The following is a 72,089-nucleotide window of genomic DNA, read 5'->3' as shown; positions in this document are numbered from 1 at the left end:
TGTTTTAAAGACCTTGCTGATTTTTAAAGTAATTATTAAAAGAAAGGCCTTTAAAACTTATTGGACCCTAGTAGGTGGTTATAAAATTCTGTTCCTTGGTAGTATCTAAATAATTTTTATCAAGTTAATTGTTTTAATTAGGTTTCCAAGCAATTAAGATGTAATGGTAAAAATCTGTCAAATAGTGATTGACAGATGAGATAAAGGATACAAGAAAATTAGGGCCATCTCACAGTAATCAAGCCCAAGGAAGCAAGAACTACACAGATTTCAGTAAGGTCTCTTTAATCCATCTGGAGTATATTCAGAATCTTGAAAACTGTAAAACAAAAACAAAAACAAAAAACAAAAAATTCCCAGCCTCATTTACAGAATTAAGACTGTATTAAAACTCTCTGAATCCTCTGAGATGCTTTTTCCCAGATTGTTCCCCCCTGGGCTGTATTGTCCTTTATAAGATAATCTATGAATTCATTCACCTGCTATCTCTTCCCTTCCTTTCCCAGCCTCCCACAATCTCTCTCTCTCACACATAGAGAATTCCTTTTATGCACATAGACAAAAATATGGCAACAAGATGCAAATCCATTTGGATCCTGTTGTCCCCACATCCCCTGACTTAGAGCCTAGATAAGAAATTCTGGGGCAATGGTATCTGTGGAGGGGGAGAAGGGCAAAGAATGACATAAGCAATATCGTAGCATCATGACACAAACCCTACCTTTTTCTATTTGCCTTGTGATATTCCATTCATATTTCAAGGGGTCAGGCTTAATGCTGCTTTTATCTATATACTACTAAAACTTTCATGTCTGTTTGATACTTTGTAACCTTTAACTGGATGAAACAGTACATTGTAGGGCAACAATTTCTGACCCAAGGTACCTCAAATGGGCTTATTTATAGAATGTGTCCAAAATCCGGGACCCATTACTCCTGTGGGGTTGAAATTTGGCAAAATTTATAAAACATTTTATGACATAATACAAAATGTCATAAAAGATTTCCTGTGGTCAACTCCTGATGTTTGACTGAGCTATACAGTTCAACATTGGCTACTTTCAAGGCAGATACATCTCTGAATGTCTCCCTGAATTTTTAAGAACTTTTCCAGTACATTAGAAGCTCTGCCATTGTTGAAGGCATTGACGAATCTGCTAAGGAAATATCTCTGAAATTATGACCCAATGGGTCTGACATAGATCTTACAGACACCAGGAATTCCCATACAGACCTCCACTGTTCGGTGGATGGAAGATACATGTTTGAATGTTCTTCTTTGTCAAGAACTTCCAGGCAAAACTCTTTAACCCAAAACCAGCATGGTAGAAAAATGCACTGTAGTCTCTTCCATTTATCTTTTTATTCATGTGCTATTTTTCTGTTTACAAAGAGAGTATGTATTGCAATGCCAGTACCTGTACTCTGAAATTATGGAGCCCCTGAGGACCTTTAGTATACGTTCAAATAAATCAGAATATATCCTTTGCCTTTAAATTTACAGGCACAGAATAGGAGCCCAGTTCTCATCCAGTCAGGTAGTATGTCAACACAGTATTGTAGAGATAAGATCCTAGCAAAAGCAGATTAGACTTTATCCAGTTGATGACTTCCAGGGAAGAAATGGCAAACTGAAGATGGTTCCGTGAAAAGTGGAGCCAACGAATGTGGTGGAATGAAGAGCTGTCAAGTAGACTGGCTCTTTGTAATTGCTCTCTGGGCAAGGAGAGGACTTGAGATTGCCCGCAAGTGCTCCAGACAGTTGCTATTCATGAGGAGACTGCAAGACAGCAGTGTCTGGTGGGTTTAGAGTTCTGGGAGACAAAGGAATAGCCATCTTGCTCAAACCATGGTTGATGCCTTTGAAAGGACACTAAGTTCACATACTTCCTTTTTTAATCACTTTCAGAAATTGCTTGTTAACTGTTTTTCAGCTATTAGGAACCTTTGGATCAACAAGTTTTACAGTACCAGGTGAATTTCCTTCAATCCTTAGTGAAAGAAGTTAATTTGTTGTATTATAAGGTACAACAAAGGTGATTACTAAAATTGTTTATACTTGTTGTAATTAAGAGGTAAGTCATTTCTTTATATATTTATTTTCTTTACTATATTCTTATTTTTTTCTTTCTCTTATTTTTTTCCTATTTTTTTTCCTGCACCTTCTATTTTTTCTTTTGATTCTTTTATTATCTCTTCTTCCCATGTCCCATCTTTTATCTATATCAAATCTTTTAAAACTTTGTCATTTCAGTCCTGATCAGCAAAAGTCCATTAAGGGATACCAGGGATAACAACGTATCTATTTTAACCTTGATCAAATAAACCAACTTTATATTCACCCAGAGTCATTGCAACATGAGATGGGTGGTGAAGAAATATGATAAATATTTCTTCTTTTTACTTTTAACAATCTTGATATTTAGTCCCTTCAAATAATGTCCTAAAACTTTATTTCTTTTCATTTTTATTTTGTTCTTTCTCAAGCTTTAATATTCCTGTGATATTAGGCCTCAGAATGAAGGAGGAAGTGTAGCAAGATTGAATGATTTACTATATATCGCTAATAGAGAGCCAGTTTGGTGTAGTGGTTAAGGCACCAGGCTAGAACCCAGGAGACTGTGAGTTCTAGTCCCACCGTAGGCACAAAGTCAGCTGGGTGACCTTAGGCCAGTCACTCTCTCTCAGCCCTAAGAAGCAGGCAATGGCAAACCACTTCTAAAAAACTTGCCAAGAAAACTGCAGGGACTTGTCCAGGCAGTCTCCAAGAATTGGACACAATTGAATGGAGATATTTCCTAAGCTGGGAGAGTGGCTCCAACAGATCCCAGGAGCAACATCAGAGCTCTCTGTCCAGAAAAATGCAGTGCTAGGAACAGCTAAGATACTGCGCAGAACCCTCAAACATCCAGGCTTCTGATAGAAGACCTGAGGTTGAGGAAGACACATACCACCCATAGAGGTGAGAAGGGATTTTTTTTTTATAGATGCCAATATATCCATAAATTCTATACCATTCAGTTGGAAAGCCATCAGGACCAGGCGCTTGACTGGATAGTCTCTATAATTTCTTGAAAGGACAATGGTTGTTCCTTTTGGGTTTAAAAAACACCAAATATCTATTAGTTTATATTCAGAAATGGATGCGGTGGCGCTGCAGGTTGAACCGCTGAGCTGCTGAGCTTGCTGATTGGAAGGTCGGCCGTTCAAATCTGCGTGATGGGGTGAGCTCCCATTGCTAGTCCCAGCTCTTGCCAACCTAGCAGTTCGAAAACATGCAAATGTGAGTAGATTAATAGGTACCGCTTCAGCGGGCAGGTAACGGCGTGCCATTTAGTCATGCCGGCCACATGACCACGGAAGTGTCTACGGACAAACGCTGGCTCTTCGGCTTTGAAACGGAGATGAGCACCGCCCCCTAGAGTTGGACACAACTGGACTTAATGTCAAGGGAAACCTTTACCTTTACCTTAAGCGTAGAGTACTTTCCAATTATAAGAAGGTTTTTTTTAGGTATTTATATTTAAGTATCTTGGATTACAACTAGAAATGCAGAATATATATTTGTAGAATATAATTAAGAAAACATCTATGAAATATTTCAAAAATATTATTAGTGGGATCATAAAAATAAATCCAAGCTATAGGAATATTGGCTATCTTTACAGTCAAGAAAATGAAATACCAAATACTCTTCACTGTCACAGTGCTCATATTCTGCATCATTGGAGAGTTGTTATTAAACAAAATATGATCTTTTATGCTTCATCCGAACATCCACTAATAGTCTATAGATCAGTGTTTCTCAACCTTGGCAACTTTAAGATATGTAGATTTCAACTCCCAGAATTCCGCAGCCAGTCACAATTTGTACAGTCTCTATAAAATACTTGTGATCTCTTTCTTGAAATATATCACAGTATGTTGAGTTAAAGATGTCCAAAAGTATAGTTGTAAATCAGTAGATAGAAACTGGTAGTTAAGATTTCCACTGAGTCTGTGAGATGTAGATATTTTATACAGATAAATCAATTATTGAGAACATTTTTATGGCAGGCCAAAGCCCCTCAAATATCTTTGGCCAAGTTGCATTATGAGGGTGGTGGTGTTAATCTACCAGACTTTCAGCTTTACCATTGGGCTTTTATTTTAACATCTGTTTTCTGTGGAATGGAAACTTTTCTGAATATTGTCCCCTCTGGGCCCAGTTAAAGAGTAAGCACATGACCTATTTGAAATCTTGGCAGGTTTTAGGATCAAGGAATGGTAAACCTTTTTTTTTCCAGCCTTGAAAGCTGGTGGACATATTTGGCTATTAATAGGTAAGCAGTCAAGTTTTGATCCAGAATCACAAGATCAATTGATGCTATGGAATAGTCCAAATTTGGAGATAGAGGGGAAGATGTTTCATTAGAAAGATGGGATAAACAAGGGATAAATACTTTAAATCAGTTGATTTATAATCATTATTTTAAATATTTTGAGACACTACATTCTAACTGCTTATTATTCATACCTTCTGCTTGGCAATATCAGCTGCCCAGAGTTGTTAGATTGTGGAAGAGTCTAAACTAATAAACGAATTAATTAATTAATTAATTAAATTGAAACAGGTACTGAAAAAAAAGTATGGCTCAGATGCTTTAGCCACTTCAGAGGCACCTGTAATCCTAGAATCCTTGATATAGTATGAAATCAACAATTCAATTTTACAAGTAATTAAAAAATAGGTTGAAGGATAACATTAGTTATATATCTGAAATATGAAATGAAGAATTGGAGTATCAGTCTTGGAAAATCAATGGGTTTAAGTCTTATGAATGTATGATGATTTAAGAATGAATATTGTTTTGTGTTTATTGGACCCCTTGAATATTTTAAAAAGGTGGGATATCAGATTTTCTGTTCTGGTACAGTGTTGATACTGTAAGAAATCTGAGAATTCATATAATTTAGTCGTGTCCAGCCATAGTTCTATCTTGGTTTCAAATAGTATCATATGTTAAAGTAGTTCTGGAAAGAAATATAACAGTTAAATGTGTTATTGTTATGTTAAATGATATCCTCAAGATATGGAATTTGTCATTTTATGAAGAAATTTGGCTTTTTGAGCGGGGGGGTAGGTGGGTTGCAAAGAGGATAATCTGACAGAAATGGAAAGAAACTTACATTTCTGTTCTTAAGGAATGGATTCAAGATAGGTGTTTGTTTTCTATACTCTTTATAATCTGAAATGTCTTTATATACCAAAAATGAGAAGATAGAACCATATGTTTTTAAATTATCTAGATGTAATGGTAAGCTTAAGGATTAAATTACTAATGCTAAATTAATACTATATGGATTTTATATTTTTTTATGTTTAGCTTATTGTAACCACTGTTGCATATACTGTGTATGTAGGTTTTTAAATATGGTATAATCACTAATACAGTTTACTGTCATTGTAGTTCTTTCTTACCCATACAATCTCACCCATACAATTTAAAAGCCTAAATAAAAATATATATATATATTTTAAAAATATTGCAAAAGTAAGCACAGACCATATTGCATTATCCTTGGTCAGGAGGGCTTCAGGGACCAAACAATGTAACACTTGACCCCCAATTCTTTGCATATCCAGTATATCGTCATCATCATCATCTCTGAGTGCTGGGGTTTCTTTTCCTGTCCTGCAAGTATTTATTTGGCGGCCTTTCTGTTCCCACTTTTCAGGTATGAGCACCCCTGCATGCCTTTTTATTGCTTTTAATCACCTAATTATAAAACTAGAGTCCTTTCTGAAGCAATTCTTCAAACTCCTGTTTATCTGCAGACTATATTAATCTATGGTGTAATTTTGCTAATACTTGCTCACCCATCTTCTTTTCCCTGCTTTGTTGATATTTGGAGGAGCTTTCTCCTGTTAACTGATTTGCACTGTGACATTTGGTTTTTCAAGCCATAGTTCCTTTCCCCATTGCTGTTATTCTGATTTAAGCTTCTTTTCCTAATCCATTCCTAATCCAGCCAATTCTCTGAACTAAATGCTTGGAAATTATGATACTTCTGCTCCTCAGAGGTAATTAAGAGCAAAGGGAAGCTTACTTCAGCCAGAGTTATTTACACAAGCAAAAAACACTCAGTTTCTTGATTAAAGAGCAGTTAAATATCTTACATACATTTACTGGGAATTTCCATTAAAATAGAAAGAATGATGGGACAGAGGCAATGGCATGAGAACATGTCCTCCAGTAATGGTTTGTGGGCCACCATCACATCTGGACAAGGAAGCCATGTGGATTTGTGCTAAGTAGAAGTTAAAGTTCAGCAGATACCCCAGAACTCCTCTATAATTAAATAACATTTTCACCTGTTATGATTGCAGAGTTTGACTGGTCAGATCCCATAGAAATCAATGAGGAAAATTTAGATCTTTGTAACCTTCCTCTACTCCAAATTCACGAGGCTACTGAAAAATCTAGTGCTGTGGTGCCTAACTGCATTACTAGATGAAATTAAATGACAATACATGCACATCTTTTTCAGAACTAGGAGAACAACAATTTAGATCAGCCTTCCTCAACCTTTTGACCCTGGAGGAAACTTGAAATATTTTCCAGGCCTCGGGGAACTCCTGCACGTTCAGGCTCAAATATAGGCCATTATATAATAATATATAATGAATTATTATATTCATTTCATGTGTAGGCCTGTATGTATGCATTAACAGTGTACTTAAACTAAAAATAAAGAATGAAACTAACCTCTTTAATGTGAAGTTGCCCAAATTTGAAATAATTTTTTAAATAAATCATGATCACCCAGGGAACCCCTAGTGACCTCTCACAGAATCCTAGGGTTCCACGGAACCCTGGTTGAGAAACCTGATTTAGATTAATATGAAGTGAAAAAGAAATATAGGTTTGTTTTTAAATGTGCAGCTATATTCAGTTCGGGATGCGGTGGCGCTGTGGGTTAAACCGCTGAACTGCCGATCGGAAGGTCGGCGGTTTGAAACCGCGCAGCGGGGTGAGCTCCCGTTGCTAGTCCCAGCTCCTGCTCACCTAGCAGTTCGAAAACATGCAAATGTGAGTAGATCAATAGGTACCGCTTCGGCGGGAAGGTAACGGCGTTCCGTGTCATCATGCTGGCCACATGACCCGGAAGTGTCTATGGACAACGCCGGCTCTAAGGCTTAGAAACGGAGATGAGCACCGCCCCCTAGAGTCAGACACGACTGGACTTTACGTCAAGGGAAACCTTTACCTTTACCTTTATATTCAGTTCAGGAAAAAAATAATACCATCCATCTGAAAACCCTTTCTAGCAGTTATTTTATTTATTTATTTATTTATTTATCTAATTTATCTCCACCCATCTCCTCCCGTCGGAGGCCTCTGGGCGGTTTACAACAAGTGATTAAAACCATCAGAATAATACAAAAAATAAAATACAGTAAAAATACTATAAATAGAAATAAAAAATAAAGAATAAAGAATCCAAGCGATGAAACATCTAAAACAGTCCAAGTGTGGGAGGAGTGGTCTACAACAACCATCCCCATGTAACTCTATTCCCCTCTCCACCCCAAGCGAGGCGGCAGAACCAGGTCTTCAGACTCCGCTGAAAGGCCAGGAGCGATGGGGCCAATCTCACCTCTGGGGGCAGCATGTTCCACAGGGCGGGAGCTACTGCGGAGAAGGCCCGCTTCCTGGACCCTGCCAAATGAAATTCTTTTACAGACAGGGTCCGTAGCATGCCCTCTCTGCACGATTGGGTGGGACGGGTTGATGTAATGGGGAAGAGGCAGTCCCTCAGCTAGCTTGGTCCCATGCCATGTAGGGCTTTAAAGGTGATAACCAACACCTTGAATTGGACCCGGAAGCAAACTGGTACCCAATGCAGCTCGCGCAGCAGTGGTGTTGTCATATGTGGCTATTCCATATAAAACCACGTGGTCTTAAAACTCGAGTTCTAACATGCAATTTGCTTCTGAATAGTGTATTTCACTACTCATATACCTTTATTGGTTGGCTGGTTTATTTACTTATTATTCCAATGTATGTCTAGCCCTTTTAGCCAAGGTGTAGCGTCACCTTGAGTAAAGTAGAGTAGAGTAGAATAATGAATAGAGTAAAACAATGACTTCATATGTCTTTGATACAATGTTCCTCGTTTTTTAATAAGAATTTTATTAAGTTTCAAGCAAAGATAAAAGCTACAAAAAAAAAACCTACAAAAAGAAAAAAACTAAAAAGGTGTGAAAACACAAGAGGAAAAATTTTCAAAGTTACCGAGAGATGTGACTTCTGACTATTAACAGCAAGGATGTACAAAAATTTTCCATAATCGTTCCCTTACTCTATATTAGACCAAAACCACATTGTTTCTATAAATCATTCCACATTGGCACATTATAAAAATCATTAAGTACAGTTACTCCCTCCCCTTATATTAAAAGGAAAAAAAGAAAAATTCATATAAACCTCCTAAACAACTTCCCCCTCTCCAAAGATAACATCTATTTAATTATTCCCTTCCTACTACTATTCTATACATTACTGTCTACTATAATAAAAATCAAACTAAAAAGCACATAAATTGTCTGCCATTATACTTAATAATAAAACAATCTTAATGATCTTAATCTTAATAAACCCAAAACCATCCAAGTAGACATTTTTATACCTTATTAATCTTAGTCCAAATAATTAAAGATAAATGAAATCAGCCAAACCTTAAAAGCAATCCAGATAAATATTCTTTAACCCTTATCCCACTTCAAAATAAACCAGAGCATTTACATATCCCCACAATGTACACAGAGCTTTATTCTTAAAAAGATCAAACAGCCTGACTGCCAAATCTCTCTCTCCCTTAAATTTCTCCAACTCCAGCATCTGATCTTCATCCAGCATCTCAAGAGAAATCCCGATCTCACTCTTAGAAGAAACTTTTCTATCACTGTTGAATTCCTCAATTTCATTCACAACATCCTCAACCAGATGACACATTTTGGACCTCATATTTTCCACAATGTCCTGAATGTCTTGCATAAAATTTGGTAGGTGTCCTGTTCAGACTAAGCACCAGACAGGTTCTCAAATAATATATTTTATTAAATAACTATTTACAATAAGTAAGTTCTTGATATGCGAGACTGGGTTAAGCAAGCCCAAGTGGCCAACTCGGTCTGACTGGAACACGAAGGCTGGAGGCAACAGTTCTTGAACTGGAACAGCACTGGAACGACACTGATGCTGAATCTCTGACTCACTGGATCTGGGATCAGGACTACGAACAACAGACAGGGATGAACTGAAGACTTGGAGCAGGACTCGAATTCAGAGCAAGGTTAGACTCAGCTGGGGGTTCTAGGCTAGGCGAGGTACTCTGAACTGAAGGCTGGAAGACAAGGCTTGAAACTGGAGCAAGGCTGGACTCGGCTGGAATCCCCGGACTAGACTGGATTCTCTGAACTGGAGGCTTGGAGCAAGGCTTGGAACTTGGAACTAGGCTGGACTTGGCTGGAAGACCCAGACTAGGCTGGATTCTCTGGGTTGAAGGCTGGGAGCAAGGCTTGAAACTTGGAACTTGGCTGGACTTGGCTGGAAGACCCGGACCAAGCTGGCAACCAGATCCTGAATACGATAGGTGTGAAATTCCTGAATGCAATGGAGCATGCGAAGTGCGGGTGCACAGGACTGAAGGCAAATGGTGGCACTGGAACATCAAGGCTTGCCCACACTGGTGAGGAGATTGCAGAGATTCACGGCTAGAAGCAAGAAGCTAGAAGCTTGGCTGAAAATCCTGGACTGGACTGGAACCTCTGGACTGGAACCTTGGAGCAAGACTTAGAACTTGGATCTAGGTTGGACTCAGCTGGAAGCCTCGGACTAGGCTGGATTCTTTGGACTAGAGATCTGGAGCAAGACTTGGAATGTGGAACTAGGCTGGACTCAGCTGGAAGGACCTCGTGGTCCACAATTCCGGATCCCAAACAGGATAGGAGTGAAACTTCTGAACATGCTGGAGTCTGCAAAGTGTGGTCACATAGTACTGTGGACAAGCGGCGGTGCTGGGAAGCTGAAGCCGACTCACACTGCTGAGGGTATCACGGAGATTCATGGCTAGAAGCAAGATGGAGATTGCTGGGCATGGCTGATTCTGTCTCCTTGCTGACAGCAAATGCAGGGTTCGATTCACCTTCGGAATGGAGCTCAAATGCTGGTTCTTCTTCAGCCACAGATGCTGACTCTGATACCAGTAAGGACTCTTCTCCCGAAGCTGCAGAGTTAGAGGATTGGTTGTCTCTGGCAGCTCGCTGTCTGCGCGGCTGCCTTTTATCCCAATCTTTGGTGTGCTTGGAGTCTCCTGCAGCCAATCAGGCTGCCTTCTCCTTCACGCACTTTTTAGCCCATCTCTGGCACACGCTGATTGGCGTATTCAAATCTTCCTCTGGATCTTGCCCAATCAGCATTGTAGATTCTTCCCACTCTGCTGACTCATGTTGGAGTTTCATTTCTCTGATTCCAGCCCTGTAAGTTTCCGATTCCTCTTCTGACTCAGAAATAGTTTCACTTTCTGAGTCAGAGGCAAGCTTGGTTCTGACAGTAGGAGTCAGAAAGAATCTGTTATTTACTCTCAATCCTCCTTAATATTTGGAGGGAAAACAAAGTCCAAAACTTAAAAAGATTTTTTTTTTAAATCCCAAAAATAACAATAAGCACCAAGAGAACCAGCTTCTCCTTGCTGTAGAAAGCCTCTCTTAAGGTATCCATACTTTAAAAAAATATAAATTGGGTGATTTAGAAATGGGGCAGCTGGTCTTAGTGTCCCTTTAAGGCTACAGCACGGCTTGGAAAATGGAAAACCCACCTCCCAGCTAGCTCTTACCAGTAGAACATGAATGCTGTTTGCAATCTTCTGGCTGCAAGCAGTCATCTGGAGGACAGATGGGGGGATTCCAGTGTTTTACTTTTTCCAGAGAACACTCCTGGGCTTCAGGAAAACCTGCCTGAGCCACAACAAAACTTCATTGTCAGTTCCACCCACTGAGGCCGCAGGCACATTTGTTCAGTCCGCCATGTCCCCACCGGAAGTCCGATACAATGTTCCTAGTAATGCAGCCCAGAACTGTGTTAGCCCTTCTAGCAGCTAGTTCATACTCCTGACTCACATTGTTTGTTTTCAATGATTATACCCAAGTTGTTCTCCAAAGTAATGTTTCCAAGCCATGGAAGTATTATGTCCTACTTTTTTTCACTGCAGATGTAATACATTATATTTCTTCCTATTAAAGGACATCTTGTTTTTCTCAGTCCAGTCTTCCAAACTGTCCAGATCATTCAGTCGTCTTGGATGCTGGCCAGAACTCCCAATTTGTTCATCTGCAAATCTGATAAGCAGTCCATCAGTCCATCAGTCCCATCATCCAGGTCATTAATATAGATGTTGAATAACACTGCCCAAGCCAGATCACTGCAGAACTCCACTGGTTATTGCTTTCCAACCCAATGTAGAGCCATTAATGCTGGCTCTGAGTGTAGTTAGCCAGCCAGCTGTGGACCCACCTTACCTTAAAAGCTAGTAGAAATATCTAAATTAATTATTATGACAATTCTAAAGGCCTGGATGATCATACTATATTATATTTCAAGTATTATAGTCTTACACAATCACAGAAGGAGAAATTTGTATGAAAGTTCATGAAACTATCTGTGCAGATGCAATGATGAATTAAATGTATATGCATATTTTCATAAAGGACTAATATAAATTACAAACAGATCTAGATGCATCTTTTATTTACTGTATTTTATAATATAATATAATATAATATAATATAATATAATATAATATAATATAATATAATATAATATAATATATAAATGTATATAAATCTATCATTTTTCAGTGAGTGTCCCAGAATCAGTAAGTTTGTAGAGAACTGGGGTGCCAAGAATACAAGATTATGCAATATTGACATTTCTAGAGCTGTGAAAGCATGTGTGTTTATTCGTTTAGTCGCTTCCGACTCTTCGTGACTTCATGGACCAGCCCACGCCAGAGCTTCCTGTCGGTCGTCAACACCCCCAGCTCCCCCAGGGACGAGTCCGTCACCTCTAGAATATCATCCATCCATCTTGCCCTTGGTCGGCCCCTCTTCCTTTTGCCTTCCACTCTCCCTAGCATCAGCATCTTCTCCAGGGTGTCCTGTCTTCTCATTATGTGGCCAAAGTATTTCAGTTTTGCCTTTAATATCATTCCCTCAAGTGAGCAGTCTGGCTTTATTTCCTGGAGGATGGACTGGTTGGATCTTCTTGCAGTCCAAGGCACTCTCAGAATTTTCCTCCAACACCACAGTTCAAAAGCATCGATCTTCCTTCTCTCAGACTTCCTTATGGTCCAGCTCTCGCAGCCATATGTTACTACAGGGAACACCATTGCTTTAACTATGCGGGCCTTTGTTGTCAGTGTGATGTCTCTGCTCTTAACTATTTTATCGAGATTGGTCATTGCTCTTCTTCCAAAGATTAAGCGTCTTCTGATTTCCTGACTGCAGTCAGCATCTGCAGTAATCTTTGCACCTAGGAATACAAAGTCTTTCACTGCTTCTACATTTTCTCCCTCTATTTGCCAGTTCTCAATCAAGCTGGTTGCCATAATCTTGGTTTTTTTGAGGTTTAGCTGCAAGCCAGCTTTTGCACTTTCTTCTTTCACCTTCATCATAAGGCTCCTCAGTTCCTCTTCGCTTTCAGCCATCAAAGTGGTATCATCTGCATATCTGAGATTGTTAATGTTTCTTCCAGAGATTTTAACTCCAGCCTTGGATTCCTCAAGGCCAGCTTGTCGCATGATGTGTTCTGCATACAAGTTGAATAGGTAGGGTGAGAGTATACAGCCCTGCCGTACTCCTTTCCCAATCTTAAACCAGTCCGTTGTTCCGTGGTCTGTTCTTACTGTTGCTACTTGGTCGTTATACAGATTCTTCAGGAGGCATACAAGATGACTTGGTATCCCCATACCACTAAGAACTTGCCACAATTTGTTATGGTCCACACAGTCAAAGGCTTTAGAATAGTCAATAAAACAGAAATAGATGTTTTTCTGAAACTCCCTGGCTTTTTCCATTATCCAGCGGATATTGGCAATTTGGTCTCTAGTTCCTCTGCCTTTTCTAAACCCAGCTTGTACATCTGGCAATTCTCGCTCCATGAACTGCTGAAGTCTACCTTGCAGGATCTTGAGCATTACCTTACTGGCATGTGAAATGAGTGCCACTGTTCGATAGTTTGAACATTCTTTAGTGTTTCCCTTTTTTGGTATGGGGATATAAGTTGATTTTTTCCAGTCTGATGGCCATTCTTGTGTTTTCCAAATTTGCTGGCATATAGCATGCATTACCTTGACAGCATCATCTTGCAAGATTTTGAACAGTTCAGCTGGGATGCCGTCGTCTCCTGTTGCCTTGTTATTAGCAATGCTTCTTAAGGCCCACTCAACCTCACTCTTCAGGATGTCTGGCTCTAGCTCACTGACCTCACCGTCAAAGCTATCCCCGATATTGTTATCCTTCCTATACAGGTCTTCCGTATATTCTTGCCACCTTTTCTTGATCTCTTCTTCTTCTGTTAGGTCCTTGCCATCTTTGTTTTTGATCATACCCATTTTGGCCTGGAATTTACCTCCGATGTTTCTAATTTTCTGGAAGAGGTCTCTTGTCCTTCCTATTCTATTGTCTTCTTCCACTTCCGTGCATTGCTTGTTTAAAAATAATTCCTTATCTCTTCTGGCTAACCTCTGGAGTTTTGCATTTAATTGGGCATATCTCCCCCTATCACTGTTGCCTTTTGTTTTCCTTCTTTCTTGGGCTACTTCTAGTGTCTCAGCAGACAGCCATTTTGTCTTCTTGGTTTTCTCTTTCTTTGGGATGTATTTTGTTGCCGCCTCCTGAACAATGCTGCGAACTTCTGTCCAGAGTTCTTCCGGGACCCTATCTACTAAGTCCAGTCCCTTAAATCGATTCTTCACCTCCACTGCATATTCCTTAGGAATATTAGTGAGCTCATATCTAGCTGATCTGTGGGTCTTCCCTAATCTCTTTAGTCTGATCCTAAATTGTGCAAGAAGAAGTTTGTGATCGGAACTACAGTCAGCTCCAGGTCTTGTTTTTACCGACTGTACAGATGTCCGCCACCTTTGGCTGCAAAGGATGTAGTCAATCTGATTTCGGTGTTGTCCATCTGGTGAAGTCCATGTATAAAGCCGTCTCTTAGGTTGTTGGAAGAGAGTGTTTGTTCTGCAGAGTGAGTTGTCTTGGCAAAATTCTATCAGCCTATGTCCTACTTCGTTTTGTTCTCCCAGGCCATGCTTACCTGTAATTCCAGGTGTCATTTGACTGCCCACCTTAGCATTCCAGTCTCCCGTGATGAAAATAACATCTCTTTTAGGTGTGTTGTCCAGTAGGTGCTGCAGATCCTCATAGAACTGCTCTACTTCAGCTTCTTCAGCATTTGTGGTTGGGGCGTATATTTGGATCACTGTGATGTTAGATGGCTTGCCCTGAATTCGAATTGAGATCATTCTATCATTTTTTGGATTGTATCCAAGCACTGCTTTAGCCACTTTACTATTAATTATGACGGCTACTCCATTTCTTCTGTGGTCCTCTTATCCACAGTAGTAGATCTGGTGGTCATTTGATGTGAAGTGGCCCATTCCAGTCCATTTCAGTTCACTGACGCCCAAAATGTCTATCTTTAATCTGGACATCTCACCAATAACCACATCCAATTTGCCCTGGCTCATAGATCTGACATTCCAGGTTCCAATGGTGTGTTGATCCTTAGAACATCGGATTCGCCGTTCACCACCAGGACCTGTCGGCTTTGAGCTAGCTGCGTCATCACATCTGGGGCTAGTTGAACTCATCCTCTGTTCCTCCCCAGTAGCATTTTGACCATCTTCCGACCTGGGGGTCTCATCTTCCGATGGTATACCGACATATCTCTGGTTGTACTGATCCATTTAGTTTTCACGGCAAGAATACTGGGGTGGGTTGCCATTACCTTCCCCAGGGATCGCATTTATTCTGACCTCTCTGTCATGACCTTCCCGTCTTGGGTGGCCCTTCACGGTTTAGCTCATGGCATCATTGAGGTGCTCAAGCTCCAGCACCACGACAAGGTAACGATCCTTTGCTGAAGAACCCAAACCACTAACCATATATTATTTTAGGAAAGATTTTTACACATAGTAACTTCTTTCTACCCTTCCTTCCTTTCTTTCTTTCTTTCTTTCTTTCTTTCTTTCTTTCTTTCTTTCTTTCTTTCTTTCTTTCTTTCTTGATCAATTTAAATGGAAGCTGTTTCTTTTTTTTCTTTAATTCTTTCACAATATTTATATGCTGCTTTTCAACCATAATAATTTTCAATAAAATCAATTATAGTTTATGATGTTGCTCCCTAACAATTACAGACTATACCATTAAGTATATTTTGAATTAGAGAAAATGCTTTCAGACTGTTGTGATTGTATTGGTCTATGAAAGTTCTCCAGCTCTTGTGATCAAAAGTTATATTTATACATTTTCATAGTTCTCATCCTTCCATATTCAGAAGTTGGGGAAAAACCGTATCCCGACTGTTTGGGATGCTTTCATACCGCCACCACTTTCACTCTTCAGTCTGTAACCCAGTGTTTTGCAACCTTGGCAACTTTCAGATGTGTGAACTTCAACTCCCAGAATTCCTCAGCCAGCAAGGGGAATTACAAGCAAGGCTGGCTGGGGAATTTGAGTAGTTGAAGTCCACACATCTGAAAGTTGTTGAGGTTAAGAAACACTTCTCTAACCCTTCAAATAATTTGATCTTACAATGCCAAGGACAAGGAACAAATGTATGCATTTCTCTGACTGCATGTAAAAATACCCCAACAGTTCCTATGAGGTGAAGCTGTCTTGTTATAAGATCTGAAGTTCCAGAGGTGTGTCAAAGCAGGGGTTCCTGCAAATGGAGACATGGACTTTCTACACAACTCTCTAGAGCTGCAATTTTTGAACAAGAGAGAAGTTTTATTGCCATTTCAACTATACCATAGTTGATCAGCTCTCAAACACAACCAATGTTGTCAGATTACAAGAACATGGAACTACTTTTGAATTTAAAAAGTGCCCATAGCTTCAGGAAAAAAAATCTAAAAATAATGCCCTGTTTTAGAAAACTAACTGGTAAACTATTACACATATGCCCTGCATGGTCCAAGTACACTTGATTTTGCTTTCACTAGGATTGGTAGCTCACCTTTATTTTTTGCAAATCCTTTTATGATTGCTGGTGGATGATGGTGTCAGATGAAGTATCTACTCCTAGTTCTCTTTGGCATTCACAGTCCCCCACCCCCCCACCCCCCCAAAAAGGTCCTTTTAAATTTAAGTCAACCACTAATACATTTCCATTAAGTTTTTTTCAAGAGAGAAGTTAATAATTATGTTCTAGCTGGAGAAATGTTTGTGATCTGAGCCTTAGTACCTGGGTGTAAACATACTGGCTTCAAACCCTGCAATGTACACGTACTGCATGTGGATTTTTGGTTTCAATTTAATCCAACCAGTTGTGGATGTGTAAACGAGGTCACAAATCTCAGGAAAGCAAAGGAAAAAAGTGTTCTTAATTTAAGAGCTCAGAATAAAACCTAAATACAATATAAAGTGCAGCTGAAATCAAAGATTGATTTTCCACTAAGTGTTTTAAAAGCTTTATTGTTTGTAGAATAGCGTGGCATTTCTTCTGATTGTAGGAATGGGCTCCCCTTTCCTAGGTGAAAGTAAAATGATAGCAGCAATAGCTACTAAAGAAACATGAAGTTCATTCTGAAAGATCAACTGAGCTGAAGATTATTTGACCTGGAACAGATGGAAATATGCAAAATATAGGTGTAGATGTTATACAACTGGAAAAATGTTCCCTGAGCAGCCTGGTTGCTGTAGGGCAACATCAAAATAGAGAATTTGAATGCCAAAATCAACATCTGAAATGCACCCAGACCATCACCATTTCCTAATCCAGATGTGGGTGCAGGTGTGTAAATGTACAAATAGACAGAAAAGATCATTAGGAATGATTTAGCTTTCGAACTGGAGACTTATTAAGTATGTTCAAAAAGTAGAAAAGGTTGAGCCATGCATTTTAACACATACAGCATTTTAAGTAACAGCATTAAGTATGAATATGCCTAAAGTCCACATAGTTAATAGAAAAAAGAACATATAATAAATAGCTGCTGCCTTGGCAACGCCGTGCAAAATAAGTCTCTGGGAATTCAATCTAGTCCTCGTCTAATTCTAGGCTTATCTCTAGTCTAAGCAACAGTGACAACAGAAATGCCATCTGCCATTTCTAGATGAGTTGTCACCCATTCGTTAAATTTTTGAAGCAAAAATCAATGGCTTTCTAAATGGGGAGCAGGGAGAGGCAGATTACATATCATGGGGTATTTTGCCCCTTGCCTTCCTCAGGAGCTGCCATGCACTCAGGTAGTCTGTCTAGTACAGTGTTTTCCAAACTTGGCAACTTTAAGTTGTGTGGACTTCAACTCTCAGAATTCTTGAACCAGCATAGTGGCTGGGGAATTCTGGGAGTTGACGTCCACACATCTTAAAGTTGCCAAGGTTGAGAAGCACTGTACTATACACCTGCTTTATTTGTTGGGGAATTTGTATCTTTAAAAAAAGGTAGTATGATACTTATTTTCTGTTCTTCTCCCGTACATTTTATGGCATGCAGTGGGGTTGGGGTGGTGGTCAGAGGGGCAAATACAAGCTCCAGATGGCTGGCAGTCCTAAGAAGCAAGAACCACACAGATTTCCAAAGACATCTTTAATGCAAGGGGTTAGAAACTTAATCTTGAAAACTGTGAAAGTAAGTTCCCAGGCAGACTCATAAAGAGCCAATTAAAGTAGATATGATTTGAAATGTTTCCAAACGTCTGATCTGGGCAGCCTCTTCTCAGATCCACTGAACTCCTCCTCTGTCTGCTTCTCAGAATCGCTCATAGCAAATGATGAAAGCAGCATTTGTCAATGCAAGAATGCAAACTCTGCCTTTTGTACATGCATGGTGAAATTGCATGTGAGTATGAAAGGGGCAGAGCTCGCACTGTGGCCTTGCAGACACCTCCAGTAGCATACAGGTACTCCTTGCTTAATGACCACAATTGAGACTGGAATTTTGGTTGCTAAGCGAAGCAGTCATTAAGTGAATCTGACCCAATTTCATGACATTTTTTGTGGCGGTCATTAAGCAAAGCACCGCAGTTGTTAAGCAAACCACGTAGTTGTTAAGTGAATGACACAGTTCTCCATTGATTTTGTTTGCTAGAAGCTGGTTGGGAAGGTCAAAAATAGCGATCATGTGACCACAGGATGCTGTGTTAGTCTTAAACGTGAACTGGTTGTAAGTCGGTTTTTTCAGCACTGTCGTAAGTCTGAACTGTCACTAAACAAATGGTCATTAAGTGAGGACTACCTGTACATGGTTTTATTGCATTTGAGGTGCCTATTAAAGACCTTCAACTTGAGCCACATCTTTCCTGATTGTGTGAAATTATTGGGAACTTACTGCAATAATTGTCTGGTTTAAAACATTTAACTTATTATTTCTGTGTACTACATTAACTTAATCATTGCTTTGGTTTTTAATCTCCAATTTGTATACTACCTAGACATTTTTTAAAGTTATTATTATTGATATATTTAAGTGGGATGGAAATTGATCAAATACATCAATAACAAAGCATTTAAAACTAGCTAAGGCCAGCTTTGACAGCTGACTTAGTTTGAATTCAGCCTTGAGATATCAGATATATACAGCAGGATAGACCCCATTACATCAAAATCCATTGTTAGATTCCTAACTCTTTAACAATAACACCAAATTAGGTTGTTGAATAAAAAGTATCAGAATTTGCTTAGAATATATTCCTGCAGTTATTTAAAATGGTTATAATAGCAGACTATAGATTCCAGTGTCATTGAAAGAAATTAATCTAGAGTGACTGTAAGAAGAAAATAGAAGGAGAAATTAGAGTGCTATATACTTAATTGATAAGATGAACTCTAATGGACATAGAAAATGTGAAGGAAATATGAGCTCTGTCTTTGATATGTTGTCTCTGAGGTGGTAAGAAAAAATAGCAGTAGAAATATCTGATTGTCATCTGTGAACATGACACTGGGGGAACTGGTGGATAGATTTGCTATCTGTCATGAGTCTTTGGCAAATAACAAATGTAAGTATGGTAAATATACATGTTCCATTTTTGTCACTGAATTGTATGGTCTTGAATTAGTCACTGCCTGGGTTTGCACATCATGTGTAATCTGCTGGAAGTCCATATGGATTTGATGGAGCATAAACATTGTAATAAACAAGCAAACAAATAAGCAAACTAAGCTGTAATTTGGTTTGCTTTTTTGTGACTAACCCTATTTTGTTAAGCCTGTCACTATAGTTTGTAAACTATTGTTTATGGCTAAGTGCAATGCATAGCCAAGCCTATTGTGGCTTAGTCAAAAAATAGTGGTTTAGCATTATGTTTCTTTAAGTAGATCTATCAAAAACTGGCTTGTACATTTTCTATTGCTAATATCATACAATATCTGTCAATGCAATAATACAGTAATACAATGTAACTCCCCCCCCCATGTCTTTTACTGTTTGGTTTTCACATACGCTTTGTGCTTTTATTTATTTATATATCTACACAATTTATATGGCTGCCCATCTCATTGCAGTGGATTTCTATTTAGAGGCTTGCATTGATTCTCTTTGTTATTTATTTTCTATCTGTTGTATAACTCTACATGTAATTAAGGATATAATAATACGACTGTTCTTGGCAGATCAACTTTAATCCCTTCCTTGATGACAAACCCACTCTCTTTATTTTATAATATACTATGGAGGAATAGGGGTTGGAAAAATGTGCCCAAGATAGCAATTTTCTGGTATTAAAATACCTTACCACAGCCTTTACTCACATGCAAAAAATGTTACTTCTGCAGACCCTCTTGTATTATGAACAATGTTCAGTTACTGATTTATTGGTGGTACTAAGCATATTCAACTAGTGATAAATTGTGCATGCTTTCTAATGTTTCAAAAGTAAAAATAGGAACACACTTTTCACATTCCTAGAGTTAACCATACAATGAAATTACTGTGATTCCGCTGTTAAATATACTGCTGCAGATCACAGGATCTGATAGAAAATGAGCAAGAATGCTGGAATGGGAACAGACAGAAATTCCAACTCCAGATAAACAAATACCACCCCCTCCTTCGCAGCCAGGTGAGACACAATTTCTTGCATGTTCTACCTTATGATTGTGAGCACTGCTTTTTTTTTTAATTGAAGATCCTTCTGTATCTCCCTGTAGCTTCCCAGGGAGAAGTACTAAAGTGACAGCTTAGGCTGCCACCATGCAATAGCAGGCTCAGGATACAAGCTGAATTCCTTACTGGGTTTGCTAATCTGCCCGGAAATGGAAGGAAGAGTTTAGAGCAGTGTTTCTTAACCTTGGCAGCTTTAAAATATGTGGACTTCAACACCCAGAATTCCCCAGCCAGCCACGTTTAGAGACTTGTCTGTAGGTGGGTGCTTCCAGCATTCTACCCACCATGCTTTGTGTCACTATTCAACCCATCCTTGGTGAGAACAACATGGAAGAAAAGCAAATTGGATATATGGCACCCTATAAATGACTTAGAGATTGCACAACTTACTGTATAGTGTGACAGAGATCTTAGTCTCAGACAAATTAGTTCCTGTGATATGAACACCACCGTATTTCTTGTACCACAAACCTACAAAAATGACCCCCAAGTCTATTTCTTAGGTTACAAGACCAATCTGCCTGGGCATCCCATTAGTCAAGGGCCAGTTCCCACCAAGCTTTCTAAGGTCCTAACTTGAGCTTGATCCTCAACCTGGATAATTGATACTTTTTTGGGGAATACGGTCTGTGCTTCTGCTCTTTTTCTGATTGACATATGCAGCTTGATCCCTAAGTGCCCTGCATCTACTTCCAGCCCTTCTGATCCTTTACTGCATTCTTGACTCATTTCTAGTTTTATGTGTTCTTATTTCTCTAGTCCCTCTGATCTCTTTGATAATCTGTACGTCAAGCTCTTTCTGGTTCTGATTATTCATTTGCATTTGAGTTGTCTGATTTTTTTTTCTCCCTGCATTGGACTTTTGATCTCTGCCTGCTATGAAGGACACATACGCCTTCTAGCTCATTTGGACTAATGTCAGAATGTGTCTGCTTGGAACATGATCCTTTGTGAAGTCCAAAAGGATATTTATCTATTCAGCAAATGCCTTCTTCCTTCACTGGTTTAAAAACCATTGCAGTGTTTATTGTTTGGTTAAAGATATACTAGGGATAAGTTAAATGTCAAATCAGCCAGTTATTCTGCTTACATCAAAAACCATAAAGACGCTCTTGTGACCTAAAAAGCTAATGTATTTATTATGTAATTATGTTAACATAACAAACATAACAAACAAACGAACAGTAAATAGGAAGCTGGAGCATATGCTTCTTGTTGAATTCCATGTGGCTTACTAAATAAATACTGTACCAATTATGCCTACAGTCTCTCCTTATTAATTTTGAATTTGGTCACCTCCTTCTATTGCAGCATCATATGGACTGCTCTGAAATCCTTTTAGGATCATTCAAAGGTAATCTATTGGCAGGATCTTCTACAGCATTTTCAATTTTCTTTCCTTAAGTTATACACCTGAATGGAAAAATACAACAGCTTACAGCATACAGTAAACACAGCTCTCTAACAGGGAAGCCTTCTCATGTAAACAAGGTTGGCTGGATTGATGGAGACTTGAGTCAACATATTTATTATCTTGCCCTGAGACAGAGACTGCTACACCCAGATCTTTAATGTATTTAGATAATACCCTCTCAGCTTGTCTAGCAATGGCAATTACATTCCATAGCAGAAGAGCAGCCTTTAGCATTAAACAAATTACAGTGTTCAGCAAATTTGTGGTTACAGTGTAGTGTGAGTGCCGATTTTCTTTTTCAAGGAAGCTATACCTTTCTAATTCTAAGAGGAGTAAATTGGACAGTGTAAAACATTGTTTTATCTTGTGGCCATGGTAGATGACTCAGGAGACCCAACAGAACCCCCCCTCTCTCTTTAAAGATTAAAAGAGCCACCACTTCCCCAAGCCTGCTTTGTGCTAGATACACTCATGCAAGAGAGTAACCATGAGGTTGACTGGAAAGAGTTTGACAACAGGCATTCTCTGTTCCATTCATTTCGAAGAGCAAGGATGGCTCCCACTCTCATGGCCTTCTGAAAGTCTGTTAAAACGTGGCTGTTTCAGCAGGTTTTTAGATATTGTTTTTGATAGTTATTGGTGCCAACAAACAGCTTGATATTATACTTATGAGTAGTTTACCATCGTTGCTCTTATGGACACATCTTAGAATCTTTTGAGATTAAACCAGTCTATACATTTATAAATAATAAATGAATAAATAATCCCTTTCTTTCATGTTATTTTTCAAATGGAAACCATTCTATCTCATGATAAAACACAGAGAAATAAGGAAAACTTGTTTCAATCTGTTTCATCAGTGTCAAACTGTTAATAATTAATCTGAGAATTATTAATGAATCCCATAGCATTAAAGGTGACACTTACTGTGGGGCATAAGCTTTTGTGTTCAGGTCTACTGCATGCTCTTCAACTGGCACTGAATGTCTATAGTGGTACTACACAAAAGGGTTTGTGAACCCTTTTGAATTTTCAATATTTGTGCATAAAATATGACTTAAAATGTCATCTGTTCTCCACACAAGTCCTAAAACTAAATTGTAAAAGGAGCTAAGAAGAAAAGATCACAGAGTTCTGAAAGAATGTAGACCTGGTCCTGGGAATGTGGAAAAATGATTGAACCATTAAGGTTCAAGGATTATTCAGTTCTGAGAAAGAAAAATGGGTTAAGGAAGGAACTGAAAATAACCCCTTTGTCTGGTATAAGATGAAACTCTTAAAAGGCTTTCAAGATTCTGTTATCCTTTCCTCCAACAATGGGGAGTATTCCTGGAATCCCTGTCTCTTCTGTTTCTTGATCTTGATTACTTTAAATAGGAGGAGACACATAATAGTAAGTTAAGGCTTTAATTACTGAGACATATGATGGAAAATGAACAGCAAAGTGCTGAAGATTCCTTAATAGTTTTCCTGACAGTTTCATTTTTCAGATGATTGAAGAAGAGACAATGGGATTGATTTCCCTAGATCTAATCCAAACCTACACGGAAGAGCTGTTGAAGAGGTAAAAGCTGTGCAAACTTTGGAGGAAGGATTTAAGATACCATAGAAGGAAAAACTGTAACATAGCAATACATGCACAGAAAGCCAATTTCAACGAATTAGAAAAGTACTAGGTGGGAATCCCATGGACACAAAATTCTCAAACCAAAGGGTAGTAGGGTTGGTAACTTCTAAAAACATAAAATACTTACATTTTAATTTTATTAGGTAATACAATTGCAAACAATGATGGGGAAAAAAGGAAGGATAGCTTAGAAAACCATAGTGGATGGTTGGAAGCTTTCAACAGAGCTAAGAGTTTAAAAGAACATGTACACGAAATGGAAGATGGATGTAATCACCAAGGAGTTGCAGGCACAAAGTAGCTAATATCTGCAGAAAGTTAGAAGAACTAAAGAGCAAAAGGAACTTAGGTTTGCAAAGGAAACCAAAACCAAGAAAAAGAGCTTCTTGCCTATGTTAGTAGTAAAAAGAAGAAAAAGGAAGGGATGCGTGCAGTACTAAGATTCTCAACTTCTACATTCTTTAGTTTCTCTTCCAAGGAGAATTGTGATCAAATGGACCTAAGTAGAAAAACTAAAAAAAGAAGGGAATGGCAACCCAAGGAGAAATAGATAAGAGTTTCTCAGTCTCAGCAACTTGAAGATGAGCGGACTTCAACTCCCAGAATTCCCCAGCCAATTGTGGAAGGTGAAGTCCATGCATCTTTAGGTTGCTGAGATTACAAAACACTGAAATAGATGGACATCAGGTAAAATGTTGTTCTGATGGGAGCTGTTCAACAATGGCACAGACTGCCTGGGGAAGTGATGGACTTTACTTCACCAGAGGTGTTTAAACAGAGGCTCAGTTATTGTACTACTTGAGAGCCTGTTAAGTGTAGTCATCAAGATGCTGGACTAGAAATCAGGAGATTGTGAATTCTAGTTCACTGCTAGGCATGGAAGCCGGCTGGGTGACCTTAGGTGGGTCACTCTGTCTTAGTCCAGCCCATCCAACTGGGCTGATGTGGGGAAAAATAGGAGGGAGCACTATGTGCTCTGTCTTCAGTTGTACAAACAAAAGGCAGGATATAAATCAAATGAATTCCTGCTCCTGGCAGGGGGTTGTATTGGGTGATTCCCAAGATCTGTTTAAACCCTTAGGGTCTGATGCTATGAAATGTAATTAACTGTAAAAAAGAAAAAAAAAAGAAAAGAAAAACAGGATGTAAGTAGTTTGTTAAACTTAAAACCAAATGTTTTAAGAATTGGTAGTTTTAACTGGGAAAATGGTTCAGAATAAACACAGCATCTCTGTGATTTTGGAGCTCCAGTGGATACACAATGTTAAGAAAAAGCACCCCAAAGATTCTCAACTAGGATTTGTTTACTCACAGCTCAATTTCTGAAATCTGTACTTTTAAATGGATCTATTGCATGAGATAATAGCCTCATACTCATTTAAAATTTATATTATGTCATATATATTACATTATATTGTATATTTCATACATAATACATTACATCAAAACAGTTCTTACATACTTAAGTACTGTGTTGTTGTTTATTCGTTCAGTTGCTTCCGACTCTTTGTGACTTCATGGACCAGCCCACGCCAGAGCTTCCTGTCGGCCGTCAACACCCCCAGCTCCCCCAGGGATGAGTCCGTCACCTCTACAATATCATCCATCCACCTTGCCCTTGGTCGGCCCCTCTTCCCATCAGCATCTTCTCCAGGGTGTCCTGTCTTCTCATTATGTGGCCAAAGTATTTCAGTTTTGCCTTTAATATCATGCCCTCAAGTGAGCAGTCCGGCTTTATTTCCTGGAGTATGGACTGATTTGATCTTCTTGCAGTCTAAGGCACTCTCAGAATTTTCCTCCCACACCACAGTTTCAAAGCATCTATCTTTCTTCTCTCAGCCTTCCTTATGGTCCAGCTCTCGCAGCCATATGTTACTACTGGGAATACCATTGCTTTAACTATGCGGACCTTTGTTGTCAGAGTGATGTCTCTGCTCTTAACTATTTTATCGAGATTTGACATTGCTCTTCTCCCAAGGATTAAACGTCTTCTGATTTCCTGACTAAAGTCAGCATCTGCAGTAATCTTCGCACCTAGAAATACAAAGTCTTTCACTGCTTCTACATTTTCTCCCACTATTTGCCAGTTATCAATCAAGCTGGTTGCCATAATCTTGGTTTTTTTCAGGTTTGGCTGCAAGCCAGCTTTTGCACTTTCTTCTTTCACCTTCATCATAAGGCTCCTCAGTTCCTCTTCGTTTTCAGCCATCAAAGTGGTATCATCTGCATATCTGAGATTGTTAATGTTTCTTCCAGAGATTTTAACTCCAGCCTTGGATTCCTCAAGCCCAGCATGTTGCATGATGTGTTCTGTGTACAAGTTGAATAGGTAGGGTGAGAGTATACAGCCCTGCCGTACTGCTTTCCCAATCTTAAACCAGTCTGTTGTTCTGTGGACTGTTCTTACTGTTGCTACTTGGTCATTATACAGATTCCTCAGGAGGCATACAAGATGACTTGGTATCCCCATACTGCTAAGAACTTGCCACAATTAGTTATAGTCCACACAGTCAAAGGCTTTAGAATAGTCAATAAAACAGAAATAGATGTTTTTCTGAAACTCCCTGGCTTTTTCCATTATCCATCGGATATTGGCAACTTGGTCCCTAGTTCCTCTGCCTTTTCTAAACCCAGCTTGTACATCTGGCAATTCTCGCTCCATGAATTGCTGAAGTCTACCTTGCAGGATCTTGAGCATTACCTTACTTGCATGTGAAATGAGTGCCACTGTTCGATAGTTTGAACATTCTTTAGTGTTTCCCTTTTTTGGTATGGGGATGTAAGTTGATTTTTTCCAATCTGATGGCCATTCTTCTGTTTTCCAAATTTGCTGGCATATAGCATGCATTACCTTGACAGCATCATCTTGCAAGATTTTGAACAGTTCAGCTGGGATGCCGTCGTCCCCTGCTGCCTTGTTATTAGCAATGCTTCTTAAGGCCCATTCAACCTCACTCTTCAGGATATCTGGCTCTAGCTCACTGACCACACCGTCAAAGCTATCCCCGATATTGTTATCCTTCCTATACAGGTCTTCCGTATATTCTTGCCACCTTTTCTTGATCTCTTCTTCTTCTGTTAAGTCCTTGCCATCTTTGTTTTTGATCATACCCATTTTGGCCTGGAATTTACCTCCAATGTTTCTAATTTTCTGGAAGAGGTCTCTTGTCCTTCCTATTCTATTGTCTACTTCCACTTCCATGCATTGCTTGTTTAAAAATAATTCCTTATCTCTTCTGGCTAACCTCTGGAATTTTGCATTTAATTGGGCATATCTCCCCCTATCACTGTTGCCTTTTGCTTTCCTTCTGTCTTGGGCTACTTCTAGTGTCTCAGCAGACAGCCATTTTGCCTTCTTGGTTTTCTCTTTCTTTGGGATGTATTTTGTTGCCGCCTCCTGAACAATGTTGCGAAGTTCTGTCCAGAGTTTTTCTGGGACCCTATCTACTAAGTCCAGTCCCTTAAATCGATTCTTCACCTCTACTGCATATTCCTTAGGAATATTAGTGAGCTCACACCTAGCTGATCTGTGGGTCTTCCCTAATCTCTTTAGTCTGATCCTAAATTGTGCAAGAAGAAGTTCGTGATCGGAACTACAGTCAGCTCCAGGTCTTGTTTTTACCAACTGTATAGATGCCCGCCACCTTTGGCTGCAAAGGATGTAGTCAATCTGATTTCGGTGTTGTCCATCTGGTGCAGTCCATGTATAAAGCCGTCTCTTAGGTTGTTGGAAGAGAGTGTTTGTTATGCAGAGTGAGTTGTCTTGGCAAAATTCTATCAGCCTATGTCCTGCTTCGTTTTGTTCTCCCAGGCCATACTTACCTGTAATTCCAGGTGTCATTTGACTGCCCACCTTAGCATTCCAGTCTCCCGTGATGAAAATAACATCTCTTTTAGGCATGTTGTCCAGTAGGTGCTGCAGATCCTGCTCTACTTCAGCTTCTTCAGCATCTGTGATTGGGGCGTATATTTGAATCACTGTGATGTTAGATGGCTTGCCCTGAATTCGAATTGAGATCATTCTATCGTTTTTTTGGATTGTATCCAAGCACTGCTTTAGCCACTTTACTATTAATTATGAAGGCTACTCTGTTTCTTCTGTGGTCCTCTTGTCCACAGTAGTAGATCTAGTGGTCATTTGATGTGAAGTGGCCCATTCCAGTCCATTTCAGTTCACTGACACCCAAAATGTCTATCTTTAATCTTGACATCTCACCAATAACCACATCCAATTTGCCCTGGCTCATAGATCTTACTTTCCAGGTTCCAATGGTTAAGTACTGTACACAGAGTTTATCCTGAAACTCCAAGTTAGTACATAGTAAAAAAAAAAAAAATTTTGAACTCAGAATTCCTTGGCATGAGCAGAATCCAAGGGTGATGGTACCTCATTTTGACTTTTTTAGGTGGTGTACCTTGTTACAAAATGCCAGTAAATCACAAAGCCAGCGAGGTGTGTTACGTTTCAGTAAATGACTGGATTTCAATCTTGTTTCCATTTTCCATCTTTCATCAGCTTTAATTATATTTGTGTTAAATTACTGATTATGGGGCTAGGTTGTAATTATGGTCTTTTTACACCACACACTTCATTTCTTTCCAACTGAACCAGCAACCTTTATGAGGTATTTGATATGGTAACAACGTCTCAACTGCAAATCTCCCGGTGGTTCAGGCAGCCAGGCAGCTGGGTGGCCCTGTGCGCTGTGAACGGACACCCGTACAAGATCACAAGTGTGTAGGAGGCCACGAGAGGCCATGCGCATAAATGTGAAAGTGCATTCGCGTAAACAGATCGGTGTGATTGCACTCACGACAGGAGAGCTTTTGCATACGGAGGAGTTGGGGAGGTTAAGAGCCGTGAGCGTGACGCCCTGCGTGCGGAAAAACTTGTTTATGACTGCAAGGCGTCTGTCGTGAAAGACGTGGCTGACTTGGCAGAGAGAAACCCTTATGGGCGCAGACTTATGAGGTGTTTTATCTTTGCACGACAGCGCAACGGAAGCTGGATGTGAAGGGGAAAAAAGCAGCGCCCTCCCGAAAACGCGCTGGGCTTCCCCTCTTTCTGCAACTCCGCTGCATGGGGAGGAGGCGACGTCGGCGACAATCTTGCCCGGCCCCCTCCCAGCACCGCCCATCCGCCCCCAGCAGGCCGCGGAGGGTCGACGCATCCTTGGCGTCTTTCTCCCGCACCCCGCCCGCCGCCGCCGCCGCCTCTCCGCGCGCTTTTTGAGGCGGCCGCTCCTGGGACGCGGCGACCTTTCGCACTGGCCGGCCCGGCGGCGGGGCCTCGGGAGCGCTGGGAATGGGGCGCCGCAGCTGTTGCTCCTGCCGCTTCGCGGGACGCCGCTTCTGGCAAGGCCGCGGCTTTTTTGGCCGCCGCCGTTGCTTAACCGCCGGGTGAAGCGAGATCGCCGGCTGCGGCTGGCCGTGCAAGGGAGCAGCCGCGCGCCCTCCGCCGCCTCGCCTCGCTTCTCCCTCAGCCCCGGCGCCTTCCGCCGCGGCGGCGGCGGCGATGAGAGAGCGGCCGCGTCTTCAGCCAGCGAAGCGGGGAAGGCGCAGCGCTCACTCGACCTTCGCCCGCCGGCGACGCCGCCGCCTCAGCTTCGCCACGCTCAGCTCGCCGTAGACGCCGGCCGGCGATGTGGAGCTCCGGGGCTGCCGCGTTGCAGCTGCTGTCGCGGGCGACCAAGCACACCTTCGCTCAGGGAGCCCGGCAGGACCTGAGCCGCTGGCTGCCTCCTCTCGGAGCGGCGGGCGAGCCGGGGGAAGCGGCGGGCAGAGGGGCAGCCGGCGAGGGGCTGCTGTTTGGGGAGCAGAACGGGCTGTATCACTGCCCTCCGCCTCATCCTTCTCAGGAACCGTCGGTGGATCTCCTGCTCTGCCAGCTGCCCGAAGCGGGGCATGGCTTAGGGGAGAGCAGGACGTGGCAATGCTCGGGATGCCTGCTGGGCACCTGCTGGTGCAAGAGTTGCCTGAGCGTGTGCTTTCTGGCGATGCTCTGCTTCGCCTCGCTCGCCCTGGTGCGCCAGTACCTGCGGGACCTGATGCTCTGGGCCGAGAGCTTGGACAGCCTGGCCGGCGTGCTGCTCTTCACCGTGGGCTTCATCGTGGTGTCCTTGCCTTGCGGCTGGGGCTACATCTTGCTCAACGTGGCCGCCGGCTATCTCTACGGCTTCGTGCTGGGCATGGGCCTCATGGTCCTGGGGGTCCTGATCGGTACGTTCATCTCCCACGTGGTCTGCAAGAAGCTCCTGGCCCGGTGGGTGCTGGCTAGGATCCAGGGCAGCGAGAAGTTCAGCGCTGTCATCCGCGTGGTGGAAGGAGGAAGCGGCCTCAAGGTGGTGGCCTTGGCCAGGCTCACGCCGATACCCTTCGGACTCCAAAATGCACTCTTCTCTGTGAGTAACTGCCAAGGAGCTCTGGATGTGCCTTGCTTAACCGACCGCTGGTGAAAGGCACAGCCTTGAATCGAGTGCTGACTGTAGCTCAGGGTTTAGCAACTTGCTACTCTCCAGGTGTCTTGTATTCAGCTCCCTCCAGCCCGAGCTGGCACAGGGTTGTGTCTATTATAGTTCAGGACAGCACCAGATTGCCCATCCCCAGTTCAGATCCAGTTACGAGACAAAGGGATTGCAAATAGTTGTTTTATCAATCAGTTGTAGAGATAGAAGTAACTCAAACCACCCCAGGGCTGATCAGGTATATACCTGTATATGCTATTCTCAAAGGCAGTGGTTTGGAAGAGTTCCTAAGTCTGCACAGATTGTGCAGAGAAGATCCATATAGGTCAGATACTCCCTGCAAATGCAGGTAATGATAGCCCATAATAGAAACCTTTCTGGAATATCATCTGACACTGAGAAAAGAAGGGAGAGGAATAGTTAGGTGTTTCCTTGCCCCAAATCTCTGCCAATAGTACCTCTTTCTGTGTACTGTTTTTTATTCCTGGGAGACAGAAGGCATTGCTGAATAGCCTTGCATTTAGAAAAAAAAAATAGAGTTGCACTATTCAGAAGGGAAAATGGGCAGAAAACAGGTTAAATTATGCTTTCTTGCAATCAGTTCTCTCCTTCTGATTATTCCATCAGGAAGCTGTGGTTTTTAAAATTATTTTTACAACTCTATTGGTATATCCTTCCCAACCATTGAGTGCAATACGTATTTAGTTTTAGGTAGGCTATTACATTCCTATTATTTCAGTGTTTAGAAGACATTACAGTACATGGCTTTTAAATTCTACAGAATTTGAATCCATTTACAAGGAGCTTCCAAAACAATTATGATATTGGAGTTTTTTATATTAAGATCAACTTATTTGTCTCTCCCCTGTTAACAAGAAATTGCACTTAAAATCTGAAAGCCGATCTTGTATTGGTTCTGTATGTTATGAAGGTTAATTTGGTAGATTTTATATTTTCCTGTAAGAAAGGAATAGTTGGTGTTGGCCTGTAGCATAGCATTGCTGTATTTTCCTGCATTCAAGCCAAAGAGTGAATATATATTTAGTGCTTCTGTTTGGTCCTTGAAGTGTTTTATGTTTTATGATTGATTGGGAAGCCTGGGTGTGTTTGTTAACAGATGATGTCTGAACAAGGTTTTATTTCCTTGGGAAACTATAGGAGTATATAGTAGGCTATCCCAGTTGTCATGATTGTAGGGCAAGTAACATGCAAAATGCATTTTTACTTCCTTTTTGGCTTTACTATACAGAATCAGAGAAAAAAGATCCAAAACAGAAAAAAAAATGAAAGAAAAAATGACTGTGTGTGTGTGACCTGTTTGTAAAGAAAGCATTAAATCTTGACCAGATGGAATAATCTTGCCAGTTCATAAACAGAGAGTGAATGTATGTCATCAGTCCAAGACTGTAATCAAGAGGGGCATTTCATACATACAATGTATTTCCATTGTAAAATCTTTTTTGTTGTGTCCCAATGCTGGTAGATCTGTAGATCTCTCTATATTGATAAATTCCAAATTTTTGGTATATGATTCAAAATCATAGTCACACCTTCAAACATCTTTCCCCAAAGCCACATTAACCACTAAAAACACTCAACCAAAATCAGAACAGTAATAGAATATACACATATGTGTAAATGTTCCCTCTGTCATTTTGTAATACCCTTTATGAAGTAGACAAAATTCTTTTAAAGCATTCTCTGAGATTATGAGAAACATACTTCATGTTCTTTAAGACCCTTAACTATTGATTTATTAATACAGGATATTCCAACACTTTATTCCAAAGTTCTTTAACATAATTGAAAACACATTTCAGCAATGGTAATTCAGGAGTTTGAGATGCATCTACTGCATCTGGATCAAAAGGTGTTCAGTCAAAAGTTGCTTTAATTAAATATACCACTGTTCCTAAATTCTAGACAATCCAAAATTCCCCTTGCAATAATTCAGATTTAAACATTTATGTACAGTGGAGATCTCAGACCTTCTGTCCCAGAAGTCATTTGAGTCTTTTCACTCTGGTCCCATCTCCTGTTCTTTGGAATAATGGCTTGGTCATTCACACTGTCACCTATCTGTCTTCCAGGAAACACCTTATTTGGTGCCTTCCCTTGAACTTCCTATCATGGGAATCTCTGGAACTATATATATTCATCCTGCAGTAATACTCATTTTATAACATTAATCTTTTCCTATAAGCCCTTTAGGATTTGAAACATCTATTAATAGTAATCTGAAATTTAAACATTGACAAAATTACAATTACAAAGAAAGGATATTTTCATGGGTAATTATTCTCAACTGAAAGAATTTAACCATCAAGTAAAGCCTCATGTTTTACAGATTTCCATAGATACATTAGTGCCTATAGGAAGTATATGAAGCTTAATCCATTAGATGACTAATCTGACAATTTACCAAATTGTTGTATTATAGCAAATATTATTATAGAAGTACTAGCAATTATACCATCAGCTTATAATCAACTTGTATGCTAAACTCCAGCAACTTTTATGTCCACAGTGTGTTTTGATGAGAAATAAAGGGTATCTTTGTCAGCTTCCACAGGACATCTTCATGTGTGAGTAAATAATTCCAGTTGTAATAATCTGGCCAAGGGATTAGAATATTGCATAGTTATCAATTTAATAGAAAAAGAAGGAAACCCATACTTGGACAAAACTTGCTCCAGAATTTAAACTATGCCATATCAAGCATCTTTCCACATCCATTAAAACCGCCACTGCCAACTCTGGTTTTTCTGAACACGTATCTAAAATATCAGTAATCTAATATTATATTAGGCATGAAAGTCTTTTATAAAGACCTGCCAGGGTCCAGGAAATGGGCCTTCTCTGCAGTAGCTCCTGCCGTCTGGAACATCTTGCCCCTGGAGGTGAGGTTAGCCCCATCGCTCCAGGAATTTGAACACCTGGCTCTGCCACCTGGCTTGGGGCGGGGAGGGGTGTCATCATGTTTGGGGATAGGTAGTGCCCTAGAGTGTTCGGCGCATACAAGGACTGAGTTGTCATCTGCCATTGGACTCTATTTTTATCTTTAATTATTATTTACCTGTAACTGTATTTTTAGATACTGTATTTTATATATTGTACTTTTATTGTAAATTTATAGTTTATTGATTATTGTTGTAAACCGCCCAGAGTCCCTCTGGTGGGAGGAGATGGGTGGTGACAAATTAATTAAATAAATAAATAAATAACAGATTGCACAGGATAGATAATTGAAAGTAATATTGTGTGTAATCTGTATGCCAGGATTGTTGTAAAAAAATTGGCATAACATTTAAGAAGGAAATTCTGCAAGCTACTGCACTATCAACAGAATCTTTATCAGTTTCAAATCAGTTATATATACTACATTAAAGGAAGTTGGGAAACTTTATTTTAAAAAGAATGTAAATCTCAAACAGTACAGAAGTAAGATAGCCATGAGGAGTTTTCATGTATTTAATAATAGCTGTTACTTCCTGAAGAGATAGAAGCAGCTAGGTAAACAACTGGGTCATGTATGATCTTCAGAAGAGCTGTATTATTTACATTTATTAAATGTAAAAGTATAACTTAGACTGATTATATTTATGAACTGAATTTACTTTAAACATATTTTTTAATTTATTACGTATGGAACTATTAACTGCAAAACTTGGTACCTCCTTTTTTGTCAGTTTGAAAGGTAGACAAACAAAGCTGATAGGGCCATTGGCATGATAATAAATTAGAGTTATGTCTTTTGAGACCTATCAAAAGCAGATCTGTCAACCTCTAGATAAAAAGGCAGCAACATCAAGCCCACATCAAAATCTGGCACTGAATTCTCCTTCTTTCTTGGATAAAATAGCAGTGCTCTCTGAGGCAAAATGTGTTTTGCTGTTGCTTTTTAGAGTCATACTGTACTATTTGTCCTCTGCCTAGAATAATGCTCTGATACTCTAGAGCAGTGGTTGGCCATGCTGCTGCCATCATTTCCTTCTCCTTTTCTGCTTCACTGATCATTCTTGCCAGCATGGGGACCTGTTGCTCTGTCCAAACTGAGACACCTGATGAAGCCGTTGCCAAAATGGCTGCCTGAGGAGGCAGCGAGCGCTCTCTTCCTCTCTTGCGCAGGCCAAGAGAATATATTTCTTTTTTGGGACCATGGACCGTATGATTTCAGGTGGCAGGCCACATTTGGCATACAAGCTGGAGGTTGCCAACCCCTGCTGTAGAAGAAAATCTTTCTTTAAAGTTAATGTCAAACAGTTTGGGGAAATAAAGAGTAACAATATATGTGCTTCTTATTTATTATTCTAAAAAAAAAATCACTGGAATATTTTTTATTCTTTTAGAAAAAAATCTATTTTTTCCACATTAAAGATGTCAGAAGAGGGAAAAAACACAAAAATATAACCAAAGTAAAATATCAGAAGTAAAAGAGGATAAAAATTAAAAAATGGTACAGTATATGAATTCAGTTTTAAAATCCTCTCTGGAATATTTCTGTTTATAATACCCTCCTGAAATTAATATCCTCCTGAAAAGCAACAAGGAAGAGGCTACCCACAGAGCATTGATGCTACCACAGAGAAATACCACCTTCTGGCTTCCCCTCCTTTTGCCTCTTGAAACTGTGGGACCACAAGGGGTATTATTTTAGATGCTCTAGTAGGTTGGTCTCATTCTGGTTGGAGTAGACAGTCATGGAGCTACCTAGGTGCCATAAAGGGCTTCATTGGTCAAAATGAGCAGTTCAAATTATGCTCAGAAACCAATCCAAGGCTAGGGCCAGTCCAGGGCCCACAGAATCAGTGTTCTTTGTTCCAGCATTAGGTGCTGGTGTGCTTGTGGGCCACTGCATTCTGGGCCAAGTGTAATTTTCAAGTAGTCTTTACACAGTACCCACTATGGGGGAATGGTTGGTGAAGTTGACAGATTTTGCTGAAATGGATAAATTGACTTCTTTGATTAGAGAAAAGACACTACCTACATTTATTGGTGACTGGAAATCTCTTATGGGCTTTTTGCGTAAAAATGAAAAAAATGAACTTGTGATTTATGGTTTTGATGATTAGACAGGATAGATTATAGAAAGAAGAGTAATACGATGTATCTTTAGAATGAATTTAAAATATATTATACTTAAAACTGCTGTGAAGAATATTGGAAGCCACTTTGTTATATCTTTTTTTCTTTTTTTCTATTTTTCCTTAACTTTTTTCTTTTCTTGTACTTCATGCTTTTTCTTTGATTTCTTTATTTTTCCTTGTTCTTTCTTTCTTTATATTAGTTTGTGTTAGTTTTTAATCTTCTTCAAAAGCTTTAATAAAAATTATTTTAAAAATTGTAATTTTCAAGTAGTCTTTAAAGGCAGCCCCATGTAGAATGTACTGCAGTAGTCTGATGAAATGGTAATGACCTGAGTTACTGTAGCCAGCGAAACTGAAAATTTAAACATGCTTTAGATTGTCATTCTTTGCACACTGGTCATATCAAGATCCAGATCTGAGAATTCTGACTTCTTGTTGCATGTACTTTCCCTTAATTCCTCCCACTAGCAAGAACAAATACTGTAAACTATTTACAAACTGAAAGTTTAGTGTGTCATTTGAACTACAGTTCCTGACTTCTGTTATCCTTTAAGAGCAAAAATAACAAGTCTGTTTCTGGTTTACAGATCATGGCTGGTTTAAAATCAACCAAACCAGGAGCTTTGTAGTTAACTTTTACTTTTTCAAATTAATTTAACTACTCACACCAGTGGGAAGAACAAATCAGCAGAATTCCTGTTTTGGTTTTGCCTGCCAGATCTGGGCTGCAAACATCCAGACAACCACTTGGTGACAAGAAATGGATATGGAAATCATTAACTCTTTGCTACCACCTAGTGGTTTTCTGGATTTTGCAACCTAGAACTGTACACATCAAGATATTAAATGTTTTAAGGATTGACAAAAATGCTTAAACAGTTGAAATAAGCAAATTCACAGTAACACTTTCCTACGCTTTATTTCATTGTAGAGAAATTGTTCCATACAATAAGCTGAGGATTACCTTTGTCCTAGCATCTTACAGAACTTTGTCCTAGTACTCACAGTAGTTTGTAACCATGAATACAACTTTCATCAGTGGAAGAAAAAAGGAATACAATTTAAATTCAGTTTGTAGTGACAAAACCTATAATATTCCAGGTTATATGAATTAGCAAGTTAGTTTTAGAAGTGTAGAATCTTATCCTATTCAATGTCTTTAGTAAGATTGATTAAAAATCCTTTTAACAAAAAAAATATAAATCTATTTCAGTAAAGTCTCTGATTTTAAAAATTACATTTTGTACATTTCAGTCACAGGTAGTCCTCACTTACCTACTGCAATTGGGACTGGCAACCTGGTCACTAAGTGAGACAGTGGTAAACTAAAGTATCACATTACCATTCCCAACTTATTTTGGTTGCGGTTGTGAAGCAAATCAGCCATGGTTGTTAATTGTGACATGTGACTGCAACTTACTACTTCCTGCCAGCTTCCCCTTTGAACTTGCTGGTCAGAAGCTGGCTGTGAAGGTCACAAATGGCAATCACATGACTGTGGGAATGTGTGCCGGTTGCCAAGCACCTGAATCATGATCACGTGACCATGGAGACTCTGCAGTGGCTGCAAGTTCAAGGACTGGTTGTAAATCTTCTTTTTCAGCATTGCCATAACTTTGGTTGCTGAATGAGCAGTCGGTAAGCAAGGACTACCTGTATAGTCTTTAAAACAGTGTTGTTTGCATTGGAGTCCAAATATAACAATCTTCATAAAAGGTAAAACCTTTGCAAGTCTGCTCAGATGCTTAGTACTTATGAGTTCAGTGGGCTAACTCCATATAACTGGGTGCTAAATAGGAGCCTTAAAATCTCAAGCCCGAGCTGTTACTGTATAATTTCTGAGGTGAAGCCTACAGGTAGTCCTTGACTATGACGGCAATTGGGAGCGGTATTTCTGTCGCTAAGTGATGCATTTGTAAAGCATGACCGTGTTGCATAGCAATGGCAATCCCTGCAGTCCCGGTTGCCATTGTTAACCAAATCCCACAGTCATTAGGTGAGGCAACTTCCCGCCAGCTTCCCACAAGCAAGTCAGTGGGGAAGCTGGCAGTAAGCTGCAAGTTGCAGGTGGCTTTGCAGGCAGGCCAGCAGGCAGGAAAGTGGCTGCTGCTGGGTGGGGGAGGGTGTGAGGGAGGTGCAGTGAGGCAAGGCAAGCAGATGCGATTATTATGGGCTACTGACTGCACCTAGAAGTGCCAAATCAATACAGGGGCTACAATCCAGGAGATGCAAAATGGTGCCTCACCTAAATCATTCAACAGATGTATTTTAGTGGAGTTATTTTCTTGTTCTACAGCTACCTGAACTCCATAATTAATTTAATTCTCAAGTGTTAAATATGCATATTCTAAGAAAATAAAAAATATATTTCCTTTGGTCACATGGGAGAATTCCACCTTGTCTTTTATAATAGCTACCAGCCTTTTCTAGAAAGTTCTAAATTCAAGGAATGTGATCCTCTGGATGTTTAGGCAGAAGCAAATCACAGTGTCTTTGCTGTGATTACTCTCACATGTGTGCTTATGACTTCAGCCTAAGTTTACACTCTTATCCATGCTTACTTGGGTATAAGCCAACTTAATATGCTACCTATTACTTTTGAACAAACATTCAGAAGACTCTGATGTTAGCTATGAAATGGGTAATCTTGTCATATGGCCTCAGCATAACTAGAGAATTTCTATTGAATTTCCTTATGTAGAAAATTCATCCTTTGTTGTGATGTCTAACACACTGCGTTGCAGAATCAAGAAATACAATAAAATAAGGTTTAAAATCCCAATTATTTAAGATAATTAATTGTGATTTTACAACCACAAATCTAATTTGTGATGCCAGTTTTAGAGTTTTTCAGGAACAAACAATGACGTATATCCAAGTTTTAATAAAAATAGATTGCATTGGCCAAATGAGTCTCCTAAACAAACTTCCTAAATTGAAATTGGTGACTGCTGTTTGATTTTGAAATAATATCCTTTCCTTTATGTAGAGAGAGACGAAGTGAGTTATTCAACAAAATTTCCCATCTCTTATGTTAACTGTATTTTAAACTGATATGACGGACTTGGAAATGACAGTTAAATATGTCAATTTAAAATATACTGTATACTGGATTCAGTTAGATTCTTCCAAAATTATTCACATACTTGATATGTATAACCAATTATATTAACTGTATTACCAGTTTTTATATATAAGGACCCAGATAATCAGGAATGTTCTGAAAATGCCCACTTTTAAGTCAGTTTTTCTTCAAAGAACTGCTTGTAAGCTCCATTCATCTCTAGCAGACCTATGCAGACCTCATTACAATATAAGGAGGCAATAGGAAGTACTGTATCTGGCCAAACTCTTAATGTACTTGCACTGCTCTTTTCTCTCTATATTATATCAGTAGTGAGAAGCGGTATGCCCGTATGTCACCACTGCTACATGAGCTACATTGGTTGCTAGTTGGCTTCTGGGTGCAGTTTAAGGTGCTGGTCATTCCTTAGAAAGCATAGGTCCTGGATAATTGAGGGACTGCTTATCTCCAGACGTTTCTGCCTGCTTGGTACACTGTGGCAGAGCAGGTGCATTCCAGGCCCTCTCTGTTAAACGTGTTGTGGGACCAAGGAAGCAGACCTCTGTTTTGACCCCTACCCTCTGGAACAGCATCCCCCAGAGTTATCTCCTGGGGTCCCAGAAAGCCCTTAAGATCAGGGTCTGGTCCCAGGCCTGGGGTTAATGCATTTTGTGGTTTGCTGTTATTGTTATGATTGTTTCAGTCCAGGCTGACTGTGTTATTCTATGTTTTAACTGTTTCTTGTTGGTTGTCCAGAGCCTGCTGGAGTGGGCAGCTTTAAAATACACACAGAGCAGCCTTTTTAACATTACATACTAAAAAAAAAAGTTTTAGAGGGAGATGAGCCATCTTGGCTTCGGGAGGAGTTCTTATATTGTATTTTCCGTACATTTCTTCTGGAAGTCCTTGAAGGGTTGAAGAGAGCCAGTTTGGTCTAGTGGTTAAGGCAATGGGCTAGAATCCAGGAGACGGTGAGTTCTAGTCCTGCCTTACGCCTGAAAGCCGGCTGGGTGATGTTGGGCCAGTCACTCTCTCTCTCAGCCCAACTCACCTCACAGGATGGTTGTTGTAGGGAAAAGAGAAGGAGGAAGGAGTGTTAGGTATGTTCACTGCCTTGAGTTATTTATAAAAATAAGGCGGAATAAGAAGTATTTTAAAAAAGAGTTAGTTTTTTGGTTGTTTAGTCTTTTATTCCCATTTTTCTTTTTTGTAGTCTTTTATTATTTTCAAATAATTATATTACATTAATAAGCAATGTAATCAATATCTTATTCAGTGTTTTCAATGTATACTTTATTTTTAAGTGCATTTTTTAATATGTCATCATTTGTCCTTCCAAAAAGTGGGCAATTTAGTACCTGAAGATAGATTGTTTGAAGTAGGTATTACTGGGAATTCAGAATCTGCTAGGGGTACGGTAATTTTCATTAACAAGTTTTAGAATTTGTAATGGAATACAAAAAAAAAAATCCAGTGGAAAATTGTTAATATTACTAATTACATGTGTTAATTATTGTATTGAAAATTACAACGGCCCAACTGATTATTATTCAGAGTTGTATGTTAGTAAGTGATCTTACTATCTTTGATAACGTATATACAGAAATGTAAGCATATATCTATTTCATTATTCTGTAAAGCAGCAAGAATGGCTACAGAGTCTGGAGGGTGCTGTAAAATTGCATGACACTACGTTTATCTGCAAATCAAGTTTTAATTAAATATCCAGTTCCAAACATTCTTGTTCAGAAAGCATTTGTATTTTGAAATAAGAAATTCAATATATTCTTTCTTGGAAAATTTAAATCATGTATCTGATTTACATCAAAGTAATTTAGTTGACCCTGCACAAACAGCAGGATGTAATAAAAGATAACGTATGAAATATCATAAAATGTTATAACCTCTTAAAACAATAAATAACCCCATGGTCAGAAAATTGCAAAACAATACAATAGAATGGTGTCAGCTTTAAAAGAGGAGAGAGCAGATCAAAATGTAGCTGGGGGTGGGTGGAGGCTTAAGATGTAAAGTAAGCTTTATTTTTTTCCCCTAAAATACACCAGAGAAGAATCAGCTCAGTCAGGGAGGGAATTCCTTAGAGCTACAGCTGAAAAAGACCCATCCTTAGTAGGTTGCTGGGATGCTTCTTTCTGGGCCAGCATGTGCAAAAGGCCTTTATGTGAACAAACGCAATTCCTGGGTTACAGCCTTCAGAGGAAGCTGTTCCTTCAGTTGGGCTCAGGCTGTTTAGTGATTTCTAAATGATAACAAGCCCCTTGAATTTGAGATGGAAATCTATTGGGAGTTTCAAATATATTTCTAAATTTATACTGTTTAAGGAAACAATGTACAAGGACAAGGAAATCTAATATAGATTCTACAAGTTCTGAATAGCAAGTTCTGCTTAAATTGTACAGTTTAACATAATCACAAATAACATAAAATAAATGTGCTAAATATGAAATAACTAGAAAAGATAATGGACATATTTTCATTAATGTGACCCACCCAAAGTTGGGTGGCCATACAAGTCAAGTCAAATCAATCAATCAATCAATAAAATAGCTTTGAGTGGAATTTCCCATATTGGCAAAATCCTACCCAATCTCCATTATTTGGCAATACTTTCAGCAGTTGGTTAAAATAAGCAGAGTCTTCTTAGGCTGTTTGGTAGTTCTAACATTGAAGAAGGGCTATATGAGCATGGGCACATTTATATTAAATTATATGCTATTAATGGCTATTAACCATTCCTCAATGGTTCCTGTTTCAGCTGCTGCTTGTGGACTTTCCGTATAACAACCTACTACAGTATACTCTTCAGTAACCCCCAAAACTGATAGTAGACAATTTAATATTAAGCATTTTTGTTTAATATTTGTAAACTTTATTTATACTATTTTAGGACTTAAATTATGTAAAATGTTTTATGTTTTAAAATCGATTTAATAGGCATTTGTCATGGGTCTTATATATAAAAGTAATTTTTAATTAACATTTGTTCAATTGTGTCAACTGAAAAAAGAAAGTCATACAGAAGGTGCAGAGCTGATATTAATTGTTCAGAATTTATTTTTATTTCCTGAATATGGCCAGTCCTTTATCTTTCACTGGCATCTCTTTAGAATACAGCATTTAAATCTCTCTCGAATTATTGGTGTATTCTTTGTTTGGGAAGCTACTGCTATGTCAGGGATAGATAATCGCTAGGACTTCACATATTGCTGAACAACAGCATCCTATTGTTGGCTTTGTATGTGTGTGTGCCCAAGCTTTCCTGTCATCAGCACACCACAGATATATTGTCACTGCTGCTGGCTGCCTCACACGGCTTGAAACACCCAGCCATCGGAAAGCTTTCTCTCTTGCCTGATGTCATGTCTCTCCTCTGCAGTACTGAATGGCAAATATAAAAAGTATCATTGGCTGAAAGGCTCTGTCCCTGTGTTTTGGAGAGGTGGAAACCTCAGAACGTGTTCTTCTTTGTTGTTCCTTTTACAAAGACACTCGAACCAGATTTATCCTCCCTCTGATTAGCAGATACCCTGGTTGCTGAGACTCATCCTATGCCCAGATGCTGCTCATAGGTGAACTGCCTTTTATTACAGTGTATGTGCTATGTTTTGCACAGCAGCATGAAAGATCCGCTGGACCTTGATATGCCAAGTTCCCGTTAGACAGATGTATTCTATGTAATCTTAGATGTTGTCATTTTTTTTTGTAACTTCACATATTATCACATTTTACTTAAATTTTTGATACTATCACATTTTTGTAATTTTAGATGTTATCACATTTTATATAATTTTAGAGACTACTTTATAACCTAAACATTGATTTCTCCTTTTGGACCTCACTCACAGACTCTATTTAGGTTGTTTTATAAATGTATTTTAACTTTGTCTTAAATTTTATTTACTATCTATTAAGATAGATTTATAAGTACTCACAGGGCACTCATGGACATATTACTTGTACTGGTCTAATAACTGACTGACTCTGTGTGTGTGCATGAACATGTGCGCCTTAAAGTCAGTCTTGACACCTGGTGACTGCCCAGAAAGTCCCTGCAGTTTTCTTGGCAAGATTTTGGAAGTGGCTTCCATTGCCTGCTTCTTAGGGCTGAGAGACTGACTGGCCCAAGGTCACCTAGTTGGCTTTGTACCTAAGGCAGGACTAGAATTCATAGTCTCCCAGTTTGCTATAGGTTAGCTGTGTTGGGGCTAGAGTGGGTTGAATTTAAGGTTTGAATTACCTGAAGAATTGTGTTCTTCAGAAATGGCAAAACATTATAGTTGCAATGTAGATTTGATTCATCATTGGTTAACATTCAGTTTGGCTATTTTGTGAAGGGAAGATTTCCTTCTGTTCACATAAGAGAGCAGGGATCCAATACAGAATCCTTAGTAGGGAAAGAAGTCAGGGAGTTGTGAATTCTCTCTTTCCCCTCTATCATGCTTTCTGCTGTTCTGCAGGATCCTCTGTTTATCTATCTATCTATCTATCTATCTATCTATCTATCTATCTATCTATCAATCATATTTTTATCACCGCCCATCTCCCCCACACGGGGAACCCTGGGCGGTTCACAGTAAAAACAATTTAAAATTCAATAAAATTATAAATATCCATTGTTATTATATAAAATATATATTAAAATATATATAAAATATTTAAAAATATAAAAATCCATTAGCTTCCTAGAGCAGCTTTTCAGGAAGCACAGAGGAACAGTTAGAAAAAAATTAAAAATACTTTCTTCCTGTCCTTATTCTCCAGCCTTTTTTTGTTGTTGTTTTGTTTTTATTGGTGCCTTCGAGTCAGTTTTTGACTTGTGGGGACTGCCTGGACTAGTCCCTGCAATTTTCCTGGCAAGGTTTTTTGGAAGTAGTTTGCCATTGCCTTCTTCCTATGACTGAGAGAGAGTGACTGGCCCAAGGTCACTCAGCTGGCTTTGTGCCTAAGGCGGGTCTAGAACTCACAGTTTCCCAGTTTCTAGCCTGGTGCCTTAACCACCACACCAGACTGGCTCTATTCCTCAACTTAATGAATGTAAGTTTCATTTTTAAAGTAACTAAAAGATCAGAATACTTAAGGAAATTTAAGGTTTTCAGTTCTATTATCTTCTTTATGTCAAAGTTATCCAAGAATGTATTCTAACATTGACAGTTTTAAATACAAATTAAATGTGAATACAGTATTTATTATGATTTTCCTACTTAAGCAGTAGAATGGTATTGAGGAAGGAAAAGATAATACAAATGTTAGGAATAGTTAAAGGGAGAATTATATTGACTACTAGTTGTGCATAGAGATTGTCCAATCTAATTTGCTTTTCCAGAACTCTGGAACTGAACTGATTTCCTTTATGATTCTCCAGGTAGACAAAAATTACTTGATGGCCAGATCTGCAGCAAGAGGGGTGAAAAATGTTCTGTTCTTGCATTATTTGGTAGTGATGGAAGGAGAAAAAAGAAACTTTTTCACCCATTAGGATGTGAGTGAGGTGGCTTCTGGTGGGAATGGCAGACTGAACAGCTGTGCCCACTGGTTCAGAGGGCAGAGCTGACAATGCGGTAACTTTCTTCGGGCTCAGGCAGGTTTTCCTGAAGCCCAAAAATGTTCTCCGTATCAAGGAGAATACCTGGAATCATCCCATCTGTCCTCTGGATGGCTGCTTGCAGCCAGATCACAAACAGCATTTTGCGTTTGACTGATAAGAGCTAGCTGGGAGACAGGGACTTCATCACTTCCCAAGCCGCGTTGTAGCCTTAAAGGGACACTAAGACTGGCCACCCCATTTCTAAATCACCAATTTGTATTTTTTTTTTAAGTATATGTACCCAAGGAGAGGCTTTCTACAGCAAGGAGAAGCTGGTTCTCTTGGTGTTTAACATTTTTGGGATTGCTTTTTTTAAAAAAAATTGTTTTAAGTTTTGGATTTCGTTTTCCTTCCAAAGGAAATTCCAAAGATTGAGAGTAAACAATTATCTTCCTGTTAGTATTTTTGTATTAAATTTGAAGATATTAGCATTATCCTACACATTGAATTGGCTGATTTGAACCTTCAGCCTTCCGTTTTCACTTTCCCTTGAGAACAGTCTGCTATCTCACTCTCACTTTATGTAAACACACTTTGGAACTCTTCCATATCTTTGACTTTCGTTGGTTAAGCTCCTAGGGGGCACCATAAACTACTGCATGAGACATGGACGGTTTCAAACAAATTCTTTCTGACTTTCACCAGGATTTTAAACAGATTTCTTCTGACTTCTATCAAGATATCCAGGATATTGTGGAAAATATGAGATCTAAAATGTGCCATCAGGTTGGGGATGTAGTGATGAAACTGAGGAATTTAAGAGTAATAGAAAGGGTTTTTTTTAAGACTGAGATTGGATTTTTTATTGAGATGCTGGATGAAGATTGGATAACGGAGTTGGAGAAATCTAAGGGAGAGAGTGATCTGCAAGCCATAAGTAAAATCGATCTCCTGGTGGAATGCCATGAAAAGAACCTGGAATCTTTGAGGGGGGCACTTGGGCTGTTTGATTCTTTCAAGAGGAAAGCTCTCTGCACATTGTGGGGATATGTAACTGCTCTGGTTTATTTTGAAGTGGGATAAGGGTTGAAGAATGTTCACCTGGTTTGCTTTAAGGATTTGATTGTTGCTATTTGCCTTTAAAGATTTGGAATTACTGTTTTGAATTGGCTTTGTTTTTGGGGTTTATTAAGATTGGGATTATTAAAATGGTTGTACTATTAACTATAATAGCAGACAACTTATGTGCTTTTTAATTTGATTCTTATTATAGTAGACAGAAATGTATAGAATAGTTGTAGGAAGGAAATAATTAAATATGTTTTATCTTTTGGAGGGGAGAAAGATGTTTAGGAGGTTTATATCAACTTTTTTTTCTTTATTTTAATATAAGGGGGAGGAGTAACTGTACTTAGTGATTTTTATTATGTGTTAAAGTGGAATGACTTATAGAAATAATATGGTGTTTTGGTTTAATATAGAATAAGATATTGATTATGGAAATTTTTGTATATCCTTGCTGCTAAAAGTCGGAAGCCACATCTTTTTGTAAATTTGAAATTTTTTTCTCTTATGTTTCCTCACTTTTTTAGTTTTTTTTCTTTCTTTGTCCTTTTTTTGGGGGGGGGTTGGTAGTTTTTATTGATTAAAAAAAGAATAAATTTTAAAAAAGGATGTGAGTGAGGTGCCCAACAATGATCTAATTACAGTGATCACTCTAATTTGATGGCGGACCTGTCAGTTACTGAATTGGAATGGTGTCCTTCCCCACCGTGGTGTTGATATAGGCCACAAAAATAATATTTAATTTTGGCACAGCTCCTGCAGTGCCACTCTTCTCAGCATGTTGAAGTTCTGAAGAAACAGATTAGGAATGGCACCTGAAGGAAGAACAGAATTGTAACCTGCCCTGGATGAATGAAAATCTTTCCAAGGTATCTTTTCTTGCCTTGTTATCCAGGACATGCTCTAGCTTGAAACTATAGCTTTGGCAAACTGTTCTTCAACCTTGTGAATAAACATAAGCTAGACAAATTTTGTTTAAGCATAGGTAGAATCAGATGCTTTTTTTTTCTTCTATCTTTCTGTGAAATGTGTGGTGGAGTGAAGGGGTTGTTAAATTGCTGTCATTTCAGCAGATGAGTGAAAAAACTGATCAGACTTACTTGTCTAATGAATAATTTATATGTGTTCCTTTTATTTAGATCACAGATCTTTCATTACCAAACTACCTGATGGCTTCTTCCATTGGATTACTTCCAACTCAGCTTTTAAACTCCTACCTGGGAACTACCTTGCGTACTATGGAAGATGTTATCGCAGAACAAAGTCTTAGTGGCTATTTCATTTTTAGTTTACAGGTAAATGATTTGTTTAGACTTCATTCAGCAATTTGTTCTCATAGCATTTTAGGTCAACTCTATAAATCAATGTATCAGTCTGGTACCCCCTGCTATTTTGGGCTCGGACTTCCATAATCTTTTACCTTAGCTGTATTGATGGAAATTGAACTTGAAAATATCTGGTATATCGGAAGTACTGGAAGTATTTCATCTCATGTCCCACAGTGTTGTGTAGAATTTGTTCCTTCATTATATGCTTTGTTAAACATATTGAATTGGATCCTTTCATGAATAGAAAGTTCTTAGTCCATCAGAATATCCTGCCTGACAGAAGGGCTAATTCCTAAATTTTGATTGAAATGCTCATGCTTGGAGAGCAAGAAAATATTGGGCCTATTCTAGAAGTCATTGCATTTAAATAATTTTATGTATTTATCACATTTCTTTACCGCCCATCTCGACAAACGAGAATGAGCAGTTAACTTTAATTTAATAATAATTTACTTAAAGCAAGCTTCTAGGTTAAGACAAGTCTTCAGATATTTGTATTGGAACCAAATGTTATATCATAAATTTTTATAAGAACTGGAATTGTTTTTTTATACTACCTTGGTTGATATCTGTGAAAATGATTTAAAGTGGATTTTTAAGTTAGCATTGCACTAGCGTCCCAGAATAGTTAATATTCCAGATATTTGTACTGTTGTTGAAGAACCCACTAGCTCTCTTTGAAGAACAGTGCCATGCTGGGCCATGCCATACCATGTTCCAAAGTCAATGTGATTCTTTTCTGGAATAAGCCTTAGAAGACAGTTTAAACCAGTACAGGGAAGCTTCGGTCGTCTTCCACATAATGCCGTGCTTTAATGGCTTATACCTTTTTTTCTGGCTTCGGTCTGCCACTTCTGTGTTTCCTAGAAGTAGATCCCTCTCATATTTGATAGTTGATCACAGTTGGAGTTCTGTCATTTTCCTCAAACACAAAGCTACAATACTGGGACTTTTATTCATTTTGTCAAAGATGTTGGAGCAGCATTTTCTTAGTGTTACCGTACAGTGGCAAAACTGAAGACATGACAATAACCCACATTTTTTTCCATAAGCTGGACAAATCTTGTTTAAGTATAGGTAAAACTATAAGAAGGAATACATAATAAATTGTTAAGTTTGACATTGGGAGCAACTTTCTGTTAGATTTTGTATTATTGGCTTCTTTTAGTCACTTTCTATGAGATCCTTGGCAGCACTTGGGTTCTGTGAAGGATGTGACAACTAGGGACACCTTTGTAGAGAGGTCAGAATCCAAGATTGACAGAAAATATCTTTGCGGAATGCATAGTCATTCATTAACTAAACTTTCCAAGCTGGCATCTTCCAGATGCATTGGATAACAAATCCCATCACCCCAGGCAGCAAGCCCATGCCAGGCTGGAAAAAAATAAATTACTTACTTTTGAATATATGATATAATATTCAGATATTCACTTTGATTGTTGGCATAGAATTTGAAAGATTAGTACTTGTAGCACTGAGAATGATACTTAGGAACACCAGGTAGTTAGCATGACATGTGCTAGTCTTTCAAAAGGATTTTTCCCAAGTTAAATCAATATATAGCTTCTGTGAAAAGATAATATTACTCTGTTGAAACAAATTTAGTTTGTGTCCTGTTATGAGATACATCTTTTGGAAATGGCAGTAATATTTTATCATTTGAGGACTGTACAAAAGCCAATATCACTCTTTCAGCCTGATGCAGAGGTTTGTTTGTTTTTCCTTAAAAATAGCCTAAATTGCCTAGTGAATCCATGGCAGAAATGAAAATCAAACCAGCAGTAGTTCTTGGTCTCTATATCATATTATATCTAGCTGTAAGAGTACTGTTACATGAATCATTAAACTAGACATGGGATATAAAGTTCCTCTTTTTCATTTAAATTGAACTTGTTTATTTAGCTTAGAAAACGTTATAACTCAGAGTGTAGATAAAGGTTGGACATGTGTCTGTATCAAAGACACAATTACATACCATTTTGTCAGCTGTTGCCAAGAGCCGTCTTCAATATTGGTATTTCTTCTCTCAATTTTACTTCACAGTTTGTGGGCAGATGACAGTTCAAGTGAAGTTAGAAGTCAGTTTAAAAATTCACTTTCTTGATGATCTTTCAATATTTTTATGTCCGTGATTGCAACTGAAAATATTAAACAAGACAATCATATCTGCTTCATTCACAGATTGTAATAAGTATAGGCCTCATGTTCTATGTTGTCCACCGAGCTCAAATGGAATTGAATGCAGCCATAGTTGCATGTGAAATGGAAATGAAGACATCACTTGTGAAAAGCAGTCAGTCAAGCAGCAACAATTCAACTTTTTGCAACAAGAGGACGCTTGCATTTCATGGAGGAGGAATCAACATTGTGTGACTTCCTCTCATTTTCTGCAGTATTATGTTAGATTTGTGAAACTGGGTAATTTAATCTGTTGCTTAAGACTGCTGGACTTTTCAGCAAAACTTAAAATCCAAGTGGCTGGAAGATGTACTATGGTACAAAATATGTGGCAGTTTTTAAATGGTAAAATGGCTAAAATTTTATAGGGTTCAATAGTAACTGTAAACATAGATGCAAATCTGGCTGCATCTTTGTCTTTATTATACTTATCATGACTTAAAGTCTGCACTTTAGACTTTGTTTGGTGTTTGCTTTTATAAACTGAAGAATACCCTGATACAGTTTTCTTTCTGCTTAGCATTATTTATAAGGCTGACTAATAAACAGTAGATCTTTAATAATTATAAAAATGTAAGTATGCAACTTCATGTGCAGTACTCTTAAATGTGTGTGTTTTTGAAACTCAGTGAAACCTTGATTTAAGAGTGCAGTTTGGAGAGTGGACTTTGTTCCTTCGGGATGTCTGTGAAATTGCAAATTACATCATTCCTGGTGATTTGCCTATCTGTGCAAATGATGTATATTGCCACAAATGATGTAATACTTATTGAAAATTACACGCCTCATCTAGATTACTTTGGATGGAAGATTCTTGTCCATTATTTGGGAGGATATCTGGAGAGAAATTTGACCTACTGCATCTGAAGTCCACTAAATGGGTGTCCACTAAATTGAGGTTTCACTGTATTTCTGGAAAGTAATATAATCTTTCATAATTGGGAACAATCAGTGCAGAAAAATCCCATTTTTCATGACTGGAAGGATAAGATGAGCACTTCCTCAGTAGAGAGCTCTTCTGGAATCCAGAGTAATTTTCTTGTCTGTAACAGATTACAGGGCATCCCCATGTTCTTTGGGGTACCAGCTAAAGGAAAGTGGAGAACATTTTTGCTATTTTGGGAACTATTTGGTTTCCTTACCTTGTTTTGCTCAAAAACCTGAGAGTAAAGGACAGAAAGAACCCCTTATATAAATCTTTGGTTGAATGTATTTTTGTAAGCCTCTGAAATGTTTTGGAGCCATCATAATTGTTCATATAAGTTCAAATCCTACATTGTGGGACTGAAGTGCTCTTATATAACATGTTAAGTTATACTATGTAATATGCAAAGTAAAAGGGAAACTACAGAGTACTTAATAGATTGTGGCAGAGAATGGTGTGAAGAATTTGCAGGTGAAATGCAAATCTTTGACTTGGCTTTATCATCCTTGTGAGTAACAACAAAAGGGCTCTTCCACAGTTTCTAACTAGCTGTGAAAAGATTTTAGGAAACTGTACATCAGATTTGCTTCATTCTGCACCCCGTAACACTAGCAAAATAGGTGGAAATAAACCTTTCTGAAAACATCATAATGCTATTTAATCACGTGGCCTTTATTTTTTAGAGAAGACCTTTTGGCTTTTCTTTTTAAAAAAGCTTTAAAAATCCACACAATTCCTCCCTGAGTATATTTTCTTCTGATCATAAAATAATGCTCTTGTATAAGTTTTCTGCAGTATTTTAAGATATGTATCTATGAGGCTGTGAAAATTGCATGTGTCCCTTTCTTATTTTTTTGAAAAATTAGGAAAAGACAGGTTTTCCATCTTAAAAACATTGACTAGAAAATGGCAGAAATGTCTTGAGGCTCAGGAATCTGTAAACACTTTAAAAATAATATTTCATACAATGTGTTGAATTCTTTTTAGAAAATCACCAAGTTTGTTCTATAGGTTTGAATGGACTGGAATAACCCCAGCTATGTTTATGTGTATTCATATCATAATTCCTTATAGATCGCATATTTGTGTGCCTGACATGAGAACTCATAAAGATACTTCATAGCAGTTTGAATCAACTCAAAACTTTGAACTGTTTTATTTTTGTCTCAGCAACAGAGTCCATTTCTGGCTCTTAGACTTTTGGAATACCCCTTCATTCTCTCCTAGTCTGTTGTCATGGTGCAGTGATTTGTGAAAATTTATAGACCATAACTACAATGTAATACAAAATCTGGCCATTGACTTCAACAGGTTTGTTTTATTGTGCAGAATAATCTTCTGCTTAGACTCTGTCATATTTGTTAGATAGCTGAATAAGTAAATTTGCCATATCCCAATATACCCTAAAAGATCATAATATTTCAAACTTAGTGATAAATATGGAACTATTGGCAAGTCCTTGTTTGGGAAATTCAGTGTTGTTCTACAGTTGCATTGCTTTTGGTCCTTGAAAATTGGGAGTTTGGCTACTATTTTATGACACTTTGACAGTGAATGATTGCTGATCACTTTATTACTGTGGCTTTCATTTGAAAAGTAATACCAGTAGGCACTGTAACTTGGATGTTACTTCACCCAAGGTTTTACCAATACTTGTTATTTTGTGTACTCCTTTATTAACAACAATAAAGGAATCTTTGCAAAGCTGTATGTTCTGGTGGTTTTAGTTCCACTGTGTTTTGCACTCGAGATAATTTCACTGTACAGCGGTTTTGAAATTGAATCCTTAAAGTTTTTCCATGTTGTGTGGTACCTATGTTCAAGAATGAAATTATTATTATTATTATTATTATTATTATTATTATTATTATTATTATTATTATTTGTTTGATTTATATGGCCGCCCATCACATCTAAGTGACCTCTGGGCGGCTCACAACAGGTAAAAACAATCCAATAAAAACAAATTAAAAACCAACATACAAACATATAAAAAACTATCCGTAATCAATTTAAAAATCAGAGAATCATGATCAGTGGCAGAATTCATCCTACATCAGCTCAACATAGCCATTGTAAAGCTCCTCACCATTGCCAGGCTCCACGGCATGGCAGCAGAGCCATGTCTCCACAACCGTCCTAAAGGTTGAGAGGGTTGGGGCCAATCTAAGGTCCACAGCAGAGAAGGCTCTCTTCCTGGGTCCCGCCAGATGGTACTCTTTCAGAGACAGGACCTGCAGCATTACTTCTCCTGCTGGTCCTGATGGGATGGGTAGATGTAACCGGGAAGAGGCAGTCACTCAACCTGATTCCATGCCACCTTGAATTGAACCTGGTAGCATACTGGCAGCCAATGCAACTCGCGGAGCAGAGGTGTAACATGCACTGATTGAGGAGCGCACATAACTGCCTGCACTGCTGCATTCTATACCAGCTGCAGCTTCCAGATACTCTTCAAGGGGAGCCCCACGTAGAGTGCATTATTTATTTATTTATTTATTTTCTATCCCACCTTTATTATTTTTATCAGTAACTCAAGGCGGCGAACATACCTAGTACTCCTTCCTTCTCCTATTTTCCCCACAACAACAACCCTGTGAGGTGAGGTGAGCTGAGAGAGACTGACTGGCCCAAGGTCACCCAGCTGGCTTTCATGCCTAAAGTGGGGCTAGAACTCTCAATCTCCTGGTTTCTAGCCCATTGCCTTAACCACTAGATCCATTTGAGAGGTGACCAGGGCATGAGTGACAGAGCAGAGCCTCCTGGTTCAGGAACAGGCACAACTGGTGCACAACACAGAGTTGTGCAAAGGTCGTCCTGGCCATGGGTGTCACCTGTTCTTCAAGCAGGAGCCATGAGTCCTGGAAAACTCCCAGATTGCACACAGAGTATGTTTTAGGGCAGTGCTGCCCCATCCAGAAGCAAAGATGTTAAGTTCCTTGAACCAGCAAGCCCCCAGACCCAAAGCCTCTCAGTCTTGCTAGGGTTGAGCTGAAGCCAGTTGTTCCCCATCCAGATCCCTACAGCCTCCAGACACCAGGGAAGGATCCCAACAGCATTGCTTAATTCACAGGCAGAGATGTAAAGCTGGTTATCAGCATAGTGATGATACCTCAACCCATGGCAATGGATGATCTCACCCAGCAGCTTTATGTAAAATGTAAAACAGGAACAGAGAACGTACCAAACCCCCGTGGAACCTCGCAAAGCAGAGGCTGAAGGCGGGACCTTTCCTGATCAACACAAACTAGAACTGACCCCAGAGGAAGGAGGAGAACCAACATAAGCCAGTGCCACCCATCCCCAACTCTCAGAGCCAGTCCAGAAGATACCATGGTTGATGGTATTGAAGGTAGCCAAGAGGTTAAGAAGAGCAAGGATGGATGCACTACCCCCATCCCGCTCATGGCAGAGGTCATCCAAAAGTGAGACCAATGCTGTTTCAGTCCCATACCCAGGCCTGAAACCCGACTGAAAGGGGTCCAAATAATCCGATTCACCCAGGGTCCTCTGAAGCTGTTGCGTGACCACCTTCTCAACATGATTCACCCAGGGTCCTCCGAAGCTGTTGTGTGACCACCTTCTCAAAAACCTTCCCTAAAAAGGGGAGATTGGAAACTGGATGAAAGTTGTCCAGTATGGTTGGGTCTAGTGACGGTTTCTTGAGAAGGGGGAGAACCCATGCCTTCTTAAGAGGTGAAGCGACAACCTCCTCTCTCAGGAAAAGAATTCACCACCACTAGAACCCAGCCACATATCACCTCCCAGGAGGCTTTTGTCAACCAAAAGGGGCATGAATCTAATAGGTGGCTGAGCTCACAATCATGAGGACCCTGTCCACTTCCTCCTCCACTTCCTCTTCTAAAATACACTTAAAGCTTTCCCTATCTTGCCTGAGCTGTAAAAATCTGGATGACCACAAGATGGCAGCAAATAGTGTCATAGCTTACCACATTAAATTTTCCAAAACTGGATTTTGAATATTGGTGTTGCAGCTGTTTCTGTCCAATGTGCTTGGTAAATTTGGGAAGCTAGCTTGCTGCAGCATAGTGTGCTAGTCTCCAGCATCATCCACAAAAGGCATTCCAAGAAAATAAAAAATGATGGGTAGTTACGCTGAAACTGGCTAAGATAACTCCTCTCTTATGCTTCCTCTGAAATGGGTGTTTCCTGACTGGCCACATTCTCTGGAAACCAATTTGTGATAGTCTCCAAGGCCCACTGTCCCCAAATGGTTGTGGACCTCTTGGTTGGAGGGCTGCTATTTGGAGGAAGATGTAGGAAGTGTTTGCAGATAAAGTCCATGAACATATGAAGCAAATGTATCAAGGCTCTGAAAGTTTGTTAATCTCTTCCTTTATTAGAAGAACTGCAATGTCATTTTTATTTCCGTGTAATGGCATTCTAGTTGTAAAATACGAATGCGTACAGAAGAAATAGATACCAATTTAGATTATTAGTCCATCAAATTCAGGATTATAATCAAGTAGTCTCTCTCTATATTTGCCCCAAAGGAGGGATTCTTTCACAATGAAACCTGGAATCTGTGAGCAGAGAAGTGTATTCTATCAGTGATAGAATCCCAAAATGTTAGAATGGCATCTGTAACCTAGAACCCTTTGGTTAAATTTTTCCTGTATAATACATACATCGCCTGCAGAGTGCCTGGATACGGAATTTGAAGTAAACCATTAACAGGATTGTTAGAATACCTAAGCTGAATTGTTGAAAGCACCCCTCAAATGTATTTTACAGAATCTGTAAGGGTACAGAAGCTGAGACTGAACACAGAAAATTACTCTTCTTCTGTGCTTAATTTTCATTTACTTTGGCTAAAATACTCCCTTTATGTTGTGTACTTTATTGTTTTTATGTAATTATATTACATTCTATTATTTAAATGTATTCCGTACATCATTTGGGGATGCATTGCCTATCAGTCAGTATTTAAATAAACATAAAAAGCAATTAAAGCGTCTCAGATAAGAGCATCCGCTAGCCTCTATTTTAACAGTTGTCAGTGGAAAAATGGCTATCAGTGCAGTTTAGTGATAATCATACTAGAAGATGTACTGATGAAATAAGCTTCAAACCTGTGTTATTAGGGTCTGAATTAAACACCAAATATTAGAATTAAAAACAGGTATCTATGCCTTTTATATCTGATGCACCACAAATTAATGTAGTAGTTGGTGATAATATCACTGTGTAAAGCAATCTCTGCCCTGGCCTTTGCAGATATTTTAGCAGAAATATTAAAGGTTAAATACATCCAAGCGCTTAAATGTATTCTGTGGTAGACAACAATTCTGTCTGTATAATGGATTGACCTAGATTTCTAGACTGTTATACTTCAAAGAAAGATCAGATCTTTATTATCCTATTTATTTCAGGCATGCCTAAAAATATATTTTTTTGCATTTTTTTCCAAAACCAAAATAGCTTCAGGACAGAGATGAATTTGTCCTGCATTTTCACCTACTTTTGCCCTACTGAAATGTTCCTGTTTAAAAGAAATGTATGGCATGACTATTTCAAGCTATTTGAATTTTACTCAGCTGCTGTTTAAAGGTGTACTGTGAGAGTAATGGTCTTAAATATGTGAGGTAAAAAATTAGGCTGCATGCACTTAACCTTTTAAGGCTTCAAATGCACATGGCAGATAATTGGAAAAGTTCTGAGAACATGTATCTCTGCTGTATTGATGCGTTTTGCCTAAGGGTGTCTCTAAAACAAGGATTGCTGAGCTGCTATTGGGTTTGTTGCTTCTTTTAAACTTTCTTTAATTTCAGCTTGCTGCTTTCATAAGTTGGGCATCCTAACTCTTTTCTTCCAACTTTGATTAAGTATTAATATCTTGGATTTTATTGTGTTCATCTAGATGTTTATCAGTGGAATGGAGTTCCTTCTTGCAAACCTCAGATGTTCTCTCGGATCATTTATGGAATGATGGGGGCATGTGGAGGAATGGAGAAGTAATGTGGAAGCCAAAAATGTGTTTATGTACTATATGTAGACTCTGGTCTTGATTTGTGAGAATAAACTGTAGGACAAAGACGAGCTTTTTCACAGGATCTTAGATGTGTTCTCTAACTAGAAAAACACTAGACCAGATTAATAGCTTGTATGCTTCTTAGGGTCGCAACAAGGAGAATCTTTCCACAGAATCTGTAAAATAGAACCCACGTATACTCATTAATAAGTTCCTTGAAAGCCAAGTTGCATCCAAGTTCCTTGAAAGCCAAGTTGCACCCAAAAGTTAGCCAGAGATATTCTATAGCACTTTCTTCTCTGAAAAGCTGTGCTATTTTTTGATACCACGTTAAGGGTTGGCAAGCTCTATCAACATACTCAGCTGATTGGGTGTAACTTTCCCAGGGAATATCATAATTCCAGTTTGTTCTAGCCAGATGGAAGGTGAATCACGCAACAGATTCATCACTTTCCTGAATTGTCTTGTTTGGAGTATGTTCAATGATCTTAAATAGTATGTACTCTGCAATGTGTCTTACAGAATGTGAGATTACTCCCCCCGTCCCCAATTGATTTATTAATTGGTTTCCTACTGGATGGTAATATCTCTTTAGTGCTAATTACAGAGACTTGTCCCTATGCAGATGAGCCAGCTATCATGGTGGCTTGTTATGTCATCAGGTTCATGAAATAATGGATGGAGTAGAGGGATTGTTATTACTGTGAAAGGGTATATGCAATGGACTGCTGTGGTATCCATGCAGTCCTCAAGTCACAGACTTTTGTAATGGCATTAAAGGACCTCGAAATTCCATCTGTATGGTAGCTCATGACAACCAGTCCCCAGAAATTCACCCTTGTTCCAGAAGGAATTTTGTTCCTGGATGACTTACAAGTGGATACACCTTTCCACATTTGTGGAGATATTAATGTCCATAAGGGTGGCTCTTCTTCCCAATAGTTTTTTCAACAGCTTGTATGATTAGAGGCGCTTATTCGTCCTTCACCACGTATGCATGTGAAGGGTACTGTAATGGTTGCCTAATCCCAAATACTCAGTCTCACAAGCTCGGGCTTAAAGATAACTGATTTATTAAAGGAATAGTATGCAAATACAGAGAAAGCTGAGAATGAGCCAAAGCGCGCGAAATACAAACTAAATACCCTCGCTTCAAACCCAATCCCGCCCCTCACCCCACCATAGTAACCACCCCCTCCCAGGTGTTGGCAACCGTCACACATCGGCCTGGGAAAGCAACCTTGAATACATGTCATAACCCAAACATACATTCCTGCAGAACAGCAAGGAGATTGCAGCCTGGCACGGCTGAAATTCCCCTCCCCACAAATGACAGACACGGAACAGGAAAGTGACATGTGAAATGTTACGATGTATTCAAACCATTGGAACGATGAACATGACAGGTACTTTCTTGGGCTTGGCAATCACAAAAGGCCTTAAGCTTAAACTCTGTGTTGTATTACACTGTAATCTTTTAGTTCAATTCCCAGTACATTCTTTCATTCCATCCTTCCTCTTCTTTTTCTTCTCTTCATATCAATTTCACCCAAATTATTCAGAATATTCTTCAGCAAAGGATCGTTACCTTGTTGTGGTGCTGGAGCTTGAGCACCTCAATGATGCCATGAGCTAAACCGTGAAGGGCCACCCAAGACGGGAGGGTCATGACAGAGAGGTCAGACTAAATGCGATCCCTGGGGAAGGTAATGGCAACCCACCCCAGTATTCTTGCCGTGAAAACTAAATGGATCGGTACAACCAGAGATATGTCGGTATACCATCGGAAGATGAGACCTCCAGGTCGGAAGATGGTCAAAATGCTACTGGGGAGGAACAGAGGATGAGTTCAACTAGCCCCAGATGTGATGACGCAGCTAGCTCAAAGCCGACAGGTCCTGGTGGTGAACGGCGAATCCGATGTTCTAAGGATCAACACACCATTGGAACCTGGAATGTAAGATCTATGAGCCAGGGCAAATTGGATGTGGTTATTGGTGAGATGTCCAGATTAAAGATAGACATTTTGGGCGTCAGTGAACTGAAATGGACTGGAATGGGCCACTTCACATCAAATGACCACCAGATCTACTACTGTGGACAAGAGGACCACAGAAGAAATGGAGTAGCCTTCATAATTAATAGTAAAGTGGCGAAAGCAGTGCTTGGATACAACCCCAAAAACGACAGAATGATCTCAATTCGAATTCAGGGCAAGCCATCTAACATCACAGTGATCCAAATATACGCCCCAACCACAAATGCTGAAGAAGCTGAAGTAGAGCAGTTCTATGAGGATCTGCAGCACCTACTGGACAACACGCCTAAAAGAGATGTTATTTTCATCACAGGAGACTGGAATGCTAAGGTGGGCAGTCAAATGACACCTCGAATTACAGGTAAGTATGGCCTGGGAGAACAAAACGAAGCAGGACATAGGCTGATAGAATTTTGCCAAGACAATTCACTCTGCAGAACAAACACTCTCTTCCAACAACCTAAGAGACGGCTTTACACATGGACTTCACCAGATGGACAACACCGAAATCAGATTGATTACATCCTTTGCAGCCAAAGGTGGTGGACATCTGTACAGTCGGTAAAAACTAGGCCTGGAGCTGACTGTAGTTCAGACCATGAACTTCTTGCACAATTTAGGATCAGACTAAAGAGATTAGGGAAGACCCACAGATCAGCTAGATATGAGCTCATGAATATTCCTCAGGAATATGCAGTGGAGGTGAAGAATAGATTTAAGGGACTGGACTTAGTAGATAGGGTCCCGGAAGAACTCTGGACAGAAGTTGGCAGCATTGTTCAGGAGGCGGCAACAAAATACATCCCAAAGAAAGAGAAAACCAAGAAGGCAAAATGGCTGTCTGCTGAGACACTAGAAGTAGCCCAAGAAAGAAGGAAAGCAAAAGGCAACAGCGATAGGGGGAGATATGCCCAATTAAATGCAAAATTCCAGAGGTTAGCCAGAAGAGATAAGGAATTATTTTTAAACAAGCAATGCGTGGAAGTGGAAGAAGACAATAGAATAGGAAGGACAAGAGACCTCTTCCAGAAAATTAGAAACATTGGAGGTAAATTCCAGGCAAAAATGGGTATGATCAAAAACAAAGATGGGAAGGACCTAACAGAAGAAGAGGAGATCAAGAAAAGGTGGCAAGAATATACAGAAGACCTGTATAGGAAGGATAACAATATCGGGGATAGCTTTGACGGTGTGGTCAGTGAGCTAGAGCCAGACATCCTGAAGAGTGAGGTTGAGTGGGCCTTAAGAAGCATTGCTAATAACAAGGCAGCAGGAGATGACGGCATCCCAGCTGAACTGTTCAATATCTTGCAAGATGATGCTGTCAAGGTAATGCATGCTATATGCCAGCAATTTTGGAAAACACAAGAATGGCCATCAGATTGGAAAAAATCAACTTATATCCCCATACCAAAAAAGGGAAACACTAAAGAATGTTCAAACTATCGAACAGTGGCACTCATTTCACATGCCAGTAAGGTAATGCTCAAGATCCTGCAAGGTAGACTTCAGCAGTTCATGGAGCGAGAATTGCCAGATGTACAGGCTGGGTTTAGAAAAGGCAGAGGAACTAGAGACCAAATTGCCAATATCCACTGGATAATGGAAAAAGCCAGGGAGTTTCAGAAAAACATCTATTTCTGTTTTATTGACTATTCTAAAGCCTTTGACTGTGTGGACCATAACAAATTGTGGCAAGTTCTTAGTGGTATGGGGATACCAAGTCATCTTGTCTGCCTCCTGAAGAATCTGTATAACAACCAAGTAGCAACAGTAAGAACAGACCACGGAACAACGGACTGGTTTAAGATTGGGAAAGGAGTACGGCAGGGCTGTATACTCTCACCCTACCTATTTAACTTGTATGCAGAACACATCATGCGACAAGCTGGTCTTGAGGAATCCAAGGCTGGAGTTAAAATCTCTGGAAGAAACATTAACAATCTCAGATATGCAGATGATACCACTTTGATGGCTGAAAGTGAAGAGGAACTGAGGAGCCTTATGATGAAGGTGAAAGAAGAAAGTGCAAAAGCTGGCTTGCAGCTAAACCTCAAAAAAACCAAGATTATGGCAACCAGCTTGATTGATAACTGGCAAATAGAGGGAGAAAATGTAGAAGCAGTGAAAGACTTTGTATTCCTAGGTGCAAAGATTACTGCAGATGCTGACTGCAGTCAGGAAATCAGAAGACGCTTAATCCTTGGGAGAAGAGCAATGACAAATCTCGATAAAATAGTTAAGAGCAGAGACATCATACTGACAACAAAGGCCCGCATAGTTAAAGCAATGGTGTTCCCTGTAGTAACATATGGCTGCGAGAGCTGGACCATAAGGAAGGCTGAGAGAAGGAAGATCGATGCTTTTGAACTGTGGTGTTGGAGGAAAATTCTGAGAGTGCCTTGGACTGCAAGAAGATCAAACCAGTCCATCCTCCAGGAAATAAAGCCAGACTGCTCACTTGAGGGAATGATATTAAAGGCAAAACTGAAATACTTTGGCCACATAATGAGAAGACAGGACACCCTGGAGAAGATGCTGATGCTAGGGAGAGTGGAAGGCAAAAGGAAGAGGGGCCGACCAAGGGCAAGATGGATGGATGATATTCTAGAGGTGACGGACTCGTCCCTGGGGGAGCTGGGGGTGTTGACGACCGACAGGAAGCTCTGGCGTGGGCTGGTCCATGAAGTCACGAAGAGCCGGAAGCGACTAAACGAATAAACAACAACAATAAATACTTTGGATCATTGCAGTTGTTGACAATCTGTAATCAACAGTCATTTGACTGCTGTTGAGGAATCCCATGAGAAATACTAATAACGTATAAACTAGCAGAGTGCAACGTGCTTCAACAATGTAAATGGATCAAGGGAAATATTTTCTATACCTCTCTGGTGCATGAAAAGAGTTGTTTGCTATCATTACTAATAAACTGACCTTTAAAAAAAATCTATCCTATTTTCCTGGCTCATTAGGAAAAAAGTCAGAGCATCTCCCTAAATCAAATAGGTACAAAACAAAGCAGGAAGCCTGTTGTTCCCTTTCATGTGAAAATTGCAGCCAAAACAGAGCTACTAAGAAAGAAGAGTGTTGTAAGCATGAAAAAGATTTGCAGGGGCACACATAAATTGGGACTGGGTGACAGGTAGACCCAAAGAGATAACCCTTTAGATCTAAGCATACTTGGTAATCGTGTGGGGAAAGGAGAACCTGAAGTTTGGAGCTGTGGGTGGGGAAATAGAAGTTGCAGGAAGATGGCATTGTTCTCTAGCTGCAAAGTTTAGGATTACCTCCTATTGAAAGGTTGAAATAAAGTATAACAAGTTGTCCAAAGCTCATCATATCAAAGGAACAGTGAGGGACAAGACATGGTAAGATGGTGGGGGAGCAAGGGGAAGATCTGAAAATAACTTGTCTAGCCTGGTGCAAATATCTGGGAGGGAGCCCAGTAATTCCAAGTTTGGCCATTGCTGTAGAGAAGCTCTTATTATGTGTTCCTGCCCAAAATGAGCTTCAGATATTTCCAGGAAATGCAAGCAGTCTCTGCAGAAGAGCTGAGAATTGTAGCTACTAAATGTGTTCTTTTCACAGAGTTGCTGATAGGAGTGGAGACGGGGGTGGTGTCAAAAATGTAAAAAAAAAAAAAGATAAAGAGGAACAGGCCTTCAATTGGGTAATGGTAACTGCCATCTGGACATTTTTGAGCCCTGGCCTTGTGTATACCCCTGATTAATGAGTATGTTTCCACTGTAGTTTTCTTTTGATTTTTTAATTCATTGTTCTAATATATCAGCTACATTGAAATTCTTTTTTTGATTTTTTTAATGCAAATGGAAGGATATAAAATTATGCTGTCACTGATAATATAAACAATTGGACTGCAGCAATATCCCCATAGAATTGCTATGCAAACCATGTTTCTTTATTTTGGAAATTGCATGTTTCGCTTTTCTTGGTTTTGCAACAGTCAATCACTTATGTGAATATATTGATTTCCAGTAGCTCTTGACAATCAGAATGAGCCTCCTAGGATGCCCTTAACACAAGGCTCAACCCAGCCTCTTCAGTGGAAGCTCTTCAGCATTTTGAGAATCTTCTCTCCATCTCAAGTGCTTCACCCTGGATTTCAGGCAGCAAAGCAGCCCCATTATAAGACAAGCTCCCACAATGTGTATGTCTTAGCTTTGATAAGAGGGAGTTCAGAGAGGATGAGGGGAGGTGGAGCAGTAGAATCCTTAGTGGAAGAGAAGGGAAGGGAAGATTCCTCTCTTCAAGCTTGTTGGATTGTGAAGGAGAGCTCAGATCCAAAGCTGCCTGATTTCATTCTCATTACAGTATTTTGTATTTCGCCCCTTGCCTTGGCTCCCAAAGAGTTCCACCAGGTGTCTGAGTAAACTCTCACTGCATCCTTAAAGCCTAGACCAGTGCAAAGCAGATCCCAGAAAGGAATCTGGGAAGCATGCCCACTGAATTATTTTCCTTTCATTCTTGCCTTGTCATGTCTTTCTCATCCTACCCTGAGGTGACTTCCTTTTGAAGGGGATACCTCTCTCCATGGTTCTGGCAGCATGCAATCACACTAAGTAGGTGAAATATAATGATCTGGGAAATACAAGTCCCCACCCATTTTTTGCAGGAAATACCTGGCATCCTTTGAGCCTTTGTGCTAGGCGAGGCCTTATTAATTCACCAGCCTTCTCCCCTTGATCAGGCTTGTAAGAAGCTGCGTGGCTTGACCATTGCGGTCAATCAGTGGGAAGCATGTTCTGCACTGCCGGGCTTTGAGAGTGAGCTCTGGAGTGGAGAGAAGAAAGGCTTTTTTTGTAGTTGTTGTTCTTTCTCTCCAGCTCTTTTTTGGGAGGATGAGGTGGACAAAACAGGATAATTGACTGAGCTCTGATTTTCACACCACACAGCTGACTAGGTAGTTAGATTAACCTTATAGATAATTGAGTACTCTGGGGGGTAAATTTAATTCCCTACAGTTAGTTGTCTACATAGATCAGTGTTTCTCAACCTTGGCAACTTGAAGATGTGTGGATTTCATCTCCCTGAATTCCCTAGCCAGCAAGGCCACTATGAGAATTCTGGGAATTGAAGTTGGGAAAAGCTGTTATAAGGAGTACATACATGGGAAGGATATGGTGAATCAATCGTACTAGGTTCGTAACCTCTGAGGATGGAATGGCTTTACTCCACTATTGGCTGAAATACAGTAAGTACAGTATTTATGGCTCCTTATAAATTAAAGTCTAGAGTATTGCTCTCAAAACATGATGAAATCTAGCTGTAACTGAACATCTCAGATCTGGTCCAGCCTTTTAAAATAAATGATGGCATCCTGTCATTCCAAAGATGAAATATCTTTTACCAAGTCCTGGTCAACCATAGTGGGATTCTATATAAAACAAAACAAAAAAGGCTTTATTTTACTTCCATGTGGTGGTACCTGTTATTGCTAAAGTCTCTAGCTCCTATTCTAGTATATTAATTTAATTTTTTTTTAAATGAAATGCTGTTGCTAGTCAATTACTATTTTCCAGTACTTAAATGAAGGTGGTATGTTGTTGATGGAAATTGGCTATTGAGAGATGTGAAGGCACAATCAAGCTATACTTGCAAAATGTCCATAAAAGGATGGCTGTCTGGTTATGACGTGCTTCCTATGTGTGGCTGTCATGTTGTATATCTTAAAAAACAAAAACAAAACACAGCAACATTATGCACACATACTTGGGCATATGTTCCACTGAACTCAGCAAGATTTATTTTTAAGGAACCAGATGTGAAGTTGGGGTTTTGTTCTCTCTATCCTTTTTAAACAGCATCCCCACAGTTACAAAGCTGCTCACGTTCCATTATTTTCTCTCTTGTAGAAATGGGGCTCTCTTAAAATGATCTTTCAGAAAGCTGCATTCTCCTTCTTTGGGCTGTGAATTTCTTCTGATCAGCCATAGTGCCTTGTTTCAGAAAGCAGAGGAGTGAAGTCAACCAAGTTTCTGCCCAGTGCTTTCCCCACAGTCTGAACAAGATATTACAGACTAGGAAGTTTGCATGAAAGAAGAAATGTTACAATAAGCTATTTGCTGGCTTCTGTGGATAAACTTAGACACTGACCTAAATATGAATCTAGGTCATTGTAATTTCTGTATCATGCTAAAAAGCAAATGATTAACACTGATTTGATACTAGGGCTACCATATCTAGGCTACAAAAATATTTGGTCCAGCTTAGTTACCATTTGGATTTTTACAGTCTAGACATGATAGCCCTATTGACATTGATCAAGGTTGGTGAATGATGTTCCCAAACTGCAAACCATTTTATAACTGTATATCCATGTTGGAATGGGGAACCCTTTGTAAAAGATGTACTTCTTACTTTATTTCCCCCCCGGGGCATCTTATTTACCCTCATATCCAAGGTGTTCAGTGTTGGAAGCCTTCCTTTCAACTTTGCCATTTCAATGTATTCAAAACCTTGTACTACAATTGTAACGATAGATCCTCTGTGAATACATTTGTGTGTTATCTGCAGTGCTAAGAGATACCAGCGGATGGTGTCCTTGTGTCATTTTTTTAAACTTGCTGTCTTCCACAACTTGAAAGCTATTACTGAAAAGTACTTGCTAGCAGAATTCCATCTTCTTTAATAATATTCATATTTTAAAAATGATCCCAAGAAAATGGATATAAATAAACAGTTTTTCAAAGTTAAAATGTGTAACCACAGTATTTAACGGGTTTGCTCAAATTGTGAGCTATCAAAGCCAAAGCTGTCCATCAGAAGTATTCTAAACTGGTTTTCAGGGCTGCTTTAGGATATTTTCATTGCTAACCCTTCAAAAACAGCTTGAATATAATCCATCATCATCTTCAGATCTCAAAACACGGAGAACAAGGAGCAAGAATAATTGCTGATCCGTGATTGGCCACAGATACTGCACTGGACACCACTCACTATAAAAGGGAAATAAAACCATTTTCGCCCTCTCTCCCTCCCAGTCCATGTTCTTCATTTTGCACGCATTTTGTCTGATTGCATGAAAAATGTCCCAGGGTTTCCTCTGAAGAGAGAAGTGAAAAGACAACAAGTACCTTTCATCTTGAAGATCCTGAAGCCCAGAAGTCCAGAGACAGGATTAGGCATTAATTTCTGCAAAAGAAGAAACTTGCTGGGAATTTAGGTAAACCAATGTGTTCTATGAATAGCCAATTTAGGGTATAAATGGACAAATGAATGGACAGTTTGAAACAGTATGACACAAGACCAGAGCAAGTCTGAGGAATGCTTCAGAGTTCACAAAGACAAGGATGTTGAACAAGGACCAAGAGTCATCGGAAAGGAACAGTCTACAACAGTGTTTCTCAACCTTGGGAACTTTAAGATGTGTGGACTTCAACTCCCAGAATTCTCCAGCCAGCATGGGGTTGAAGTCCGCACATCTTAAAGTTCCCAAGGTTGAGAAATACTGGTCTGGAAGGTCAAAACCTCCAGAGAGTGACATCAGATTCCTGGAAAAGTGCTGACTAGCTTCTGGACAGTAAAAGAAGCAATATAAGCAAGAAATAGGGACACGGTGGCACTGCGGGTTAAACCGCTGAGCTTGCCAATCAGAAGGTCGGCGGTTCGAATCCGTGTGACGGGGTGAGCTCCCGTTGCTAGTCCCAGCTCCTGCCAACCTAGCAGTTCGAAAACATGCAAATGTGAGTAGATTAATAGGTACCGCTTCGGCAGGCAGGTAAAGGTGTTCCGTGTAGTCACACCGGCCACATGACCACAGAAGTGTCTACGGACAAACGCCGGCTCTTTGGCTTTGAAACAGAGATGAGCACCACCCCCCAGAGTCAGACACGACTGGACTTAATGTCAAGGGAAACCTTTACCTTTACCTTTATAAAGCAAGAGCATCATACCAGGCTATGGAGTTGGCAAAATAGTGTGAGCAAAGGATAGAATTTACAAGAACTATTGCAGAATATTCTAGACATTACAACCATAAACCACAAGGTGGCAAGGGAGTCCTGAAGATAATGATTTTCCCTGATTTGAACAACCAATGAACACATATCATGGTCCCTTACTAGGTAAAGAACCAATAAGAATAGTATCTTTCCAAACAAGAAAGCATATTAAAGGGATAAATAGATCCTACATGTGGGGGAGCTTGTCAGTAACCAAAGACTACCATCTAGAAGTAGCCCAACAACCAAGAAGCCCAAGGCCTCCTTTTTCTAAACCTCCCTCCCCCCAAAAAACCAAATCCAAACCATTTTGGATGTATGAATATTTAAGTGTCAATAGAGAAAATAACAATATTACTGAATCTATATTAATTTTACTGAAAACTTCAATATCAAAATTATGCTAATCCATCTTTCATATTAAGCCATTTTCTCTCTATCCTGTAACAAAAACTATTATTGTGTCATATTTGGTATTGAGGTTCAATATCCCTTTCAAAGATCCTACAGAGCAGACCTGATTATTACACTTTATATTAGGAATAAAATCAGTTAAATACAATTGTGTAGTTCTTCCCTAGATTCATGACATATGAACTACCCCCAAGCACCAGAAAGCTACAGTTTTTTTAAAAAAAATGCAAGTCTTATAGCAGCCAAGCTAAAAATAAATAACTCTGCTCTAAATTCTGGAAGTATAGGATTGTGGAAGTCCAGAGCTACAGTACTTTCTAACTGCTGCAGAATCTATAGGCTTATACAACAAAATGTGATTTCATTTGGATCAGATGTGTTAGCTACTGGAGATGAAAAGGAAGACAATATATTATATTTGGAGATACTTTTGCACCAAGAACAAAGATCCTATGGATCTTGTGTCTGACACCTCTCTGGGTCTGAAGGAGGTTCCTCCACTATATGCTAATTTCTTGATGCAAAGAGGGAAGTTGGCCCTTTGTCCTATTGGTGTACTTGGGGCCAAAGAACCTGAGGGATCGCTCATTTTCTACCAGACTACAGACACCAGCATTGCATAATGGTCTGAACCAAATTTCTCTCTCTTAATATTGTATAAGATCAGACCATTCTTGTCTGTTCCTTCTAGTCTGATCAGTCAACTAAATACTGTTCCACTATAATATAACAGATTAATAAGGTGAAGGTTTGTGTTGTTCAATCCTAAACGTGTTTATTTAGAAATAAAGCTAAGATGTAAACGTATTAAACATATATCATTAAATATAATGGGATAAGTTTACTATGTTGAAATCTCAACAGGTGCAGTGTCTGGCCAACTTTCCCTGCATCAAGAAGTTGAACAGGTTCAAGCTGAGTTAATACTGGGGTGGGATTTTTCCAGGGAATACCAGGACTGTAGATAGTATCACAATTTAAAGCTATAACCCCAAAAATATTTACCTGGGAGAAAATTTCACTGAATTCAACAGAATCTACTTCCAAATTGACAACTGAGAATATGTCTTAAATTCAGCATAGTTTTGTTTCATAGTTCAGTGTTTCTTTCTTCTGTCATATGTATGCATCTATTATTCCCATTTATACTGATAAACTGTTGGAATACCAGGTTGTTATCTCAATTAGTCATGAAGAAGTTTTTATCTATGGTGAGTTTATTAGAAGATGCCTTTCCTTTATAAGTAGCAACTTCAGTTAATTAATTGTAAGCAATCTATTCACATTCCAATGTCTGCTGTATCCAAGATAAGACAGAATAATAAAAACATTTCCTTCACATTTCAAATACTAAGAGACAAGAATATCTTCTGGGAATTGAAGGCACAGAAGAAGCAAAGATAACAGGGAGAAGATGGTGCACTAAATTTGTGTCTGGATCAACTATCTTCACAGGAGAAGCTCATCTGTCATCAATTGTGAGGCTGATAAGCTCAGTGCCCTGCAGATGGTTGTATTGTTAGCAGCATTCTCAATCTGGGAGTTTTCTTGGTTATTTCACATAATTTTTCCACTCATCATTTCATGGATACAGCAACAAGAAACAGCTTACCTTTGGGAATGAGAACGATAAAACCAGAATAACATTTGTAAAAAAATGCCACAATAAAATGCAGCCAACTTGATTAAAATCTACTAATCCCAGCAGCAGAAACACCTCTCCTAATTAATGCTAAAGATAAAGCACAGATATAGTTAAAACTAGAGCAATCCAATAAAACCCACTGAAAAAGGTCAAATTGAAAGTCAGTGACTGTGAGAGTTAGTGAGGTATAGTGGTGGTACTGGACCAGGACTGGGGATTCCTTCACAGAAGAATCATTCGATTTTCTTCCTGTTAAGAAATATATCCTTTCAGTATTTAAATATATCTGGAATACGTATAAACAGAAAGCACAGCTAGGAATCAACCATTTTTGCAGCGTCTTTCTCTGTTCTGTCCAGCACTTAGAGCAAAATATGTAGGATGCAGATGAGAACATCTAACTGCAATATTACTTTTCCTTCTATAGATTCAGTGTGCACATACCTGGAAGTGTATAAAAGGGCTAATGTTACCTAGATATCATCACAGTGATGCTTCAAAGCTGGGTAATTCAGTCGTTTCAAGGTTATGGCCAAACTCTTTCTGTCATGTAGGGTGATCAGTGCAACTGCAAAGTTGGGCTGATATTTTGTGGCATGGTGTGAAATTAGTGGTTTGTTGATTTAGGATCAGGACCCTGTCATTGTTGATGACTATTGGGCTGGAAAGAGCAGGGCAGTTGATGGGACTGATTCATAGGACTGACTCTGTTCCATAGTTGCTTTATTCACATGGAATCTCTAATTGGCATGAATTACACTATAGCAAACGAACTCCCATGTTGTTAATCATATCTATGGATCAGATCATTGCATAATACAAATGTGGATTGATGGGTGGAAGATTCTGCTTTCGGATTAGATGATTTGGGGGCTCAGTTCTGCTAGTCTACAGATCGGTTGCTAAAACTGTTGGTTTAACTGACTGATTTCTTTGAATTTAATGTAAATCATTTTGAAATTTTAGTTTACACATGTTTTAAATTAAATGAGTAAGCATAATTGTGTAAAGGAAATTCCTTAAATCTTCACCATCCTCACAAATGCCTAAATTAAAAATTGGTTGCATACTGTTGGATAAAAAAGGTAATTTATTCTGATTTTCTGATAGGGCATTTGAGGTTAACTTCAAATTTTCAAGTACTGTAATAGGTTTCATAAGTTTCTCCTAAATGTATATTGTGATTCATACAAACACACACACACACACACACACACTGTATATGTAAAATATATGCCATAGGATAGCTCTTACTAGAGCAAGATTTGAGCAGTTAGATTCTATGGTCAAATACAGACGATTTTACCAAGTGCCTGACCTTGAGCAGACATGTGTTTGTGGAGCACCCAAAGTAGAAGACATGTCCTATTTAACCGCCAACTATATGCCCCAGCAAGGGCTCAGTACCTTCAGATACTAATTGACAGAACCACATACTGGGATCGTAACAAAAGACTATGGTACTTCCTCCAGGGCACAAATACATATGTGGTCAATAGAACTGTTAAGTTTATAGTTAGGGCTGTCCAACTGAGAATGCAATTTATAGAACGCATTGGGGTGGCATGTAAAGGTGATGAATTCATTTAAACTCACATTGTTTCTGTATTTTATCACTTGTTTTATCACATCCTGCATTTTTATCTTACAATTTTATCTCTATTTTATCTTACCGTATTTTATCGTATTTTATCTCAACCTAATATATTCTAGTTAATTTTACTGTTTTTAGCTGTTTTATGGTATCACATTTTATATTTTATAGTGGCTGATGCCCAACTTTCTGATATGGTCATTTGACTAATCAATAAAGTTATTCATTCATTCATGTAAAATATATGCAGGTGCATGCATGCACATTTTTCTGACTTCCTGTATCTTTCATATGAAGTTACGTCTTGTTCTCCAGTATAAGGCAAGACTGGAGTATACCACATGTACTGCTAATAATGATAAATATTGATATGTAGCCAATACCACTGTCAATTTAAATGATAAGCAAAAAAACAAAACAAAACATAAACATGCAAGTTGTTGTTGTTTATTCATTTAGTCGCTTCTGACTCTTCGTGACTTCATGGACCAGCCCACGCCAGAGCTTCCTGTTGGTCGTCAACACCCCCAGCTCCCCCAGGGACAAGTCCGTCACCTCTAGAATATCATCCATCCACCTTGCCCTTGGTCGGCCCCTCTTCCTTTTGCCTTCCACTCTCCCTAGCATCAACATCTTCTCCAGGCTGTCCTGTCTTCTCATTATGTGGCCAAAGTATTTCAGTTTGGCCTTTAATATCGTTCCCTCAAGTGAGCAGTCTGGCTTAATTTCCTGGAGGATGGACTGGTTTGATCTTCTTGCAGTCCAAGGCACTCTCAGAATTTTCCTCCAATACCACAGTTCAAAAGCATCTATCTTCCTTCTCTCAGCCTTCCTTATGGTCCAGCTCTTGCAGCCATATGTTACTACGGGGAACACCATTGCTTTAACTATGCGGGCCTTTGTTGTCAGTGTGATGTCTCTGCTCTTAACTATTTGATCGAGATTTGTCATTGCTCTTCTCCCAAGGATTAAACGTCTTCTGATTTCCTGACTGCAGTCAGCATCTGCAGTAATCTTCGCACCTAGAAATACAAAGTCTTTCACTGCTTCTACATTTTCTCCCTCTATTTGCCAGTTCTCAATCAAGCTGGTTGCCATAATCTTGGTTTTTTTGAGGTTTAGCTGCAAGCCAGCTTTTGCACTTTCTTCTTTCACCTTCATCATAAGGCTCCTCAGTTCCTCTTCACTTTCAGCCATCAAAGTGGTATCATCTGCATATCTGAGATTGTTAATGTTTCTTCCAGCGATTTTAACTCCAGCCTTGGATTCCTCAAGCCCAGCATGTCGCATGATGTTTTCTGAGTACAAGTTGAATAGGTAGGGTGAGAGTATACAGCCCTGCCGTACTCCTTTCCCAATCTTAAACCAGTCCGTTGTTCCGTGGTCTGTTCTTACTGTCGCTACCTGGTGGTTATACAGATTCTTCAGGAGGCATATAAGATGACTTGGTATCCCCATACCACTAAGAACTTGCCACAATTTGTTATGGTCCACACAGTCAAAGGCTTTAGAATAGTCAATAAAACAGAAATAAATGTTTTTCTGAAACTCCCTGGCTTTTTCCATTATCCAGCGGATATTGGCAATTTGGTCTCTAGTTCCTCTGCGTTTTCTAAACCCAGCTTGTACATCTGGCAATTCTCGCTCCATGAACTGCTGAAGTCTACCTTGCAGGATCTTGAGCATTACCTTACTAGCATGTGAAATGAGTGCCACTGTTCAATAGTTTGAACATTCTTTAGTGTTCCCCTTTTTGGTATGGGGATATAAGTTGATTTTTTCCAGTCTGATGGCCATTCTTGTGTTTTCCAAATTTGCTGGCATATAGCATGCATTACCTTGACAGCATCATCTTGCAAGATTTTGAACAGTTCAGCTGGGATACCGTCGTCTCCTGCTGCCTTGTTATTAGCAATGCTTCTTAAGGCCCACTCAACCTCACTCTTCAGGATGTCTGGCTCTAGCTCACTGACCACACCGTCAAAGCTATCCCCAATATTGTTATCCTTCCTATACAGGTCTTCTGTATATTCTTGCCACCTTTTCTTGATCTCTTCTTCTTCTGTTAAGTCCTTGCCATCTTTGTTTTTGATCATACCCATTTTGGCCTGGAATTTACCTCCAATGTTTCTAATTTTCTGGAAGAGGTCTCTTGTCCTTCCTATTCTATTTTCTTCTTCCACTTCCGCGCATTGCTTGTTTAAAAATAATTCCTTATCTCTTCTGGCTAACCTCTGGAATTTTGCATTTACTTGGGCATATCTCCCCCTATCACTGTTGCCTTTTGCTTTCCTTCTTTCTTGGGCTACTTCTAGTGTCTCAGCAGACAGCCATTTTGTCTTCTTGGTTTTCTCTTTCTTTGGGATGTATTTTGTTGCCGCCTCCTGAACAATGCTGCGAACTTCTGTCCAGAGTTCTTCCGGGACCCCATCTACTAAGTCCAGTCCCTTAAATCGATTCTTCACCTCCACTGCATATTCCTTAGGAATATTAGTGAGCTCATATCTAGCTGATCTGTGGGTCTTCCCTAATCTCTTTAGTCTGATCCTAAATTGTGCAAGAAGAAGTTCGTGATCAGAACTACAGTCAGCTCCAGGTCTTATTTTTACCGACTGTACAGATGTCCGCCACCTTTGGCTGCAAAGGATGTAGTCAATCTGATTTCGGTGTTGTCCATCTGGTGAAGTCCATGTATAAAGCCGTCTCTTAGGTTGTTGGAAGAGAGTGTTTGTTCTGCAGAGTGAGTTGTCTTGGCAAAATTCTATCAGCCTATGTCCTGCTTTGTTTTGTTCTCCCAGGCCATGCTTACCTGTAATTCCAGGTGTCATTTGACTGCCCACCTTAGCATTCCAGTCTCCTGTGATGAAAATAACATCTCTTTTAGGCGTGTCGTCCAGTAGGTGCTGCAGATCCTCATAGAACTGCTCTACTTCAGCTTCTTCAGCATTTGTGGTTGGGGTGTATATTTGGATCACTGTGATGTTAGATGGCTTGCCCTGAATTCGAATTGAGATCATTCTGTCATTTTTTGGATTGTATCCAAGCACTGCTTTCACCACTTTACTATTAATTATGACGGCTACTCCATTTCTTCTGTGGTCCTCTTGTCCACAGTAGTAGATCTGGTGGTCATTTGATGTGGAGTGGCCCATTCCAGTCCATTTCAGTTCACTGATGCGCAGAATGTCTATCTTTAATCTTGACATCTCACCAATAACCACATCCAATTTGACCTGGCTCATAGATCTTACATTCCAGGTTCCAATGGTGTGTTGATCCTTAGAACATCGGATTCGCCGTTCACCACCAGCACCGTCGGCCGCTAGCCGTCCTTTTGGCTTTGAGCTAGCTGCGTCATCAC

The 72,089-nt window shown here is 39.4% G+C and overlaps 1 protein-coding gene across 1 annotated transcript; it reads left to right on the top strand.

Annotated features, from left to right (window-relative positions):
* The first annotated feature begins 28,634 nt into the window (after nt 1-28,634).
* Nucleotides 28,635-50,789, top strand: TMEM64 (transmembrane protein 64). Its single transcript, XM_063299468.1, has 3 exons — nt 28,635-29,823; nt 45,787-45,942; nt 48,160-50,789. Exons 1-3 carry the CDS (start codon nt 29,065-29,067, stop codon nt 48,349-48,351), a joined length of 1,107 nt encoding a protein of 368 aa, XP_063155538.1. The 5' UTR covers nt 28,635-29,064; the 3' UTR covers nt 48,352-50,789.
* The last annotated feature ends 21,300 nt before the right edge of the window (nt 50,790-72,089 follow it).

The sequence above is a fragment of the Candoia aspera genome, chromosome 3, assembly GCF_035149785.1.
Source record: "Candoia aspera isolate rCanAsp1 chromosome 3, rCanAsp1.hap2, whole genome shotgun sequence".
Taxonomy (NCBI): Eukaryota; Metazoa; Chordata; class Lepidosauria; order Squamata; family Boidae; genus Candoia; species Candoia aspera.
This window is presented reverse-complemented; position numbering and strand designations above follow the sequence as displayed.

What these genes read in the sequence shown, in the direction of transcription:
- TMEM64 (XM_063299468.1), top strand. Translation starts at nt 29,065, where the DNA reads ATGTGGAGCTCCGGGGCTGCCGCGTTGCAGCTGCTGTCGCGGGCGACC. An exon ending in TCCAAAATGCACTCTTCTCT is followed by an intron (nt 29,824 to 45,786) that starts GTGAGTAACTGC and finishes CCTTTTATTTAG; the next exon opens with ATCACAGATCTTTCATTACC. An exon ending in ATTTCATTTTTAGTTTACAG is followed by an intron (nt 45,943 to 48,159) that starts GTAAATGATTTG and finishes CTTCATTCACAG; the next exon opens with ATTGTAATAAGTATAGGCCT.